This window comes from Melozone crissalis, unplaced genomic scaffold, assembly GCF_028551555.1.
Source record: "Melozone crissalis strain CALT ecotype California unplaced genomic scaffold, PUWL_Pcris_2 ptg000016l_1, whole genome shotgun sequence".
Lineage (NCBI taxonomy): Eukaryota > Metazoa > Chordata > Aves > Passeriformes > Passerellidae > Melozone > Melozone crissalis.
This window is the reverse complement of record NW_026535794.1, coordinates 33,411,164-33,483,252: the sequence shown is the minus strand read 5'-3', so window position 1 is coordinate 33,483,252 and position 72,089 is coordinate 33,411,164. Positions and strand designations below refer to the sequence as shown.

The 72,089-nt window shown below is 40.1% G+C and overlaps 3 protein-coding genes across 3 annotated transcripts; all 3 read left to right on the top strand.

Moving 5' to 3' along the window:
• The first annotated feature begins 24,393 nt into the window (after positions 1–24,393).
• On the top strand, positions 24,394–27,665 carry NPVF (neuropeptide VF precursor). Its single transcript, XM_054274194.1, has 3 exons — positions 24,394–24,534; positions 26,356–26,728; positions 27,614–27,665. The coding sequence occupies exons 1-3, from the start codon at positions 24,394–24,396 to the stop codon at positions 27,619–27,621; spliced, it is 522 nt and encodes a 173-aa protein (XP_054130169.1). The 3' UTR covers positions 27,622–27,665.
• Positions 27,666–39,242: 11,577 nt separating this feature from the next.
• Positions 39,243–58,335, top strand: CUNH7orf31 (chromosome unknown C7orf31 homolog). The gene is given in 8 exon segments (XM_054274054.1): positions 39,243–39,387; positions 42,014–42,056; positions 42,903–43,063; positions 46,228–46,333; positions 52,407–52,591; positions 55,194–55,283; positions 57,939–58,063; positions 58,066–58,335. Coding segments are annotated over 8 exon segments (1,125 nt in total).
• Positions 58,336–68,037: 9,702 nt separating this feature from the next.
• On the top strand, positions 68,038–70,515 carry LOC128935352 (cytochrome c). Its single transcript, XM_054273638.1, has 3 exons — positions 68,038–68,158; positions 68,945–69,121; positions 69,272–70,515. Exons 2-3 carry the CDS (start codon positions 68,953–68,955, stop codon positions 69,418–69,420), a joined length of 318 nt encoding a protein of 105 aa, XP_054129613.1. The 5' UTR covers positions 68,038–68,158; positions 68,945–68,952; the 3' UTR covers positions 69,421–70,515.
• The last annotated feature ends 1,574 nt before the right edge of the window (positions 70,516–72,089 follow it).

Genomic DNA, 72,089 nt, shown 5'->3' with positions numbered 1-72,089 from the left:
AGCTGCCAGAGTAGATAAAAAGATTACAATTTTTTTAAACCAGGATCTTCATATCAGAGCCATAACATTGTTATTAGAAGTGAATTAGAGTTTTATCTGTTCATGAGAACTTAACAATCATGTCCAAATTTATTTAAATATTTCAACAACATTTTGATAGGGAAAAAATGCAAGCAAAGTTCATAGTTTGGCAAAGGCAGTTTGCATGGAATGATGTCGGGTTTGGGTTTTTTTTCAAATCAAAAGAAAATATTTTGGATCAGTTTAAAAGAGAAGGCTTCAGGGTGCCCTAATTTTGGCCTTCCAGTATCTGAAGGGTACTTACAAGAAAAACGGACAGAGACTATTTACAAAAGCACATAGTGACAGGAGAAGGAGGAATGGATTCAAGCAGAAGGATAGTAGGTTTTGACTAAGTATCAGGAAAAAATTCCTTACTGTGAAGGTGGTGAGGGACTGACACAGGTTGCCCAGAGAAACTGTGAATGTCCCATGCCCTGGGAGTGTTCCAGGACAAGTTGGATGGAGCCCTGAGCAACCTGGTCTAGTGTAAGGTGCTCCTGCCTATGGCAGGGAGGCTGGAATGAGATGATCTTTAAGGTCCCTTCCAACCCAGACCATTCTATGATTCTGGGAAATTAATGGGGGCTCAGCTGATTGCTACAGTGCTGGATCAGAGCTCTCATTTGAGTTTTCCATGTTCTTTCTTCTCTGTGAAGGCTGGATACCTTTGCTAAATTGTCTTTGCTGGGTAACCCTTCTACCTACTCATGGGCATCAAAGGATTAAGGTGCCCCCAGTACATTATGACAGGTCTGACCTCACTCATAGAAATCTACATCACAGCCCTGATGAAATGCTGAGTAAGATTTGCAAGATGCCATGCAATGGAAACAGAAAAACTAAATCAGATGCAATCTGATTTACAGGCGAAATCAAAATGTTGGGATACAGCAGTGCTCATTGTTTTGTTTTCATCAAATATAGTCTGATTTTGACACTTGCTGGCTATTTTAAACACTTTATTATTTTGAATTCTCAGACTGATTTGGGAGAAATAGTAGTATTTTTTGTAAACTGGGTGCACAACAAAATAAATTATTCACTTAGTTGAAATGAAGAATATAAGCTAAGTCAGCTAGATAGTGACGAGATATAAGAAATTACTATTTAGATGAAGACACTGATTTGGAACTCATGTATACAGCAGTCATAGATATAGAAAGATAACTTAGGCAAAACTGAAAAAAAATAATTCCTATGGTGTACCTAATTACCAGGTTTTTCATAATTTTTTTTTTCTTTTGCTTAAGAACTAGGAAGAAATTACTTTTTAAGAATTTTAACTTCTGATTTCTTTACCATCTCAGAAGTATCATACCCGTAAATCAAATCTAAATAATTATACTTGAGACTAAAAACAACAAGGGCCACATCTGTAGAACACATTCAAAATGAAAGGAGCAGGAAGTCCCCATTTTCTACAAGCAGCTAACATTTCCCTGTCTAAATAACCAAACTCATTACTGTAATTTCCTTACCCAGTTTAAAAGGAAGTCATATTTCCATATGCATGACAGTGTAAGTTAAATTTTTTCTATTAATAAGAATAACAGGTCTTGGACTATTCCAGTCAAACTCTGATCCCACATTTAATTATACTATTATTAGTTTTCTAAGGAGCATACTTTCCCAAAAGCAGTCAGAGTTGCATGAAATTCTATTCTCCCTCATGGCTGTATGAACGCAGAATAACCCCATTGCTACTGACAGGACAGGGAAAGTGCAGTAGCAGAAATCTACATAAAGAGTTAGAAGTCACTAAAATCATTGTCACTCAGTTTCCCATTTAAGTCCCAGGTCCCAAATTCAATAAGATTTTGACCAATCTTAGTTTCATTATGCATTTCTGCACTTCGTTTATCACAGCCTTGGCATAAATAACCACATAAAACTCCTGTTCTCAGGTAGTAAAAGACATGAAGATACAGAGAGCTGCAAGTTAAAAGAGTTCGTGGATTACATTCTCCTCTAATTCCATATTTTCTTTCAGATAGCCAAACCCACAACAGCTATATGTGAGGAATATCTCTTAGATGTTCAATTTCTAAATAAAGTCAGGGCATGTTGGTGCTGACAGCCAAAACTGCCACTTCATGAGCAAAGCTTGAACTCTTGTCACCAACATTAAAAGCAGATTGATAGAATAGCAGAATTTCAGCTGTACCAGATATAAAACCACATACATTTTTTAATTTATATTTCAAGTGTCATTTGAGGGTGAGTACGCTGCCTGTGTAAAACATTTTTAAAATATAAGGCTTGTGGCTAAATCTTCCACTACAAGAAACCATGTCTTAGAAGAGCTCAGGATGACAGATAAGAAGGCATCTTTGAACCAGTTTGCATCTTCTAGTGCACCTCTTGTAACCCATGTTCTGCCTCCCTGCATGAAGGCAGAAAGCAGAGAAGTGACACTGCTGCCCTTCTGTGACCTACAGTGCTTCTGAACTGGAGCTCAAGATCTGAATTCTTGAAAATTGTATCACAGGGTATGAGCATTTGCAGGAGGACCCACAAAGGTACCTTAGGTTTTGATCCACTCAACAGAAGAATGCCTAAAGGCCATGCACATGCACAGGGAAACAAGATGCCTGAGGACAGCTCTGTTGCATAGGCAAGGTCTCCTAGAGATCCCCAGCAGATGTGAGAGTGTCAAGACACACTCAGAAAAGTATTTGGGGATTACCCTTTTACAGTCTGCTATCAGCTCTGCTATCTGTTAATACTGAATATTTCCACTTTGAGAGACTAGCAGAAAGCAAGCATAGAGAGACATGAATCTGGCTTTTAAAAATTTCCTCTCAGTTCTCTGAGCTGGGCTCCATGAGCCACAATACTATGGCTTAGCAAACCATAGTATTTGAAATATGAAATTGGCAGGTTTCCACCACAGCTCAAATGTGTGCAAGTGTTTTTTTAGGCTTGTTTGGCAAAAGTTGTGATTTCTTATTTCTTTCCTCTTCCACGGGATCATAATTTAAGACCTATCATTCAAGACTGCCTGATCTTGAGCCATGCCCATATATCACTCAGAACATTAAAACCTGACCTTTATACACAGAATAATAAATACCTGTGAGTCACTTACAAGGTAGTAACTCACTCTCACAGTTCAGCAGAGAGTAAGGGATGATTCTCAAGATGAAAAACTTCAGTTGTTGCTAAATATTAGTGGGCTTATAATAATACTTTTACATTGGGAAGTCAATAAAGAAGGTTAAGAGTATTTCAGAAGGATAATGATACATTAGCAAATAGAAATGAAGCTGAGCAGTCACCAAAACAACTGTGAAATCCAAGCTGGTGTAATCCCCACCTACACAATGCAAGGAATTACTGGATTTGTGCTAGAAGCCAGGAGCATCTTCGGCGAGCTGGGTTGGTCTGACTTCAGTACAACAGGCAGTGTGTCAGCCAACACAGTCATCTGCTTCTTCACCTTCACCACCTGATTCAGCAGCCTGTGCAGGAACATTCCTGCTGTGGAATGGGGGGTTGGCAGGGCTTCTTGTCTCTCATGCTCTGCTCTTTGACACCTGAGCCCCTCCAGCTCTCCTGAGGGGGTGGTTGGTGCATGGCTGGTGAGCAGCCAGAGGCAGTTACAGCCACCTCAATATCTGCAGATGTAGCCCCCAGAGTGGAAGGATGAGCCTTGCAGTTCTTAGGGCTTCCATCAGGCTGCAGTCTCTGTGTGGGCCAAGTGCAGGGCATAACCTTTAGAACACAGTGCAAGAAGAAATATTATCATAATTTAAAGGGCTGATATCAAATTGCCAGGTCTCTTGAAACTCTCCTCTGCCTCTTGATGGCTATAGTTAATATTTACACAGTGAGCTCTTGAATCGAAGAGGAAAGAGAAAAAGAAATCTTGATGATGCAATTTCAGCAACCAGGAATATGCAGTATAATATTTTGTACATTCATCAACACAAATTATATATATATATCCTCTCCTTCGCATATTAAGGGGATCCAAGAAACAAAAGGGCACAGACAGTTGCCTCGGCTCTCCAATGAATTTCCCACATTGGAAGCAAGGCAATGGCAACAATGGGTACATGCCTACCTGACACCTGAGCAAGCATTTTTCTGTCTTGTTCTTTTCTGTCTTGTTCTTGTTCACACCATGCAAATACGAGCTGAGATCACCAGCTATTCTCCCATAATTTTGGCAGGAAAGTGGTAGAGGGGGAGTAACTGCTGTTCACCTAGCAGTGAATTATAGGTTTTTGTCTCATAATTTATGCTATCCTGAGAGGAAACTCAAGAAAAATTAATTTACACAGCCTAAAAAAAAGACTGCTAAGGAGCCCCTGTCATGGGTCATGTACTGATTTCATTTACACGGGTGTAAATCCTACATACCATGACCAAAATCAGAGGCATTATGAAAGGCTTATAAGTGAAAGAGAAGTTTGATTCACAGCTCCTAAACACTAGCAGCAAACAAACTTGAAAGCCCAGGAGATTGTTATTTTCGGTATGGGAGCAAGGAAAAGGAATAACACAAAGTGAACAGGTGAACCCCTGAAGTGAAATAAAGGGAACCATGTTCAATGAGAAGGATCAATGATGTATTAGAATGACCTTTTGAGGCAGAAGACAAAACCACTTCTGTTCTGTTCCTTTCCTCACTGGCCAGGGAACCTAGGAGACATCTAGAGATATTCAGAGAGTTCAGTGTTGACTAAGCCCAGTGAGATGTGCCACAGTGCCAGCCCTCCTCTGGAGTCACAGCAAAACCCTTCCTGCCTGCTCCCAGGGGCACCTGAGGACCTTGCTGGTGGCTGTCCCTGGTTGCTGTGCCACAGGCAGCACACAGCAGGCACAGCATGCTGGCTCCTCTCACCTACAGGGTGTCGGGATAGAGACCTCTGGAGGGCTCCTGTCTTCTCTTGGGCTGGTAATCTTCCATTACCTTGGTGCAGAGCAAGATGGGCTGACTCGCCATTAAGAGGTATTTTTTCACCCCATTCAGTTTATTTTTCACCAGCCAGGTAAAAAATGTACATTTCCTTCCTGGAGTCTTGAGCTGATTATTTCATTCTGTCAGTGCCTTGCCTCCATTTTATCAACAGAGCAGGAGACTTTGGTCCAGGCAGACATCATTTTGAGAAGACAGCCCCTAGCATTAGATGGTAAAGACATTTCAAAAACTAATGGAGAATTTTGCTTCATTAAGTAGCCCATAAAACTGGGAATAATTTAACACCAGGGGGAAGGCACCATAATTAGTCAACATTATAAATGCCTGGTTTCACAAAGGAGCACAGAAAGGCTTTAATACAGCTCTACCTGCTGATCTGCTGGCAGATATCCCTGGATGTGAACTACTCTCACTTGAACAGGATCTGCATTCCTTTCAACACCACAGTGGCAAAACTCTGAATTAGAAAGGTTCTATCCTGGACCTCAGTGACAGTGCTGAACTTTTTAAACTGCAATATAAGAAAGCCTTAGCCAAGCTGCTCTTGAGTTCTACCAAGCTCCACCTCCACCAAGGTGACTCTCAAGGTACAGAAATTTTTACAGAAAGCCATAATTTGGACCTCCTGCCTTAAGATACTCCACAAAATCCAAAAATTTATACAGTGAAATTTAATTCCCTTAGACTGAAAACTGAAACACTGCAAAATAGAATCAACCCACAACTAAGACTATTATGCAGATATTTTTCAGCCTGCAAATTCTTTCAGTGGTCCTGTAGACAGCTCTGCTTGATGCTTTCAGCAACAATGCTAAGGGAGGGACTCCTATATTTAATTAGGAAGAATATTCTTTTCTTTTGGTGTCAGACAAATTACTAATACTTTGCTTTACTCTACCAATAATTCAATAATAAAAAAGTATAAGTCCTAGTCTGCCCTACCAGAACAGATGTACATGTACGTAGTTCCATCCAATGCAAGATAAAATAGCTTTTTTGAAACAACTGCAATATCTATTATACTTTTATGGCCCATGCTCAGTACTTATATAAACAAAGCAAAAAATAATTACTGTTCATAATTCATTCTCTATGTTTTCAAACTCTGTGGTAGTCTTGCTGGGCTACCATGTCTTCAGAATGGCTCTTTTGTAAGCTGGAATGCTCTATCTGCTGGCACCCCTGCTTTCTTTCAAGCATCTAATGCAAAATAATAATGACCTTATGAACACAAATAACATTTACAGTGTCAGAGAAATAGTTATAAAGCAGTTAAAGGAAAATACAGACATTTCTTTTCTAGGCATGTTAGTGCTTTCCAATTCTTCTCTTCATTCTGTAAATTAACATTTTTTTCAGATAAAAAAGACAAATTCATAAATTACTGCGTTTGGCAGTGGAATGCAGCAATGGTGGCAAGGCACAGCTGGAGAGTTTGAAATGTGGCAGCTTTCTTCCAGGCCATCATTTTCCTGCTCCTCTGGGAATCGCTGCTAAATGTGGCTACTGCTAATGTAATGAATATGAATCCATGTAAATCTCCGATGTGGAGCTGGGATCTGTCCCCTCGTGGGCAAAAAGGAATTTTTTTTCTATGCAGATTTTTTGAGTGCCTGTGTGTGCATAACTCTGACCTTACTTCGGCAGCTCACCTGCTCTTAGGTACCCAGGTACTGCCGACCTCCTCATTTTTCATTCTGCAGCAACCGAACAATATGCACTCCCTCGCTTTTGAAGATCCCTGGCAGAATAATACACCACCTGTTCAGCCCCCCTTCCCACCCCCCCTCTTTACTAATTAAGCTCTGAAAGTGTTTCCAAACAAAATTGGATTTCTTTTCTTCTGCTCCCCTCTCCTTCATTCCCTGACTGCACCTTTGTAAACATTTTTGATTGGGCGTGAAAGGCACAGAAACAGCCACAAATAAGGGCACTGCCACTTTAGCCAAAGCCATTAGTGCTGCATGGAGAAAACTGGCTGGGCTCATACTGAGTGATTGTGACGTGCCCAGGGACGGAGAGCAGCAGAGAGAGCCCTTAACCAGTGTCCAGAGGGGTCTCAGAAATTGTGGGGTGCACAGGACAAAGCTTGCCAGCTCCTCTTCTGCCCTGCCAGGGCTACTGGCTGGCTGATTCGTTTAACAAGTAGAGCATTTGAATAGCTGACAGACATTTTCCAAGGAGGGGGTGGCTGAGGGAGGTGTGCACATTCTGAGTTTGTTTCCACCATGGAACAGGCAGTTGGAATTTTAATCTGTGTAACTTTGGTCTCTGTGGCCGTACAGTGCCTCACACAATGGGTCTTTGTGTGCTGCCAGAGTACTACTGCAACACATACCATAAATAATAACTGTAATAACAGTTACAAAGCTAAGATTTTTTTAATGGTCTCTAGGGCTGGAAGTCTTTTCTGGGCAATTGACATTTTTAAAAATCAGGTCACCTAGTTAGGCTGCTTATTCTGAATGCAGAGTCTTATTTCACCATTCATTTTCTTTAAAACATAAGCCTCCAATTTGGCTCATGTAGATAAATATTAAGTGAGGGGGAAGCAATGGAAACACTTGTCAAAATAAACCAAGAATAATTATTGGATTCCATTCACAAGTTTTTGGAGAGGAAAGATCAGGCCAACCATCAAATAACAGCTTCAGCCAAGATCTACAAGTAGAGGGCCATTGTTCTGCTTGACAGTTCTTCACTGAGGTGATTAACAAGCCTGGCTGATGACCCTGTGGGCTCAGATGTACAGTTGGGGTATCACACATCAGCTGAGCTATCAGCACACTTCCTATGTGCATGGCCATGCAAATATAAAATTCTGTGACTTGGCTTCACCCTCTTCACTGGGGCTAATCAAAGCCATGTTGTCTTACATTTGCTGTCACTTAAACCATTCATATAGATACCACAAGCTCAGTTGTGGCACTGAAAGGCAACACTGGCATCTATTTCAAGCAGCAGATTGGTTGCAGCTGGAATTCATAGAACCAAAATTAGAGTTAGTCAGACAGTCTGGGTGCCATCCACCTTCTAAAATGCAAGTCTTGAAGTCAGAGGAATTGCACTTGAAAAGTGCATATTTTTCTCTCTGGATCATAATGGCAACCACCTCAGAAAGATAACTACACTGAAAGAAAATAGTTTTATCTGGTATGAGTTCTGTCCTGTGGGCCTGAGCTTTAGACAACTGGTCTGTCTTCTAAGCTGAAATTTCCATATATGGGCTTCCATATACAGGTTAATATACAGCATAACAGCAGCATATAAAAAAAGTGTCATGGATGTCCCTTGCTTCAGACCAGAAAGAAAGGACATACTGGGTTCAAACTCTTCCAAGGAACTCCACCTCACTTTTTTCTGGACAAGGCAGAATTTAACTACTGACCGAAGAAGAGGTCATGCAAAGGCAGTCTATTACAGTCATCCCCTCTAACATATTTCACAGGAAATTTTACAGCCTAGCTCTGCTGCATTTCCAAACACACTAAATCACAATTCTGCCACACCGTGATTCAGAAACCAATGCAATCAATTTCAGCTAATTATGCATCCAGCTTGTACAGGAGCTGTACAGAGCTCACGTCACCACGTTTAGCTGAACCACTACTGGAAAGCAGGGTTTTGGCAAGGATATTTTGTGTGATAACATGGTTTTAAATTTATGAAAAAGTGTAAACGCAGTTTCAAAGCAGAATTTGGTTTTAATATTTGTGTACCTGCTTCTGCTTCCACTGAAATTAATAGCAACCTGCCACTGACTTCAGCAGAAGAGGGTCTGAGGTGTCCGTTCCATAGAAACTCCAGCAGTAAAATCCAAGAAATTCATTTTAGCTATTATATTTTGGAAGGCTGACAACAGCTGCATGAAGAACTGAACCTGAATCTCCCAGGGAGACACGTAACACTTAAATCACAAAGCTATTCCCTTTGATATGCATGCTGTATTATAAAATTAATCTTTTGTAGCAATTAATTAGAGCAGTTATGAGGAAAGTCATGCAGTCTGAGACTCACATTTATTGCTCAGTGTGGCCTTGTTTGTTTAGTCAGATTCCCTTAAGCCATTAATAGAGCTTTATGTTAATTTCCTTAATGCTTCTGATCAGCATGTTCAGAGTTACAACTCCACTAGGGCCTCACAGATTATCCCAACATATAGTACAAGTAAACAATAGAGGCTACTTCCCTCCGTGTGTCATTCTCCAAGGATACCCTAATGAGATTACATCTATGCCAATCCAAAATGTTAATAAGAAGTAAACTGAACTCCTTGGGCTGTGACTGAACTTTGTGACACATTCAGCCCTGAAGAGGTTAAAAATAAAAAGCTGCCTGGGTTTGTTGCTGAAATTGTGAATAAGTAAAGGAAGCAAGTACATTCTTCAGCCAGATTTCTTTTCTCTGGAGGTATTTATCTGGAAATGCTTGAAAAGCTGGGTAAAGCACAATCCCAATTTTCTTGAAAGGAAGTGAGATAAGAGTAAATCTTGAAAATGCCAGACGTGAATGCCGAACTGGAATTTATTCAAATGCCTTTCATGTCTAATGCATAAAGCCTGGTTATTCCATCAGTCCCTTTGAATCAACCCTAGGTGCTTAAACATGTGAAAAACCCTAAGCTCATGTAGGAGATTTTATGTATGTAACTTAACAACTGGCCCAAATCTCTCATTGGTTTCAGATTTCAGTAGTGATATGGAAACAGCCAGGCACTTGTCTCAGGACGCCAGAGAATAATTACTGCATTTGTTACACTTTCCTAAAGAAGTCATCCAGTGGAAAAGTTACATAGTACTGTGCTAAAAGTAAATTATTGCACCCCTTAAACACAATCAAACAAACAAAAATCCCCAGTCCAAAATGAGTTGCAACCCCCTCAGTGGCTGCTTAATGCCCTTGGTTGTGTATGTTTTCTTCTTCAGACTCCAGAGCAGCCTCTCACAGCTTCAGGACTGGAGGAATGATTCTCGTGTCCTTCATTTGCAGCCACGACTTCTACAAAAGGCAATCTGTGGCTGCTTCAAAAACCCAGGAAGCCCTTGGAGCAGCATGGGCATGGCTGTTTGAAGGCTGCAAATCTCACATGCAGAGACCAGGTGCTCTGGTGTGGACAGCAGATCAGGCCAAGCCCTGTGAGGTACAGCACACACAGAGCCATGGATGCCAGCACAGAGTATGTGACCTGCTCACCTAAGGAGCCAGACACTCGATCTATTTGTCTCTCTCCTCTCCTGCAAGTCACCCACATCTGAACAATCTCATTGCCCACTGACACATTTGTCACAGATAGTTACAGTGTGGGCATGTCAGCATTCCTCATGAAAAGAGTTTTTATCCTGAAATATCTCTTCTTCACCGAGCACAGGACTAGCTCTTTTAACACTTTTCTGTCCTGGCCCTGATTAGAAAAACCAGTCATAAGTCTGTGTCTCCATTTATATGCTGCCTTCTCTTCCTATTTACAATGGTGAGTTGGATTTTTTCATCAATGTAAAAATATTTTTTTACAGACTCATTTAATTTTTCTTTCATTTTTTCCTGCAAACCTGAGCTTCCTACTTAAGATCAAGCCTTATCCTCTGCAGATATCCACATTCACTTGTAGTTCAAAGGCACTGCTTTCCTATCAACTTTTAGAAATAGTCTGCACTGAAAAAATAACTGTGGGATGCAGAAGCTACTATTGAGTAGTTCATTGAACTCTGAGATCTTTGCTCTAGAGATGAACCTGGAGAAAAAAAATGAGGCATATATTCAGGAAGAAATGGATATGTGCATGTCAGTGGTATATCAGTTTCTAATCAATATTAAACCTCTAACTGCCAAGATCAATAACAGCTGCAAGGTCATAGCTGTCGCATAGTTTCTCAAACATATCAGCTAATAATGATTTTTGCTTTGTGCTTTTTATGACTGGTGGATGAGGAATCTCTACTTTCATCTTTAATATTTTCAGTATTGAAATTCATATTATGCTCTTATTATCAAGTATCAGGACCTGAGTAAGCTTACCCTCTAGCTTAACAGACAATAAACACTCCACAAAGGCCCTCCAATCTTTCCAAAATGCACTTCTGGAATGTTGAGGTAATTGGGAGTCAGACAGTTTTCAGCACTGCTGTGGTCAATAGCTTTTGGTTTGTCTGCCAGGACCCAAAACAATGCTGCAACAGCTCAGCGTGATACTTAAATGGGAATTGTTCTCTATTACATTGCTTGCTGTACCTTGGAGAATAGCTGGCAAATTGTCAGTGCCCAGAAGAATATGAGAGCTGCATGTTTTGATAGTATTTGATTGAGTCACCTACTTAAGAATACTTTTCACCAAGGATTTTTCATGAGGAGATGTTCACTCCCACCATCTCACAGACAAGGGAAGAAAGCTGCATTTTCTGGTGAAGTTGTAGCTTTGTTACAGTTGCAAAGGTAAAGAAGTGAGTAGGGTCTAAGCAAAAACATAATATAATTTATGAGATTAATAGTTGTGGTAGGGAAAAAATTAACACATTTTTGGGTACATATTTTTTCAAATATGAAGTTTAACTGGATAATTGTAATTGTTAGACTGTCTGAGAGGAAAAGCTCCATTGGAAAAAGGATGGATCACAAAGCATAAAGTTTTTCATCTGTAGAAAGCTGGACTGTCTACCCAGGAAATTTTAAGTTCTCTTTAGCTATAATTTTAATGCTCTGTTATTGTAATTATTACTGTTCCTTTTCTTTTTGGTTGTAATATTTCTTCAAGTTTCAGTATAGGAACATGGAGTTGCAGTGCACCCTGAGGGAAAATTGGCAGGGGTTTTTGTTGTGCCCCTGAACCAGAAAAGGAAATTAATTTATGCATTTCTTTCCTGTCTCCTCTCTAATTCCAATAACAGTGTGGCTGTGAGGCTGTGTCCATTGATTGTGAAAAATCCACATTAACACAGGAGCTTGTGAAAAAGCCCTACATAGTAAGAGCTCTTTGCCAAGTTATTACCCTCAATGCCAAATGCTGCACAATGGAGAAGATAAGATTTTCTTTATTCTGCTGTGTCCTACCATGAAGAAAGTGCACAGATTTTGTTTAAATTAATCAGACTAAAATGTGCATTCTAAAATTAGAATCTTTCTTTGGAGAATAATACTTTATTATGCACAGTGCTTAACCCATGTACACATGGTACGAGGTATGATGCTTGCTTCTATTATTTCAATCAATAAATATATTACAGGATGATCAAATAACAAATATATTACAGACATGATCATCCCCTAAAGCAAGTTATTAAAAAATGAAGAGCTCAATTTTTAATGTGATCCCCCTCTCCTCTTCTCTTATCTGTGAGTTTGTGTGAAAACCAAAGGTTACAGGAATGTCTGTAAGACATTGTTTTTGTTCAGTTTCACAAGTGTTTTGCTTTGTTGGCATTCAGTGGTTTTTACAAGAGAAAATAATGAAAGCACATAAAACCTGTAACCATGCCCATTGGGACAGAAGTCAAACAAGAGAAAGCCAATGTCTTTGAGCTGACTGAGCCACAATAGACAGGTCTTAACACAGTAAAGAATTCCACAGACTGTGTTAAAGACCGTCAAACCTACCTCACTAACACCAATTAACTGGGAGATACGGGGATCTTAGAGTTTTCATCAAAGCCTTTCTTGTCCAGATGAAAGATCACATAGCTTTGAAAGAAAGCTACAGATGTCTATGGGGAAAAAAAAAATCCCTCTTCCATTCAGCTTGTTTTTCAGTGAATTTTGAATTGCTTTGTCAAGAAGAACAAAATAACATCCCAGCTGGAAAATGTGTCAGATGTTTCATTTAAAAACAACTTGAAGTCAGGAAGGTGGTAACCAGCTTAGAGGGACTGTTTGATCCTTTTCCAAGACTATGTTGCTTTTGAGGAAAAGCAGAATTAAATCATTCTCTCTAATCAGTTCTTGATTAAAAAAAAAGAAAAAAACCCCAAGTAATTAAAAAAAAAATCAAAACCAAAACAAACTAACTGTGCTCTCCTGCTTCACACAAGGATATCATGGCATGAGCACATAGTGCATGATACAGCAAACCACATCCAGGAATAGTGACCTCACTGTGCTGTAACTTACTAAAAAGGTTACAGTGGTTATCAACCAAATTGGCTTAATAGTGTTCCATAAAAAGTTATGTGAATAGTAAATTCAAATATATTTGATGCATTAGTTGAGCAGAAAAGCTTACTGGAAAACAGCATCTGACACCATGTTCATTGCCTCATTCATTTTAGAGAGAGCAGAGATGAGCTGATAGCTTTAGAGTTTAATACACACAAGTGCTGCATTGCTAGCAGGGAGCAGACATTTTAGGGAACATAAAAACAATGTAGTCAAACCTACTATGGACTGTTTTGGGGACAGAAAGGGCACAGTTAGTCAGTGTCAGTGTCACATTTTGCCAGGATAGGAGTGCAATGTGGATTCATCCTCTGCTCATCACAATTCCTCTCATGTGCTTGTGTTTTAACTCTGAAAACACAGCCAAGAGACATGAGAGCTCCTCTGATAAACAAGTGGATCAGCAGGTTCAGGTTATTTCAGCATTTTCTGGGAAGGATTTTTAGGCAAGTTTCTATAGAGCACTTAAAAATGCAAGATGTCAAGATTAAACTGCTGGAGCAAGCTGAATGGATCCAAGCCCAGGCATTGACATGAGAAGGTTTTAGAGCTTAGGAAAAGGTACTCAACAGCTGTAGTCTGCTAGAATAAATTCTGCTGTGTTGCACAACCTAAATTATCATCAGAAATAGTTTTGCCTCTGTCTTCTGACTGGACAATAATTAGACTTTCTGTAGAAATATATTTACCACAAAGAAGGGTTTACACAAAGCTAAGGAAAAGAAGTACTCCAAGTTTTGGTGAAGTAGGAATTGAATTTGGGGTCCTTTTCTCAGTTTCCTCTCTCTGAGAAGAACAGGAGGACAACGTTCCCTCTCAGACTTGGAATTCACCTGTGTGCAGCAATCTTGTTTAGACAGACATCAATATGTCAAAGGCACATGCTGAATACTGCAGAATGGAAAGCACAAAATGGCTCAAAAATACAAGACCTAGATTTATGTCTCCTTTGACCTGTGTGAGAATTAAATACCTGCATCAGAAACGTGCAGAATAAAATCCTGATTTTCTACTTATTTTGAAGAGAAACAAGCTTTCACATACTTTGAGCGCTTGCTTATACAGTGTTACTGCTGCTCATTTTTGCTTTGATTTAAAACTACAAGAGCAGAAGCAAAAATATTCTAGCCTTTTAAATACCAATAAAATGTGTGAATTATCTTATAAATAAAAAAATCCATTAAAACACAGTCTTGGAATTAGTCATATAAATATTCTGTTGTAAACAAACCAGTTGACTGAGCAAAATAAATTTATAAATTTAGGGGAGAAAAGCAGCAGAAAACAATAAGCATTCATTGCCTTCAGAAACCAAACTGGATAAATAGGTTTAGTCATGTCTGTCCCAAGAGAGTCTCAAAGCATGCTTTTTTTTTCCAATGTAAAGTGCAAAGAATTGCATTGCATTTTGAATTCCATTTTAAAACTAATTAAAGGTTTGATTGTGCTACTTTTTCTGTGTTGGAATGCACTTCAATACATACTCAGCTTAAGGCATGTGCTCAAGGAGAACTATCCAAGCACTTAACATCATTTGCTGTGATTTCATGAGCTTTGCTGGATCTGGGATGCAATGTATAGAGCACAGTACTCATCTTGCAAGTGAATGACAAAAATTAGTGTCATCTAGGCAATTAATGAAATGGATTTACTCCAGATGTAGGTGGCTATATTTCAGAGCAGCTTCCTTCTCATTTAGTATAAATATTGAGGCTATTTAAGTCAGATATGCAGTGTTACATGGAAGATTTCAGATTTTGCTCACAGAGGCATCATAAAAATATATTTAGAGGCCAGCTTGACTAATGGGGATATTTAAAATCTGTTTTGATATTCTTTCCTGTCCATGCTATATTTTTGTTTCCTACTATATTTTAGGTTAATGTCATTTTCAATAACAGTTTACTAAGTATTTTGATGGCAAGCAAAAATCTGAAAAAGCAAGTGACAATTTTGATTCCAGTTTACCAGGAAGGCTTCCTTTCCTCATATTTCCCCGTCATATGCCTAGAAAGCTCTCTTAAATAAATATCTCATGCCCCCATGTGGTTAAATGGAAGCACTACTGAATAAATCCTTCGGCATGGCTTTTCTCTTTCCCTCTATTTGCACACAGCAAATAGAGGGAAGAAGGCGGTCAAATTGTGTAAGAGCCTAATTTAGATATTATATCCATAATAAACATCTACAAATAAGCAAAATATAGAAAATTCTGAGCTGTTTTAGGAACTACCATGGACTAAGCTATGATAGACTGTATTAGAAGCCTACTAAAAATGCCTCACCTGAAATTGCAGCATGTATTGCATTGACCAGTGCTTGGAGGGCACCAGCTACAACCCACTTCTAAATGTCTAGGTATCTTAGGTTTTTATCTATATTTTAATTAAAAATATGCCCTGAAAATACCAGTTTATGTTCTAAATCAGTAGATTCAGTGTCAAGGAGGTGGATGTGTGAGCTTTTTCTCAAAGCAAATGTCCTGTCTTAGAAGTCTCGGCAAAGTAGATATCAAAATAGATTTTTTGGTATACTTCTTCACATCCCAGGCTCAAGAAAAAGAACGATTATCATGTGTCACATCCAGCACGTTGGTGTTTACAACAAAAAGAAGCAAAGAAGTCTCCACATGTAACTGGTCCTAGGACATTACAATGCTAATTTTCTAGATTAGAATTAGTGGTAATTCAGTATTTGTAATGAAACACCTTTTCAATAATTCATACTCATCTGAAATTGCAATCCTTCAGGCATGTCTATTATACACCCCTTAGTCTGCATGTGGAGACAGGTTTGGTTCCTTTTGGCCACACACATGCTTTTTGACCTGCCAGAGAATCTCTGAAAGTTGTACTGAAAGATGTTAATAGAGACACTGAGTTTTTCTAAATGCCAAGGTCAGTACTCCCATCAAAATCAAAAGCTTCTGGGTATCCCCTACCTCTCTACTCAAACACTTAACTCTCCTAAGCAGCTCCCCAGAATTGTTGCCACATTTGTGATGCCTTCTCTCTCATTACTCAGGGTACAATGGCTTGATTGGCCAACTGTGCTGATTGTTAAATGTTTCTATTCATTTATGTGCACTGAGTAATTGGCACTATTACCTGTGGAGCAGAATATGGCTGTGATGCTACAGCAGACAAGCATATGACCCTTCAATTACCTGCCTACTGTGCCCATCCCCTTTTGCTGTGGCTGCCTCCCTTCCACACTCACCACTAATCAAATTAGCAGCTATGTCCATCTGCTCTGGACCAAAATCCATGGCATGGTGCTAGGGTGGGATCAAGCCCAAGAACTGTTTCTTCCTCAGTCCCGGCATCCACCTGTGGAGATCCACACTGACCTCCCCTCAGCCCTCCATTATGGTCACATCCTGTGCAAGGGGCTGGTGGGATGAGCTTTGATTGAGAAATTAATATACAGCAGGAGGGCAAGAAAGAGAAAGGAAAATATCTGGAAGTAGGAGTCTTACAGCTGTTTGTCACACAGAGATGTGAAATTCGTAGTCATTATGTTCTCCTGCATCCAGACAAATAGTTGTTAAATTAAACAATCTTTAAAGAGATAAAGAGGTAGAAAATTTGTTTCCTTCCTCTGTGCCCAATCTGTCAGCCTGCTTCTAAAGAAAAATTTTAATTTTTACTTCAAAAACAAATGCAAGAGTATAAGGGACTACATGATAGGACTAGATGACCATTACCAACTTCTCCAGTGAGGTACTGTCATAAACAGGAAAATAAACAGCTCACTACTGTAAAAAATTACAGGGCTATAATTCCACCAGGGGATTGTGGTGAAATCATAAACTATAAGAGCAGAGCTCAGGTGGCCTTATACAGTCACCACAATGCAGCAATGGAATTATAGCCCTATAACTCAAAATTTACTTAGTTCTTTACTCTTTTCTCTTCTTCTCAAGAGCCAGGAGCTAAGCTTTGGGTCGACATCCTGCACAGACTGTCCAGATTTGCTCTTCTCCTCCTGTGCTTTCTGCCTCTGATTCTTTTGCTGCCCTGGCACCACACACAGCTCTCATCATTCCTAGCACTTACCCTACAATGCAGCAATCACCACCAGAGCTCCTTTGTTTTCAGGACTAAAACTCCTTGGTTTTGTCTTTTTAGAAAATCACTGCAAAGTTCAGGGAACTGAGTAGCAAATGAACTGACTTGGCATTTGATAAGGATTTTGAGGAACAATATTCTAGTAAAAGTTCCTGATGCCCAAGCTGATATGTCAAGAATTCAAGAATGACAATTCCAGGCCATTGTCAGCCCATCCCAGAAATGCTGGACACTGCTGATAACTCCTAGAAGGACCAATAAATGTTTTTTATTCATAGAGGTTTAGACAATGCTCTCAGGCACGTGGTGTGAGTCTTAGGGTGTCCTCCACAGGGCCAGGAGCTGGACTCAGTGATCCTGATGCATCCCTTCCCACTCATCAGATTATACAATGAATTAGGGACCCCAGTGTAACAGTTTTAAAGCATTCTCCTTCAAGACAGAGTGAGGTTGAACACAGCTGTTTCAGTACACATGGGCCTCAAACTAGCACAGCAACTAAACCTGAGTAGTCCTGGTGTTTTCCTCTAGATCCTTTTATTTGAAAATGTCATGTCCCATCCTGTATTCAGGTTCTAGATTTGTCCTATCAGTGCTGTTTTCCCCTTATTTATTTCTTCAAGGGCTATCCTCATTCAACTGCCCTGAGATATCACAGATGAGTGGTAGAACCTCCAGTACTGGCTTGTACCTTACCATTTCCAGTCTTCCCATTAGAAACTTTCTGATCCCATAGTCACACCATAAGGATCAGATCTTCACAAGAACCTGTTCTCTGTATTTCAGGTGAAGAGGGAAGCAAAATTCCATTGCAAAAAAAAATTAAGAGAGAAAGTAGGGGAGAAAAGTGACTTTTTTTCCCTACAAGACTGTAAGAACTTCAGAGCTAAAGCAGCCAAACTGCCCAGCAATATCCAGTACAAGTGTCAAAGAAAGCTGCACAAAACTGGCAATAATTGGGCCACTGTCTGCACTGTTAATCTTGCCTCTTTTCCATCAAGTTGGTACCTCCCTTCCCCAGCCCTATTTCAAGCAGCTGAGAAGCTCCTGATCCTCTTCCTGGAAGGTGGCCCTGGCAGAGCCTTGCTCAAATAAGCTGGACCTGCTTCTCCAGCTTTCTCAGTAAAGTGCTTGTAGTCTTTTTCTTACTCCACAAAACACAGGTGTTCTCTCTTAATATTTTTCCTCTCCTAAATTGTTTATGTTTTTCCCTAGAGTGAAAATCAGCCCCTGCAAGCCCCAATTCAGCTAATATATAATTTAATCTTCAAACTCCTATGTTTATATACAAGACACGGGGGAATTAAAAGAGCATAATATTTCTGAGGAAAAAAACATTCTGAGAAAGAGAAGAACAAGGAATGAAGGTATTTGTATCTATAACCAACACAAGTTCCAAACTCAAAAAGTGAAGGGAAAACATGGAATAATGAATCTATTAGGAGTCCCTTGGTTAATTGGTAACTTGAATAAAATCTACTAATGATTTTTTTAAAGTCCTGAAGGAGTTTTTAAGGCATAATTTAATGTTGTATTTTTTCTCATGCACTTTCCATTGCTGCCTGTGGACTCTATATTTAATCAGATTTCTTGTTCTTGTAAGACTTTATGAAGTCTTTCTTGATTTGCAGCCAACCAAAGCACTTTTAATAATGTATGGCAAAAGGGTTAAATTTTTAATAGACAAGTATGGGCAAGAGTGCTACAAGCTATGGTAGATTGGTAAGTATGGTATTACACTCTGCAGAGTAGTTAGTAAAAAAGAAGATATTTATATCTCAAATGTTATTGAAAACATGTTTATTTTATTACTAACACAAATGTACCATTTAAGAACCTGTCTAATCTGGAATTATTGTTCACACCTATTTACCAAGAAGACAAAGTAGTTTTCAGCTTGTTACCATAACAGCTCAAGCCTCTCATTGTCTCTCATGCTGTCCTGCTGCTCCAAAAGCTCAAGGAAAAAAAATTAAATGTAAAACTGCATATCTATAGTCTGTATTCAGGGAATCAAGGGGGGGAAATATCTTCTAACAGTGGTGATTAATTCATAGGGGTTAACCTAAAAATGAGATTACTTGTACCTTTATATTTGTATGCATTTGTCCTTAGTTTACTACCACACAGCTAACAGGAAAGCTCAGAGAAACCTGTAGGGGAAAATGTGGTTTAAAACTAAAGGTCTGATTCTGCAAATCAGAGGGGACTGTTTCATAAATGTTTTTTTTCCACACCAAGCTACAGTACACAAAGAATGGGGCTTTCACAGTGGAGTAAGTTCTCCTACTCTTTCACAGCAGAGTAGGTTCTCCTATTCTGCAAAACCCCAGAAGCCGAGGTAATGCCTCATTAATAAAGATCAAAATTATCACTGTGTCCACTGTAAATTTACAGATGTTGAGGCTTTATACCTGTGGTATTTCAGCAGAGCCATTCCTGATTTGGTTTTGGTTTTCTAACAAAATGTGTCAAGTCTGTTTCTCTGTGCATAAGTGTGTGTCTGTCAGTCACCCTTGATAACTTTCAAGTCTAGCAGTCCAGCTCAGTCAAATTTGGCAGGGAAATATCTCTCTGAAATAACAGGCACAGCAGGAGAGGATAGAGACACTGCTCACAGGGACATCCTACAGTAAGGTTAATCCTTCCTGGACCTCAGAGATTACCCACTGTAATTGATTATTCAATCAATAAGTTATGGGAAAGCAAGCTTCACTGCTTCCCCTGATCACTGAAATATTTATTATCAGTATGAGAGGGACACCAGGCCTACATCTGCATACAGAGTCAGGGTACTGAGTGAAGTGGAGGTATATCCATCTCCTTGTGGCCAAACGTATTCCAGGCAAATATTCCTTGCACTGTGCACCAGAACTGGAGCACAACACAGCAAAGCAAACACAACCCCCTGCATGCCCCAGGAATGGGTGAAAAATGAACAGAATTGCTTGCCAATAATAAGAGTTGCAAATTTTTAAATCTTCTTACTTCAAAATGAGCCATAGGATAGGTCATATAATATATAATGGCAAAATGAATATATTATGAATGATTTATCATTATGGAAATGCAGAGATGCTTATTGGTGTCATGAGTCATATAACATGCAATTTTCACACAATATGTTGTTAATAATGGATAAGAATTTATAAGTATATTCTCATATGAAAAAGGAGCAATATTAAAACTTGTTCTTTCACTGGAATCAAATAACTGTGCATGTAGCTGCTTATGAAATTGAGCTACTTTTGCCATTACTACTAATTATATATAAATGTCAAATTTTTAAAGTATATCCATCAACTTGTCACAGATCGAATCCACCTTATTCTTATACCACTAAGCCAAAATGCTCCTACCTATATGCTAAAATGTGCTTACCTACATTAAATAAAGGGAAAACCAGAAGCAAACACTGCCTTCCATAGTCTCTAGTATGCACCAATGGGAACACTCTCAAATTGTCACTGCCTGTAAGGCTTGTTTCACATGTAGATGGCACAGCTCATTCCTACTGAACTGGGGAATTTTAAAAACAGAAGTCCAGTTATGTTAAAGTCCTCTGAATATCTTGGCTGACAAGTGATGTATGATGGCAAGAAAAAGCAAACGTAAGACCAAGGCTAAGAACACAAAAATTATTTTCAACAACACCCAGAGGTGTTTCCCTCCATGTGCCTTGATCCCTTTGTGGATCAAGCAGAAGCAATTAAAGAATAAATATCCCACTTCTACAACACAATGTGTCACCAATAAATGTGTCTTCCCTCTGCCAATAAATAATTTTAATTGATCATGACAGGATGCCTCAGCTGCCTCAGCTGGAAGTCAGCTGGGCCAGCTAATGCTGCTGCTGAAGTCATGATCACATTGATGAAGAGCACTCACGTTATCCATTCTGGTACTTGAGCAGTAGGGTCTGACAAGTCCTTCCTCATGAAGGTAATGAACAATCATTGTAATTTCTAGACTTGAAATTTCCAAGGAGTTCCTGCTGTAGAGCCATCAAAGGCAAATTAATTCATTAGAAAGTACGAAGACACACAAATCCCTGGCCTACAAAACACCTGAAAACTTCACTTTATGTTGATTAGAAAATCAACATACATAGGAGACAACCTGAATGCCAAGAAAACCTGATTTGGCATGGACAACAGCAATACATTTTCTTTTTCTGTCCAGGGAAAGCACAATTTGTATTCATGCCAAACTATGTAAGAGAGAACTTTTGGATCTTGCAAATACTGTTTAATTTAGAAGGCAAATATTTTCACAGAGTTAATTGCAAGGTCATTGATCAAGAGAGGTTCATAAAGCAGCAGCTAGATAAAAGGAAGGCCCAGTGGTAAATGACCACATTAGATAGATATTAGAGTATGAATTTGGCTCTTTATCGTTATTGTATGTCTTTATTGTTACCATAAAGTAAAGGAACCTGGAAAATCTGTCTACTGCCACAGATTGAAGCCCCCTGACATGAGGCTCCAGAGAGTCAGGAATCCACATTCAGCCCCTGGTGAAAAGAGACAATTGCTGCCCCTGACCTGCCAGAGCACTAAGAGGACATGGGCTCCTTCTAGAGGTCTCCTCCACTGCTGTTCTATTCCCCGTTTTCCAAATAATTTGGCTTAGATTTGCAAATACCAAAATTTTTGTATACCCAGAATTCCGTTTCCCTGCCATGTATCTTATTTAAAAACAGAAAGACAAGTCACCTGCTCTGAGAAAAGGACTCATACCAAGGCACTCTGAGGACAAATGCATCATCACGGATTCTTACATCCTGCATGCATGGTTTATGTGTGCTCATACAAGCCCTCTTCATGAATCACTACTGGCATCTTTTCCCTCCCTATCTGCCACACCCCACTCTGAAGCACCTTGTAGAACAGTCTCAGAGAATGCAAGGGGAACCACTGCCCCTTGAGACGACACAGAACTGTGGTTACTCCCATCACATGAGCCAGAAAAGGGATCTTGCAGCCCAGAAAGCCAACCATAACTTGGGCTGTATCAAAAGAAGTGTGGCCAGAAGGTGAGGGAGGTGACTCTGCCCCTCAACTCCACTCTCATGAGACTCCACCTGAATTATGGCATCCAGCTCTGGGCCACTGACATAATAAGGACATGGGGCTGTTGGAGTGGGTCCAGAGGGGAGCAATGAAGATGATCAGAGTGCTGGAGACCCTTTCCTATGAAGACAGGCTGAGAGAGCTGGGGTTGTTCAGCCTGGAGAAGGGAAGGCTCCAGGGAACCCTTAACCACCTTTGGGAGCCTACAGAAAGCTGGAGAGAGACTTTTTACAAGGGCCTGTAGTGAAAGGACAAGGGGAAATAGCTTTAGACTTAAAGAGAGTGGATTTGGATAAGATATGGGGAAGAAATTCTTCACTGTGAGGGTGGTGAGATGCTGGAACAGGTTGCCAAGAAAAGTTGTGGATATCCCATCCCTGGAAGTGGATGGCCAGCTTGGATGGGGCTCAGAGCAACCTGATCTAAGGGAAAGCACCCCCAACTATGGCATGGGGGGTTGGAACTAGATGATATTTAAGGTCCCTTCCAACTCAAAACCATCTATGGTTCTATGGTCTTTGAACCCAACCTTTTCTGCTATCAGACAGGGCCAGAAGGATTGCACACCATAAAGAAACAAGGAATACAAAAATGTAAATGTAAAAGTAATGGTACAACAGTAAAGTGACATACAAAAGCCAGTAAATTATTAAAATACACTCTTTTCTCACAGGAGGTCCTAATTATCTTACCGATACCATACTTATCTACTTTAGCAATTTGATGGACTCTGTTACGTAAAAAAGCACCAGAATCTTTGGCCCCTTCTCCATCTGGGGAAGTTCATCTAAGAGAAACTGTGCCCTTTTCACTTCCAGCTCTGTCAATGGGATTTCCTCCTGAAGGCTGCTTATGGCTTTCAGGATCTCAGTTTCAGAGAATCTAAGGTAGAAATGACTGCAGGCATGCACCCATCAAAACAGCCATTTTTTAATTAAAAACTGAGGTTAGCTGCAAATCCTTCAGCTTTACTGTGCAGCAAAGACAGTAACACACTGTCAACAGATAAACAGTCCATGCTGCCCCCAGCATAAAACATGTTCTCTTGGGACAACATTGTTAGTACTGTGATGGAATGGACATTTTACAACTCTGGTGTTGAATTGCAAAGTAACATGCCTAGAGTCCAATTTTCAGTGTGAGCACTTAATGCAAGCAATCAAATTTCCTCCATATGGAGCCGATTATAAGTACTAATTTAAATAAGTTCAAGAATTTAGGAATAACAAATGGAAGAACAACACAATATGCTTTTTTTCTAATATTAGCCTGGTTCACCAGCCTATCTACCAACCAATTCAATGTGTGCTTTAAGGGTAGGTTTAGTCTGCATCCTGAATCTCCTTCTGGGACAGAACACACATGGGCAGTCCAGTGCTTTCACTGTGTTCAGCTAAGTGGAAGATTAAAAACCACTGCTGGAAATTCGGCCTGAAAAATATAGATACAACATAACCTTTGCAATTTCTAAAAATTTACCTTATGGGCAGGGTTTTAAAAGCATGTACCTAACCCATTCTGAATGCAAATTAATATGTCAAATTTAGAGCACAGGCATTATGAACGTCAACAGATCACGTTGATGCATAACATCTCTTAGGATCTGATCAACAACCCCAATACTTGATTTTAATGGGAGAAATGTTCCTAGGTGCACATAAGTATAAACAAGCACTCAGTGGTCCAAAAGGATTGTTTAAGCAGAAGAATGCTTACATGGGAAAACTTCCTTTCATAGTTATTCTGAGGACACCGACACAAAAGAAAGAAACAAGGTGATTTTGTCTACTAGTGATGGAGCATTGTGGCTATTGTACATCTCTACTATTGTGGCTCTCAAATTCAGCTAATTAAGACATACTTCACCAGAACAAAATATTTGTAAAGTCAGCGTGTCCCTAACAAGGAGTTATGTTGTCTAAGACGCTTCACAAAAGAAATTCCCAACATTCTTCCAATATATTCAAATTATTTCCCTAATTAATACTGGGATTTGGAGCTTTAGAGACTGATGTCATGGTGAAATTATTTTTTTTTTGTTTTCTGATTATATAAAAAGATGGCAGTTTTATTTTCTGTACAGATTCTGAGCTCTCTAAGTTAGCTTAACTTGAGAAAAATGAAAGTCATTTCAACCAGGAAGTTTATTCTGTTTGCTTTAGCTACAGTGGTCTTTCTCACATCAAACAGCATGGGCCTAAATGAAGCAATGAAGTCCAGGCTGCAGAGCAGAGAAGACAATGATGATAAAGATTATGAGGTAAGATCTGCATTACTGTGACATTTTTTTGGGGGAACTTTGGGTGAGATCCTGAGCACACTGGATGTTTTTGGCATAGGCTGTCCTAAACTCATTCAACAGCATTCAGCATTACAGCACTAGCAGTATGAAAAAAAGCTTGGTAAAAGAATTTTTCAAGACATTTCTTTGCTCAAACACATCAGTTGATTGTGTAAATCAACTCATGTTCCAATTTTCTTGCAGTACATCTTCATGATTAGGCTGCAACTTTTTCTGAAAAGTTTCTTATTTACACAGTGAATCCTCAATTAGCATTCCTGTCAGGTGTTTTATGCATATAATATAACAGATAGATTGTTAATCCAAAATTAATAAAGGCATGCTTGTAATACTCAAAGAATAATGATAAACAGAGAACATTTTAAATCTAATATACTTAATGGCCTTAAAATTTTACTCTGGAAATTGCCTATAACAATTTCTTTGCAGGGTTGCACATTTATTATGCCTCAATAGGTGCCAAATGAAATTTGCACACTTCATCTGTATTATTTTTCATGTTTTCCCTGCAAATGCTCCCTAGGAAATGGGAGCCAACTTCTCTTTTTGACTTATCATCATTGGTATAATAAACATCCTTCAAAACAAAATAAAACAAAATACAAATTCAATTATGCTAGTCAAATCCTCTGGACTTGAGCTCACTATCTTTTATATACTTCCAGAAGCACTGTGCAGGTGCTATCAGAGGGATAGTTTATTTAAAGTTTAAATCATTAAGTGTGAACTAGAATGGCTCATTCCTGTTCTCTGCCAGTAACTGGAGTAGCTCACAGGGAAGACAAATAGGGATAAGGAAGTGAAATTATGATTAGTAGCATTTGTGTCTTTAACTGAAATTTAAATGCATATTTGTACATATTTGCAGTTAAGTTCTGGAAATTATTTTGGTCACAAAAGTAAGCTGTTTTCAATATGCCAAGGGAAGAACACTGCTCTCTAAGAAGGGTCATACAGATAAAGCTCTTTTTCAGGCAACAGCTGCCCTCAGCATCATGAGACAGGTAATACTCTAGGCTCAGTTCCTCACTGTATGACAGCATAGATACAGAAAGTGTGTTTCGTGCTGATTGCACAAAAAATTAGGAGCCCAGGAGCTCCCAATGTATCTTCTGGGCTAGTGGAGGACCAAAGCCATTTAAAGCTCAGGGCAACTTCTATGCTGCAAGGCCAGAACAGGCATGATGTCAACTTGACCCAAAAGCTTTCCATTCACTTCCCTGCCTGATAGCTTGGATGGATATTGTGTCCAAAGCATCTGCCCAGTGCTGAGAAAGAAATAAGCTGTACCTTCAGGTAGCTTGGTCCATCCTCCTGTTCATCCAGACCAGATGAGTCTGGGTCTGTGTGAAGTCACAAAATAAGTTCAGCATCTTCCACTTGAGAGAACTTCAGGTGATGGCACTAGCAAATGTGGGCCTGACAGCAGCTGCTGTCCCATCTTAACTGACTGCACAGGATCTGAGACCTGTGCCCAGAAATATTTCCAACTGACACCATTTGAGCTGAACCATTGGCTGACACTGATATGGGAATATGCTCTTGTGGTCAGAGCTCTGAAAAGATAAGCAGGACAATGTCAGCATATGAAGTAGTGAAGGAGCACACGTTACAGTGGAGTTTAGCAAATAGATCTAAAAAACATTTCATGTTCAAAAAAATAAGAGCATTGCCCAGCAGCTTTCTAAGGAGGTATGAAATTGAATACTTTGTGTCATTGGTAGCTGGAGTGATGCCCTATAAAATGATTATATCCTTTTCTCAATTATTTTTCTTTAGATTAAAGATAATATTTTGGAAGAAAAGCAGAGGAGTCTCAATTTTGAAGAAATGGAAGACTGGGGATCAAAAGATATCATCAAAATGAACCCTTTTACAGGAAGCAAGATGCCAAATTCAGTTGCTAATTTACCTCTTAGATCTGGAAGAAATTATCCAGAAGAAAGAAGCATTAAACCATTTTCAAATTTGCCCCTGAGATTTGGAAGAGCTTTTGGAGAGAACATACCTAATCATTCTCCAAGGGTATCACACAGGCTTGAGAGATCTCCCCTTGTTAAAGGTTCCAGTCAATCACTTCTAAATTTGCCACAGAGATTTGGGAAGTCACTGGCTGTCAATCTGCCTCGAGACGCTCAGGAATTCGAACCAGGTAATGCTACACAAGTGTTCAAGCCCCATATTAAAATGCATATTAAATCATAGGTTAGCAATGATTAAATACAGCTAGAATTCCTCTAGGAATATTCCTAAGCATTTCAATATGAGTTCAATTTGCCAAAAGAAAGATTGCAGTTCATCAAATCAAAAAGCCTCATAAAAAAGCAGTAGAGATGATCTTTTTATAAAACCTTTTTTAATGAGAAGGTGCCAAACAGCCAAATCTGAAAATGTTCACATGACAGGATGTGATGTGAATGCATTTGAGTCTTTTTTAGATCAGGTTTCATTTTGAACAGTCATAGCTTTGGTGAAGAAGGCTCAGAATCATTAAAATATCCCATTTCAGCACTATAAAATTACAAACTTACCTACAAATTACTCCTCAATTTTTTAAATTTATGCAAATTGCAGTTATAAAAGACAAAATTCCAAGCCAAACCGCAGCATTCTGAAAATTATTTTTTCTCATCCAATCCTACTTTTTCATATTTTCTTACTGAGACACTGTTTGAGATTTTGATTTTTCATTCCATGTTACCATGGAAAAATTTCTGTGACATCTCAGATTTTTTTTCAGCATAGAAAAACTATTTCCTGCTATTAGTAAGAATAATTTAAACCAGCTCTTCAACAACAGTCCTTCTTATCAAAACTGCTGCCTTACTGGAAGTGCCCATTTGTCTTGTAACCAAGATTCAGTTGGCTACCCCTGACCTCCATCTGACACATGAATAAAGTAGAAGTTCAGGCCAGAAAAGATAACAGGTATATTAGAAGCCAAGGTTCTCTCTCATTTAATTTGATTCCTTTCATTCCTTTCTCACTGTCTCACCTAATTATAACAGCTTTTGTTTTATTTGTCTGGTATTTTTAGGGATATGAATTCTAACACTTACATTAATACTGGAATGAAATTATGAAGACAGAATCTGAAAGACTTGGAAAAGCTGCAATGTGCTTTCAAAACTAAAGGTCACCAAAAGGAAATGTGTGAATTGAAATGCAAACCTGCCTTCATGTATGCATAATGTCTTTTTTTCTGTACATATAGGGCAATGATAATTGTAGTGATTGTTGTGGTAGTGTGCTTCAGTGGTGGTCTAGTATAATTCTATTTATTTCTGTGCTACTTATGTCCTATGGGCTGTAAAACCGAATTTCAGAACAATGGCTGTGTAATTTACAGCATTTAAAGCAGAATTTTAAAAAGCATAAAATTAATAAAGGTGCATGGTTCAAATAAAAAGAAGTCTACAATGTGAATAATAACAATGAGAAGCAGAATCAAAACTGCTGATAGCCTTTGTGTCATGAGCAGCTAAAAAAACCAAGTGTTGAGAAAACACTTTTCCTGGTTTTTATGGGTCATCTTGGATAAAAATCTGAAAGGCAACTTGTCTCTCTGGCAGCTGGCTCCTACACTTCTTCTTCAGCTCACAGCTTGTCCAGCTTTAAATTGACATTTAGAATCACACACACAAATGGGTGCCTTCAGCAGCAGCCCTTTGATGCTCAGTCTGTTCAACAGCTTGGAGCCAGACAATCTGTCTCTCTCCAGCTCCTGGCCCTCAGACCTGCAGGTCCCTTTGACTCCTCAGTTGCTGGCAACCAGATCACTCACTCTACTGTCCAGCCAGCCTGGCTTGAGGTGTGCTATCAGATCAAAGCCACCCATGTTCACAGTGTCCATGCACAGGTCCATTCAGAGCCTGCCTGAACCTCCTCAAGGCATTGAGTGGTTCTGTTTGAGTCCCATCAAGAAGTGGTCTGGGAGTTCTGCTCTTTGCTACTGTCCTGTTGCCTCCTCTTCCTCAGGGTTTGGATCTCTGAGAGTTTATTACTTCTCCTGTCTCTTGTCTTAGTCTTTATGCCGAAAAACCAGTTACCAGATGTCCTTACATTCCACATATCTTTACAAGAACCTGGAAAAAAACCCTATCAAACTGATCAGATCAATTCATAGATGGGACAGAGGCTGAGTTGCCATTCCTCCAGAAAGTTAATGAGGCTACAGGAAACACAACACTAGTCAACCTGTACCTGGTGAATCTAATTCAATCCAAAAGAATCAAACTATAGTCCTGGGAATATCTATTCTCTCTACTCACTCATACCTGAAATAACAAAGAGATAGAAAATTCTAAACAGATAAAAATCAGTGAGGTTACATCTTCTGAATGCAAGAGTCCCAAACCAATCTTTGGGTTTTTCTCTGAGCCTCAGAAAACACTTTACCTAACAAGTGCTGTTGAAAGACCTGTTTTGCAGTATAACACTCGGGTACAGCAGCCAGGTCCATGCTGAAGGACACTGGTCAACAAATTGTGTGTGGGGAAAGCCAAAGATCCAGGCTGTGAAGCAGAAGTCTTGCCATTGCCTACCACCAGAACAGGTGCCATTTATTCCTCAGTCATGAAAACCAGGATCTTTAAGTGATTTACAGTCAAATGGACCGGAGGAGGAAATGCCATGAGCTTTGAGCTGTGTTTCTGGTCCTGCAAACCTCACTGCACATCATGTGAACCAAAAGGAAACAAGATTTGTGAGAATCCCTGAGCAGCAATAGAAGCTGCCTTTTTAAGGCACATATCACCTAGCAACAGGGAAAGGGTACACATCCATTGGCATTAATGATAGCTGCTGTGGGAGGAAAGCAGAAGCCCAAACACTGGCCCAGCAGCAGGTACAATTAAGTTGTCCTCTTATGGCAAGCTTCATAGCACGGATACAGGAGGTGGCTATTGATTTATTTTCCCTTAGCAGAGGAACTGCTAGCTGAAGAGTACATAAAGTAGGAATTATGCTATGCTGTGCAAAATTTCTGTTTGGCTTGAGAGCACATGAGCCAAGAAAACAATCACTGGATAGTGCAACAGGAGGAGCAGGGGCACCACAGGCAGCATACATTGCTCTGGCTATCACTCACTGGATTATTTATTATCCACATACAGATATTATTCATGAATTGGGAAAAAGCAAGGAAAGGACACAAGTAAATCAATTGACAGACTATTGGGACTTCCTGGCATGAATTCTTGTAGGGTTCAGGAGCTCCCAGCCCTCCTTGCCATACAAGTAATATTTATGCCTGTTATTAAAGTCTCCATGCAAAAAACACCAGGCTTATTTTAGGTTCTGACTTGATCTTATAGAGAAGACAGCTGACAATGTACTGATTAATTTATAAGTCCAAAGGCTCATCATAGGGTTGATTTCAATATATCATTTAGACAGATTTAGTGGAGTGTAAAGTGACACTTTTGGTTTATCCTCAGAAAGAATCAGACTTTTGAATCGTGTTTGAAATCTGTCAGTCTTAGATTCCTTTCAATTGCTTTTGCAAGTGCCTTTTGTATTTTTTTAGATATGAAAACTGGGCTATCCTTAGTAATGAGAGACCACTAGAAATTTCCAAACTTTAATCAAGACATTTTAAAAATTTCCCCAAGTTTAAGAGCACCTGTTAGCAGGAATTGGAAATGCTTTCATCAGTGCCACCCACAAAAGTACATCTGGCACGGATACCTTGACAGACACAGATGTCTGATTTGCATTTGTGCTGCTCTCCTGGTGACAGAATGTAGAAGGGCCTCAGCTAGTGACACTCAGATCTTTTGTAGCCCAGAGTTTTGATGAGAAAAATTTGTGCTACTAGGAAAGAAAAAAGAGGCTTACAGTATCTTTATGTGTATTTTATCTCATGAAAAATGGATAGAGCAAAATACAATTTTCATCTCTTCATATCTGTGCACAATGTATTCTATGCAGTGGTTAGACAGAAGGTCAGTCCTGTGGCCTTACTCAGAACTGTATCCAATTAAAATTTTAGTGAAAACCAAAAAGAAAAAAAAAAAAGAAAAAAAAGAAAAAAAAAGAAAAAAAAAGAAAAAAAAGAACAAGAAAGAAAAAAAAAAGGGTTTCTCTTACAGTTGTCATACAAATTATCCACTTATATCCCTAGAGTTAACTGGTAGAAGAAATATTCTAGATTGGTTTTCAGAAAACTCAGACACCTCTGTAGGCTATCATTCTACTTGAAATACTGAAAAAAAGTATATGGTGATGACAGATTTCTAAATCCAGAAGTTATTAAATGCTATTCAAGTTCATTCCATCCTTTTATTACCATCCTCCAACATGCTGATAATGCATAAAGTCAAATGAAAAACAGAAGGGTACTTCCATTGTTTAGCAGGTCTTAAAAAAGGAGTCAGGTGTTTAAGAGAGACATAGGTCAGAAAAACCTTGCACAGGAAAATTCATTTTGCTACATCCCAAATTTTCAGAGGCACCCAAGTACTGCTTTGTCTCACACAGCAATACCTCAGCAGCTAATTATTTCTTTTCAGGCCATGCTTTCAACAGGAGGTTGGCCATGCTTTCAACAGGAGGCTGGACCACATGATTTCCTTTCTCCTCACATGTATTTGATACCTCAGCCACACTGAAAGAAATGTTTAAATAATGGAAACTGGAGCTAAACTTCACATGCTGCACATTGTAGCACAAATGCACAGACATGCAGCAATGCAATATGAGTGTTGTAGGGCACACAGAGCCATGTAGTTGTCTTTGCAAATTTGGGCATATACAGGTAACAAGTAATAGATGAAAAAGGGTTCAAAACCAGAAGCAACTATTAGGAATGCTGTAAACCAAAACTTTGCTTGGGTTTCGACCCTCAATTCCTAAGGCCACCTCACCTACATGAAAGAAAACATTAAATCAGTTTGCCTTACTGAGGTTCAAAGTATGTCATAAATCTCTGAGGAGCTTTATATCAAAGTTATCAGTTGAAAACAGATTTACAGTTTGTGGAGATGCTTGTGGTGGGCTGATCCCAAAATCACCATATCACTTCCATCTTCAGCTCAACAATTAAGAAAAAAAATAACAAAAGTCTCACAGATGAAGACAAGGAAGATCACTCCCAAATTCTCTGCCTCCACCTCCTCCATCCCTGCAGTGCAGGGATTGGGGATTGGGGTCAGTAAACCAAGTGATGTTTCTGCCATTCCTTCCCCCTCAGGGGGAGGACTCCTCACATTGTTCCTCTGCTCCACTGTGGGGTCCCTCTTCCTGGAGACACTCCTCCATGGGCTTCTCCAGTATGAGTCCTTTCCATGGGTTGCCCATCTTCACAAAGTGCCACAGTGAGTCCCTGCCACGAGTGCTGTCCTGCAGGAACAGTGTCCAGTGTGGGTCCCTGCAGGGTCACAAGTCCTGCCAGCAAACCCACTCCATCACAGGCTTCCCACATGGGTCACAGCCTCTCTCTGGCATCCACTTGCTCCTCCATGGGGTGTAGGGGGACAGCCTGCCTCACCTGGGCCTGCAGGATACAGGGGGATCTCTGCTCCAAGACCTGGAGCACTGCCCTGGATTGTCAAGGAAATTGTATTCTATTTGCCATCTGTATGGCAGTTGTCTTCTGTTAAGTGCAGTGTTCCTTATCTCTTTCACAACTGGGGTGACATCTGCTGATAACAGGCTATTGAATGTCACTGCATGACTGATAAGAACTATCAGTCATCCCTTGTGAGATGCTTTGCCCAGAGGGAAGAGCCAAGCATTGTTACCTAGATGTAATCTTGAGATTCTGGAACACCAGCAAGGCTTCTCTGCTGGATTTCTCAGAGGAACAGCAGTTGCCTCTTCTTCCACTAGATTTTGAGAGGAAGAATACACCCTTTTCCACAGGATCCCTGCTCTAGCAGAACCACACCTGACACTCCAGGAGGACAGCAGCCACATTTCCAATTGGACTGTTACCAACACCCTGACCAACAGGGTGTCAGGTTGGGTACTGACCCTGCCAGTGTTGTTCTAGTGTACTGCATTGTTTATTTTATGTTTTTATTTTCTTCCCTATTAAAGAACTGTTATTTCCTGCTCCCATATTTTTTGCCTGAGAGCCCCTTAATTTAAAATTTATAGCAATTCAGAGGGTTGGGGGGGGGGGGGGGTTACATTCTCCATTTCAGGAGAGGCTCCTGCCTTCCTTAGCAGACATCTGTCTTTCCAAACCAAGACAATCACTTCTTATTTGGATGAATTAGTGAAGGAGAACAGAGGGAAACTTTTAAAAATCATCTGCTTCTCTTAGCTGCTTAACTCTGCAGGTACTTAAAATACATCCACATCTTGGGGCAATAAATGTTTGGAATTTATTCTATGGCCAATATGGAGAAATTTATTTGTAAAAGAATGGAGACAAACTTTCTTTGAACTCTGCTGTTGAGGAGAGCGGCTCAAGAAAGACATAAAAGCACATGTTTGGTGCTGAGCTTGTCTTTGAGTGTAGTTACCATTTTGACTAAGTACCTACTTGCCTTTAGGGACCACCACCAATTCTGAGAGGTGCAGGTTTGCCTGTCCCTCAAGACACATTTCAAACTAAAATGTACAGCCCAATTCAGCAGCTGACCTCTTTTGGCAGCTATGAAAGAAAAGTCAGAAGTTTAATTTAGATTCCTGGGAAGAAATTAAATACCAGTGGAGGTACTGCAGAGCAGCCTATAGTGTGGTTATACTGGGATCACATATGGCTTATGGGCTCTTGAAAGAAGTGTGAACCCAGGTGATTCTGAATTGCTCTTGATGTGTCAGTCTGAGGAAAGAGCAGGGGAGGGGAAAAGAGCAGACAGTTTTCAGGTTCTTCCTGTGTCTGCTCAGCCTCCACAGCATGTTTCTGGAAGTTCTGTATTGCAAGACATTTCCTACCAAATATGTTCTTGCACATATACTGCATATGATTTTATGAATCTGGGGGGGGGGGGGCTGGAGGATTTCAGAGCCCACCCCTATCTCAAATGTGTAACTAGTGATGAATTCTTTCTAGGTCTTATTTCCCTCTGCTGCTAAGTGCAGATGGTGCGCAGTTTGGTACTTGCACAACATGTACAGTAGTGATTTTCTTAGTTAACCCAGAAATCACCAAGATGAGGATATTTGGTAATTCCAGTCAGTAATTTGGGCCGACTGAAAAGGAGCACATAGGGAAAAAGTTTGCAGGTAATGTATAAAGTTGTGGGGTTTCTCCCCATTTTCCAACATGTAACAAAAAATATTCTCATTTGTTAGTATTATTTGACAATGAATAATCTATTATTTTTTATATAGTACTTTTCTCTTAAATCACTATTGCATTATATGCTGTTACATGCGTGCTACAAAATTTCTTGTTCAGACTGTTTCTTGTAACATGCAAGCTTCTTATTCTGGGTTATGACATAAACTAGAAGAATTTTATGTAATTAGTTTGATAATCTAAATAATCAACTATTATATTCAAATGAAAGATACACATAAATACACTTTATACAGGAAAATTGACTCGGAGATACAAAACATATGTCTGTCCTCTAAAGTAAAAGCAATTTGCAATTATGGAAATGAGATTCAAGTCCAGAATTCACATCGATGCAAAACTGCAAAATGGTCTGTGGCCACGAGAGGGCAGAAATAAACTTCCTTGTAAAGCCTGATTTTGGGGAGAATCGTGTATTCCCTTATAGAACCTGGGATGTAAATTAGCACGGCAAACTCCTGGAGGAGTTAGAAAATGGAAACTACAGCATTTGCTTTACAAAATCTATATAATGAACTTTAAAACTTAACAAGTCATGTCAACTTTCTGTCTTTTAATAACCATTCCTAGAATAAATAAAATTTTGAAAGAAATTACAGTGGCATTTGACAGAAAGCCTGAAGAGATAATTTGTTTCAGTGTGTATTAATCTGCCTATCAATTCTTTCTAGTTTTTTCTGTTTAACACCAGCTTAAGGATAAGAATATGTATAATTTCTCACTTCAATAAACAGCTTGCTTTGGCTCTTTTTGGATCTGTGAAAGGCCACTAAGCTAATGAAGGGTCTAGAACATTTCTCATATGATGGAAGGTTGAGCAGGAACTGTGCAGGCTGGAGAAGAAAGGCTCAGGAAGGATCTCATCAATGTGTACAAACACCTGAAGGGAGGTTGCAGAAGAAGAGGGAGCCAGGCTCTTTCCATTTGTGCCCAGTGAGAAGACCAGAGGGGATGGGCATCAATTGAAACATGGGATGGTCCATCTGAACACAGGGAAGCACTTAGCCTGAGCCCAGAGAGGGGGTGATAGATCCTTGCAAACATGGTCACCGGCAGCCTGACTTAGGTGGCCTTGCCTGGGTAGGGGCTGCACCAGGTGACCATCAGAAGTCCCCTCCCACCTAAAGAATTCTGTGATTTTGTGATATCCATCTTTCCCTGACACCATTGCTCCATCAGCACAGGACATCCACTGTAGCCTGGTTAGGGAGCTATAAAGAGATGTATCAAGGACCTTCATCCTCCCAGTTAGTTTTTTCCCAAAGAAATTCAGTAATGGGGAAATACAGGTGCCAGTGAAACACACAACTAAGGTACTGATAGATTTACATTTGGGGGATGACCTTTTTGTGTAAAGATTCAGAGTGTAGAACTGATGTCCTAAGCCTTTTTCTTCCAGTCAGTACACCCTCTATAATAACAGCTGAGGCAGGCCATTCCCATTGTATCCTAAAACCACAACTCTAATTCTTCCGTAGTATATTTTTGGAAGGAAATAACAGACATTTTTCAACAGTTGAGTAATTAATGAAATGAAGGAAAATATTCTGCTGAGCCTTTCCAAACATTCAGCTCTAGAGTAAGATGGAGCATGAATAAGACATACTGAAATAATTATTTTTTTAGAATATATTAAACTTGTGAACTCTGGAAACCACTGATATAGCTGTACACTTGCACATGGCACAAACATTAAAGCTTAGTTCACTTTAATATGATGGCCAAGCCATCCAGGTTAAAAACAAATCAGTGGTTCAAAATCATAATAAACCAATTACTGGCTCAACTGGTTATTAATAAAACAATGGTGCATTTAATAGGTATTCAGAAAAGCTATTTATGTACTATCACTTGCCAAAAGACATGCTTCCAGCTTTTTTCACACTGCTTTTCCAAGAAAAGTAGGACCTCCAGCTAGTTTTACTCTCACTGGTGAGAAAAAACAACAGAAAAACCACTCTTTTCAAATGCATCCATTTGTTTTACAGTCAATTCAAGCAAAAAAAAAAAAAAAAAAAAACATATTGAGAGAAAAGGTCAGCAGAAGGAAGTAAAACAGATCAAAATCTATCACCATGTCTGTCAAACACAGGAAGGTAAAAGCACCCAGCAAGTCAACTTAACCAGAATCCAAACTGCACCAGTGGTGGCCAGCTCCAACTGTTTTGAAGGATGGTGTGAACATCCCACAAGATCTTAGCAAAGAATATTGGTATCTCCAGGAACAGGAATAAAAACCTGGCACTTCATGGAAGTCTTGCTGCTGTGCTGTCTGCATTACTTGAAATCCACTAGGCTCAGCCAATTTGTCAAGAATTGAACCAACATCCCCATGACTTCATTAAATTCTTCCCAATCAAATTTTCTGTAACAAACTGTCTTGGTTTGTGGCTGTATTTGTTGCTTCATTCAGGAGAGATAAAACTGCACATGACCTACATGTGTGTGGGATCCCAGCTCCCAGGTGTGCTCTAACATCCTTCCACCCCAGTCAACAGTTAAACCCCTGCTGGCATCACCAGCTGCCTCATCCTGGGTGCTGCTCCCCAAAACCCTCTTGCTGTGATGTCAAACACTGCCAGAACACACACCAAAGCATAATCACAGTGCACTGAATAAGAAGGTAAGCTTAATTCAGAGTTCAGCCCTACAGTTTCCTCTTAAGGCTTTTCTTCCAAAGAGACAGACAATAATGGTTGGGTAGAGAGGAACTGATCTCCAAATACTGTGAATGTGTTGGAATAATTTTTCTTTAGGGTTCTGTAAGCACAATATTTGTTACATTTAGAAATAAATTTTTACTTTGGTGTCATTTTTCAAAATAATCATGTATCATTTTCCTATACCTTCTTAGTTCTTCCTACTGGGAGCTTTTCCTCAGCAAAGCCTCCCAGTGAGATAATTCATTCTCCTGATCATGGATTTCTGAAAGCTCTGGGGCTGCAATGTGTATGATGGTGGCTCCTGCTTTGGAGAGATATCATCCTGGAAACTTCTGATTTCCTTGTGGGTGATTTCCCCTGGGTCAATAAGGACTTGTGACTTTGGTCACTGTGCTAAAATCCCCTTGGATTCTTCTGCCAAGGAATTGGGCCCATTTTCCAGGGAACAGAGCTGGACAGACAGTGTGGGCTCCCCTGCATGCATTGGACTGTGTTTAGAGAGCAGAGCACTGTTCTTCGGGATGTCCTGACCCTTGGTCTGGGTCCTGCTCCTAAAGGAAGGTGTCAGTGACTGCAACCCCGAGCCAGCCACCTGGAAGTGCTGTGCAGGAACTAATTTTCTGGAGCTGAAGGCAAATTTTATTATTTAAATGGTGGGTTTGGACTAGTGCAGCTGCAGGGACATAGGACATATATGTCCTATATGAACCCTTTTGATGAGGGATGGTGGATTGTGGTGATTAAGGGGTCCTGGTGCTGGTGTGTTGGGTAAGACTGCAGACAGGTTTAAGCCTGTCTGCATAATGTGGATTTGAAGTTGAGTGCAGTCAAATCATGATCTGGTGCTATGGATGATGGCTGAATGCTATGAGACTGATGAAGTAAAACTGATGGCACACATCACTGCCACAGTGGGCAGCTGCTGTCATGGAGTTGCAAAGAGAACCCATGAAATTTGGGACCTCCCTATATGTGCAACAGGCAGGGGCAAAAAATCTGCTAGTCACAGGCTCCATCTGTAATTCTGGCAGCCAGAAATGAGTTTCTGAAACAGGCTAGTAAAGCTTCGGAGAAAGGAAATTCCACTGGGGTCGGAACAATATGGACTCAGAAGTGCATAGCATTGCAAGTTTTAGCAGAACCACAGCAGTTCTGCTTGAAGGAAAGTCTGATTTCTGTTTCTTGCCCACTTGCAGATTATGGATCAACAATTCAGAACATTTTTTTCATTGCAAGCCAGTTGTACTTGAATGTGAGTCATCAATGTAAGATTCCCACAGTGTTCATATAGACACCATATTAGACCTACCCAATACTCTATAAATTGCCAGCATGATAGAATTAGCTTAGTTTTTTTCATTTGAATATGCTACATCAACTTCTTTCCTTCAAAAACACATGGCTGAAATTCCCAGACATCCCGGAAGAATGACATATTTCAAATACTTTCGAATTAGTTCCCTATTTTAATAAGGCAAAGCAAAATCCTTTCCATTTTACTGACATATGCCAGAGAAGAAGAGGACTTGTTTAAAATATCCTTTCTGTCAAAGCTTCGCCAAAGTCAGGATAGCAAACCTACCAGTCAGATCAATATGAATTGCTCTTTTCTCCTTGAGACTCTTCTCAGACTCTTCTTCCCATTTTAAGGTCCATATCCAAAAGCTTGCAGATCATTAGTGCAGAGCAACACAGAAGTCTTAAAAGTACACCTCAAAATGTAAGGATGTAAAACCAAGGCCTCTCGGCCTTCTTCACATGATGAGCCATTGTGTTTTAGTCAAAAGGAGTCTTGTCACAGTGTGTGGAAAGCAGAGTGAATTCAGTGCTTCCCTTTGTGAACTGATCTAGCCATTATTCCACACTGCGCTTGTAATGGAGCAAACAGGTTCCTGAGGGCTTCCCCAGGGCTGTCCCAGAAGAAGCAGGCACAGATACAAGGGAATGCTCTGCTGGCTCTTGGTGGATGGGAAGGAAGCAGTAGTGCTTCTTTGTCTACTTTGTCTAAGAAACTGATGGTGGTTTTTTGTCTTTTTGTCTTCTCCTTGGAGAAGACTCTTTGTCACTGTGAACCAAAGCTTCATCTGATAGAAAGTAAAAGTCCTGGTGCTTTTGTCTTGCACAAGAGAGCAGCCCAAAGCAGAGGCACCTTGTTTAGCTATAAATGCCTGCATGGAGCTCTGGAGAGCTCAGGGGTTTACACTGACCTAGTATAGCTCCTCTCCTCACAATCAGCTGATCAACCAGCGTTGAAATACAAATTTTTTCAAGTGAAAGCAGGACTGAATCATTTCCCCTAAGCACAGATGGAGAGACAAAATGGCAGTTAAGGAAAAAGATATTTTCTATTAAAAGTATCATGAGTTTAAAGTCCTTTTCAGAGTGGGACTGGAACTTCACAGTGAAACTGAATTCACCAAGTGAGACTTCTTGTGCAGAAGTCCTTTTCTGTGCGAATCCAAACTTTATGCTCTTACTTGAAAGTTTATTACCAGCTTCTGTTCATCAGTAACACAAAGCAATAGTATCCCACCTCTTTAATCTGCTACTTTTCATTTTGTTTTTATGCTTGTTTTATTTTGTAACCTGGTACAAATAACCAGTAGCAGTAGTAAAAGCAACCACTGTTTCCTGTAGACACTTGCCAGAATTAGGCAGAACTCATCTGTTTTCTCCTTAGTATTCAGATGCAGCAACAAATTTTCTGGTATTTGGTATTTTATCCTGCATCTTCCCCTAAAAGTTCAAATATGAAACATGACAACCTGCTACTGCATAACCTGACCCAACACTACCAAAAAAATTAGAGACCTGAAGTCCTATCAAGAACCTTCAATTTGAATGTAGCACTAACTCCATTCCAAATTCCTTGCTTGTCCGACTATCTCAAGACAGGTAAGAGCAGAACTTGTAAAGGAAAATTATTCCATTAGAAGTATTTGATATCAATTTGCTGTTACTGAAAGCATTTTCTCATGGTTATGCTTTTCTGGCAAGACATACTTTTTTATTTTTGCTTTAATGAAACAGAGTATCTTCTACTTTGTGCAATAGTCTGTCAGTCCCCCAGGAAATATGTTTGTCACTGCTGAAAAGAGGACTGCTAAAATAAACTATACTGTGGTTTTAGCATTCAAAATCTCCTGAAATAATTTTCATAAAGAATAAAATGAACACAGATATTACATTTATTTCTAATTTGAAAAAAAAATGAGCATATTTGACAAATCAATCGCCAACATTTATCATGGTATCTTCTCCTGTTTTAAATCTTTTTTTTTCCCCTAGATTACAGTTTGACCTAGAATTACTGAAATAAACTTTTAAATTAAAATTTAAAATAAAGGAAGCTTGCAGTTAGCTTTTGTAATCATCAGCATGTAATCAGGAAGTTTTAGGAATCAATGTGTTTTGACTATATTTTACAGGCTCAATTCTACTAATAGCTGGGGGGCAGGATATGGCAGAATTCCTGTAATTTTTAAAGGTCTGGAAAGCTGAACTTCCATGCTGCTTGACACTCATGACATTTTTTTTTCAATCTAAATTTGTATTTTTTCCATACATCATGGATTCCAGAGTAAGCCTCAAGTCCTCCAATGTTCTTTCATATGAGATTTTCTCTCTATTGTTAGCAAAATCAGGTCCTAGTTTCCATCTTTCTGGCAGGCTTCTGATTTACTACAATTGATAAATTCTTTCTATATTTGTAATGTCTCCTATCCAACATCTGAATTTCAGTAAGAATACTTTGATATTATTGAATTCTAACACTTGTCAAGCTCTGTCTTGATGCCTCCCACTTACATATCTGCCCTGAGGCAAGTTTTTGTGGTATTCCTTGCATTGCAGGAATTTGGTGAATTTCCATCTGCACTCTTTTAACTATTAATAGGTTTGGAAGTTTACTGTATTACAGGCCTGATTTAAATTTTAATGAATATCCAGGAAAGAATCGTGTTAGCTACACAGGATACCCAGAAAAAGGAAAAATTAAGCAATGCAACAGCAAGGCACCTTTCAGATGACAACTATGTTAGACCCAATTCTGAAACCCAAACATTAAATACACATAGCAAGGCTGTAACATTCTTTTCTCTGTGACCATGAAAATCTGTATTGTAACACACATCATAAACTATATTTTTCTGCTACTGTCAACACACACAGGAACACCCCAATTCATACCTGAAAAGAAGATGGCTGCATGTTTTACAATATCATATGTTTTTAAAATGTTACATTTTTTCATAGTCACATAAATACAAATAAATAAATAAATAAATAAATAAATAAGACAGTTGTTCTCAGCATTTAAAATAATTAATCCATTAATTTTAATTTTATTACAATTTTTTCTTGGACTGGAGCATTTGCTACCAATATTTGCATGGCTAGACTGTGCCCCTGAATAACCAGAAGCATGCACATATATTTGAATAATGCTAAGTTGCATATATATATATATACAAAGAAGGTATCCTATGTATTTTACCCTATCATCAGATAGATTCAGCATTGATATCCTAAGATTATGTGCATAGTTATTTATAGGTTTATTGGAAACAGATAATAAAAACAAATTCAGACCATCCCACTCTAAAAAAAATTCAATTAATTCCAGATCTGCATGTTGCTCAGTGACATGAACATTTGGCACACATTGTGGACTACAGGAGAAGATGTGTAGAGTGAAACAGTGGGTGCTGAGGATCTGAGGTGCCAAAAAAACACATTTCAGATGCTCTTTACTTGGGATTAAGGGTCCATTTGTGGCTGTGGTACCTTACTGGAATATTTCTGGAACACAGCTTTCAGATAATTACATCCATAAGGAACCCAGTTCATGTACTCCAAGACCAAGGTACTGCAAAATAGAGACCATTGGGAGATTCATGTCAAAAGCAGAGTCCTGAATTAAAATGCCAGTATGAATAAGAACTCTCCTTGCACGACCTGCTGGAAGCTGTTGGCAGCACACACCCTCAGATGTGTTGGCCTCACGCACTGATCAAAACAATTACTGGAGGCCTTCACAAGCTCATAATGTAAGACACTGTATTCTTACACTCTGGTTTGACATCCACATGACATACAAAACAAACCTGAAGGGAAAAATGCAACTTTTTAATAGTAAAGAAGGCACTAGAAAACTGATGTTCTGATCCCAGAACATTATATTTTGGGTGGTGGGTTTTTTCTCAGGAAAAAAAAACGGGCCAGAAAGCTGGAAGTTGTCTGTCAGAATTCAGAATAAATCTACTATTGTGGAAGTTAGAAACCCTAATAGTGTCTATCAAATAATTGTCTATAGTGCTGAGAATCTTAAGGATTGTTCATGACAGACACTTTAAAAATATGTTCACCTTAGCCCTTTTTTGATAATCTCTGGGCTGAGACATTTTTTATGTGTGTTGAGATCTCAAACGTCACTAGATCACCATTGGCTATAAATGTTTATTTGGGAGAAGGAGACTTGTAAATATTTTAAGTTTTACACAGTCCTGTTTGAACTGACTAGATGATCAGACCTCTGTGTGCAATGCTTCTCTTTTATGTCCAAGGTAAAGTGGTTGCTCTGCAGCTTGGTAGCCTATAGAGAGCAGCCACCAGGAATGGTTTATTAATGTTTCCAGTGAGAGCTGCCCTAATGAATACAAACATCACAGCCACACAGGTGACTTGGCATCTGCCTGACTACTTTCAGATTGGGGGCAAAATTTTAGACACAACTTGTAAGTGAACGCTTGACTTCCTTCAGAAACTGAGAAACAGAAAAGTTTTCTGATACTCTATGGCACATCAGATTCTTATTTTGGTTCACCATAAACATCAAACTGCTTGGTGTCAAATGACAGCAATGTATGGAAATGTGCAAAGTATCCTCAGCCTTTAGTACATCCATGAGAGTGCCCAACAGCATTCCTTCCGTCTGAACTTAGCTACTAAACAGTAACATTCTCACCCCTCTCTAGAGATGGAGAGGGGAAGTTTTCAAGGCATAAATTACAAATTCTGAAATCAGTGGGAATTAGATGCTAAAGCTTCCATCTGTGCTATTGCATATATTCGCTGTCCATATGCTGCTGAGAGTGCAGGTATGCATGTGCTGGCAGCTGATACTCAATAACACGGCAAGATGCACATGCTGCACACATCTATCCCCTTCTTTCTTCCCCTCACTGAGCAAAACATCATTGACTTGACCCAACCTTCATTAAACAATTGACAATTGCTGTTGTACTAACTTCTCCTAGTGACAGTTCATCCTAATGGCATTAGCCAAAATAAGCTGAGTAAGTCAGTCATGAAAACAGAGCCAAGTTGTCATTGTTTAAAACACTTCAGGTAACCATCACTGTTGCTGCTATCAAAAGACATTCTGGTTTTGTTTGGTTTTTTTCTTTCAGATATAAAGAGTTCAGGACATTCCTTCATTGCTGCAAGCTTCCCTGAGGAGCAGAAAGGAAGCACAGGGGACTTGATCTACATGTACTGCCAGAAGACAACTGAGCAAGGGAAAAGGATCTCATTTGGATCTCCATGTACATTAATGGATGTACACCTTATGGTAGTGGAAAAGACCCTCAGCCAACATAGGCTAGACATATACTTCTCATAGTCAAAATGTTTAAGTGAAGTGGTTTCAACAAGAGAAGCACCAGGCAGCAAAATGCTTGAACAGCAATTTAGACTGAGATGCACAAATATCTGCATGGGCACTTTAAGCTTTTTTTTTTTTCACAATGCCCTAAATATTAATGTGGAAATATACTGGTACTCACAAATCTCTACACAATATTTTGCTGAAACACTTGAAGTTCCAAATTTCTGTTTTTCTTTTTTGCCCATCATTTGATAACTATTTACTGTTGGCTGTTGTCCCAAACAATCTTCCTGAACTTAAAGATTTCATTTTTGGCCTAATTTACAGCATTCCCAAATACCATAGGCATAAACATGAAAATTCAGTGCTCAGCTTTTTCAGAAAGCTGTTGTAAAAGTAGAGATATGTCTAGGAACAACAGCTGAGGAGCTGTTGGGGAATGCTTTTGGAATTAGGGCTCCTTTTCCTAGACTCTAACCACAGCCAATTTATTCTTTAAAATATACTGAGGTTGGTGCCACCTCCAGGTGGCAGTTCCAAGACTTCTTTTTCTTCATGACAGCATTAAAAAAAAAAAAAAAAACTCACTAACTGAAGTATAGGCAAATGATGATGCCAAATTGGTGTTGTTCAGACACTCATGTAGGATTCAGATCACCATTACTGACTTACAGGAAAGCTTTGAAAGCAGAGCACTCTGCTTGAGGCTGACTCAGAAAAGTCCAATGATAGCCTTCAGTCCTGCAGCCTTTCCAACAGGAACAGAAGATGCAGGCTAGAATGTCAAAGATTTAAAACATTACTCAAAGACTGGAAACTTGCCTTCCTGTCCTTGCTCTCCTCTTTGTTATCATGAGCTAACCTTTACGTGAAATGATTATAAAACATCACAGTTTGGAAGGGACCCATATGGATCACCAAGTCCAACTTCCTGCTCCTCACACGACTATCTAACACTAAACCATGACTAAGAGCACTGTCCAGATGCTCCTTGGACTCTGACACACTTCGTGCCATGATCACTCCCCTGGGGTGTCTGTTCCAGTGACTGGTCACCCACACAGTGGAGAACCTTCTCCAAATATCCATCCTGAACTTTCCCTGATGGACCTTCATGCCATTCTTTCACATCCTATTATTTCTGGTCACCAGAGAGAGGAGATCAGCACCTCTGCCTCCCTTGAGGAAGATCTAGACTTTGTGGAGATCACCCTTCACCTTCTCTTCTCCCAGCTGAACAAACCAAGTGACCTCAGCTGTTCCTTGCACATCTTGCCCTTGAGACCTTTCACCATCTTGGTCCCCTCCTCTGGACTCACTCTGACAGTTTGATGTGCTTCTTCCACTAAGGCACCCAAACCAGCTCAGAGCGCTCGAGGTGAGGCTGCACCAGGGCAGAGCAGGGCAGGAGTCACTTCCCAGTCACTTCCCTCACCTGGCTCACTGTGCTCTGCTGACACACCCCAGGGTACAGCTGGCCCTTTCAGCTGCCAGAGCACACTGTTGACTCACCTTCAGCTTGCTATCAACCCAAGCACCAGATCTCTTTCCCCAGGGCTGCTCTCCAGCCTCTCATCACCCAATCTGTTCCTATAAGCAGGGTTACCCCATCCCAGGGGAGAGTCCAGCACTCACATTTGTTAAATGATGCTGATGGAATTTCCATCCCAGAACCATGGCAAGGTGCTGTGATGCCACAGTGATAGGACAGGTGAAAGGATGTCAAATGAGCTTGAAACAAGAATTTTCATTGCTCTTGTGTTTGTCTTTTCTGAATATGCAATCCCTTGGATTATTTGATGTGCAGGCACACTAGTGTAGAGCCCCAAACCAATCCAAGTGAATCTCACTCTAGAGAAAAAAAGAGGTCCAGAAACAAGCCATTTCTATTCCACAAGGTGGAAATTGCCCAGGTGGCATGTTATTCTATGTCTCCACATTCCTACACTCACACTGCAAACCAGGAGAGATTTTGGCCAACTCAGACATAGTACCTCATGAGAGAGCAGATGAGTCATTGCAACTACATGCCCCATCTCAGAAAACCAATGTAGCAGTCAGAAAGGGAGAAGAGGTTAGCAAGCTACTTCATGTTAGTAGCTACTTCATAGCTACTACACCTATGATAATGACATCCATTTGCTGGTTTTGGACAACTCTCACAGTAAAATGTTACTGCAGGAGAGTTGCTCAAAGCATACACAGGTACCTAAAATCTGAAGGTGCTACTCAGGGGCCAAGGAGTGTAGCCTTTCCCCCATACTAAGTTTCTGTAAAACACAGAAAACAGGCAAGCAACAGAGCTACAGTAACCCCGATAGCATCAGTTTCACTGATCTCCAAACATATCAGAGATACAGGCTAGATATTAATTAAAAGCTTAGTCTAGTGCAAATAATTACAGAGTAAAAAGATGAAGTGGGCAAGATTCAAATGAAATATTTTCGTGTTTGTGCTTCTCATAGTACTGGCACAAATTTCAGTGGAGAAAGTATAAGAAGCTTAAATATACTCATGCTTATAATAGAATTTGTAAATAAAACGTCAGGAAGTATCCACAGTGAGAATTAATTAAAATGTAAGGCTTTTTCTAATGCCAGGAAAATCTTACTGACTATGGCTGATCTTTCCACCTGCATTTCCGTCATTTTCACACTCTCATTTGCTCTCTGTTGTTGGTTTTGTTTTTTCGTGGGGACCTGTTTTCAGACTCTTGTCAGTGAAAAGCACCATGCAGCTTGGCTGGATTCTGTGAGCCCTTTGGCAGAAGGAGGAGCTGAAAGTGATGCCCAGAGTGTAGAAATAACTCATTTTAGGGCAAAAAGTTGGAGCCTGTACCTATTTGAGGCATTCCCATAGGTTCTGTTGAGTGTTAGGTGTGTGTGGTAAGGAAATGTAAGAGCCAGGTTTTAACAGGGAGCAATGCTCAGCATTCTCAGGAATTTTTAAGTCAGGCATAGGTGCTCAGCACTTCTCAAAATCCAGCCCTACATGATTTTGAAACACAGGATAATTTCCACACTGGCAGCATCTATGAGTTTTGATATTAGCAGTCCCCTGAGAAATCAAGACAAAAACATACCAATTTATTTGGATTTTACAAGGAAATAGAGCATAAGCTTTATAAATGTATGTGTTTCCTTTGCACAGAGGCCTTCCTACTGAACAATACCATGATGTCACTCAGCTGGCCAAAAAAAAAAAAAAAAGCGATGTGTGTATGAATGATGAACTTTAAGTTTAAATTTTCAGTTAACCAGATTATGAAGTTAGAGAATACAGCAGCAAACTGAATATTCATTTTACTGTGATCATATGAAGTGCAGCTATGATATGAAATCAAAGGGCCATGTTCTGTAAAAAGAGATTAGCTAGTAACAGAAGACAACAAAGACAGAAATTCAGAATACAGCATTGTGCCACTTCAGTTCAAGTAGCTCTTCAACAAGGATCTCTGAGTTTGCTTTACAGGTTGCCTATATTTATCAACTAGTAATACTCAAAAATATTAGCCTTTCCACTTGTTAAAATCCAGATCAAACTGAAGTACATGAAGTAATCATGACACCATGTGTACTTCAGTCCATTTTTCTCATACATATTTATACATATGTATTTTTGGAGGAGGCTTGCCAGGGATTATTTTCCTCACTGGTCCTGTTCAAGAGGTATTTGAGTCAATTTGGTTGCTGTGGGACTTTTGCAATCCAACATTTTGCCACTTGATGGCACCAGCAAAACACTTGATCAAACTATGCGGATTTTAGATTAAGGTAGTTTGAAGCACAGATGTAAATTCTTCAAAAAGAGAAAATAAACTACCTCTTACATCAGTAGATATAAGTACATTGGAAACCTGAGAATAATTCTGTGATGATTTCACAGTTAACTGTCCAGGGCTGTGAGGTGCAGTCCTCATGACAGGTGCTCACCTGAATGGGTCATCCAGGGACACAGGCTGAGGAAGAGATCCCAGCACCTTTCCAGCGATTTTCTTCCTTAACAGGAAGCAACCAGGGACTGCTGTGACTCTGTGCCCTTGTGTCAGCTGTATAAGGAGGAAGGAGATTTTACAGGAGTAGGTCAAATTCTGCCCCCGTACACACTGAAAAGTGCATAACCTTGGACTCTGAATGTTTGATCAGCAGATCATTAAAATGTTTTCTCTGTTATTATGCACTCACATCTTAACCTGAAATATGCTGGGTCTCTCTAAAAATATTTTCATTCATCCTAGTTTAAGCATCTTATTTCCCTATAATATTCTATTTTCTTGGTCTTTAAAAGACCTTTAAATTGAAGGAAAGAATATATCCTTTAAAGCAAAAAGTAAAACCCACACACAAAAACTCTTCCACGTTCATAGTCCAAGGTCTTTCAGAGCAAATATTCTTCCTGCCATCAGAAACTATTAAATGGTGACAGCCACATGGAACCTTTCCTGAAAAATGTACTCTGAGTGGCGCTAAGCAGACCTACCTGGGAGCTATTAACACTCAGTTTATTTACCTTATAGCCTGTGAGGGCTCCTTTGAGCCATTACTGTCTTTTGTGGGAAATGAATTACAAGATATTTGCAATAACTCTTTACACTTTCATGGACCAACAATGCCCTTGCCTTAAAGATGAGCACTATCTATCCTTGTGCAGTTTTGCACACTGGAATCAGTCACTGACTGGCTGCAGATGGGCTTTGCTCAGTGCACTGGCAGTGGGTCACACACACATGCCCTCCCAGTCAAAGGCACTGGAGAGAAGGGGTTGCCTCTTCACTTCTATAGGTGTAATGGGTCCTCAGATTCACATCGAACAAGACCACAAAAATTAGGAAAGGTGATGAAAAACAGCTTTCAGCCACTGCCAAGAGCCTTAGTTATACACACACATATCAGGCTAGATGTGGCAGCTGTCCTCCCACGGACAAGCCACACCAGTAAGGCTTCCAGTAGGTTTAGTGACAGCATACAATGAATGAAAATTGTTTTGTTAAGTTTTTTGGGTTGGTGGCTGGTTTTTTGGTTGGTTTTTGTTTTTTTTTTTTTTTTTTTTTTTTTTTTGGTGGGGTTTTGTTGGTTTTTTATTTTGCCTTGTGGGTTGTAATATGGTTTTGCTGTTTATCAGGCCACAAAGTATTTACATTCCTCTGGCTGTCTCCCAGCTCCTTGACCCATGGTGGTTCCCAGATCTGCAGATTCCTGACCAAGCAGGATTTAAGGTTAGGCAAGATAAGTGATTGCCTCCCTTTGCAAGAATAAAAGGCTGTAGAGAAAGGCAATTTATACACTTGAAACAATTTATTCTCTAGTTGTAATTTTCTTTCTGTTAAAATTGGCAGGAGTGATGCATCTGATTCTCTTAATAATTTACAGAATACATGGGAAAGCAACAGGAAAGAGAAGCAAAATGTTCTCTGGCCTGATCTAGAAAAGAAGGTGAAGGTCATGAGGCTGCCCATGCTGCATCCCTTTCAGGCCAAAACCACACTTGAGAAAAGAAACAGATTTTTAGAGGCCCCTAGCATGTGTCAGAGAGTAGGAAAGTAGCACTAAGTGGGAGACTCTCATGAAGGTCACACAGGTTCCAATGTCTCTCTTTTTCCAATCACTGCACAAGTGCATCTCTCCACTTAAAGCTTTGCCATCACGAGGGAAGCTGCCGAACTACTGCACAGAAGCCAGAGTGTGCATAAGGATATTCTCTCTCATGTGAAACTTGATTTATGCCTATTTTATCAAAAAGTGATTGAAGAGTGCCCATACTCCACTCAATGCTAGGGAAATGGGATGGTGTTCATCTGCACAATTCCCTGGATTTTTTTCTGGGCCTTTCCAAACTGGGAGCATAAATCCTGCCACCACGAGCCTTGACTTCTTTTCACTGGACAAACTCCATATGCTCTGTAGACTGAACATAAAGAGGCAGATGATATAATACTGACCAACTGTTTCTTGTGTGATACTGGCACACTCCAGCAAAAGTCTAACAGAACTCCAGTGAAAACAGTGCCAAATTTTAAAAACTGCTAATATCTTACTTACTTTCCAGAAAAAGCTCTACCTTTCCTCTTTCTCTTCTGCCTTCCATTCTGGGTGGCTTCAGGCCACAGTATGAGTATGAGTTTTAAAAATATAACAAATATTCAGAACAACCATCTACCCTTAAAAATGCAAAACTTTGCTGGCTGTTACAACCTGAGCTCAGAAACCTTCTCTAAATCATGGCAGTCATGAAAATGCATGTTCATCCTTATTTTATTGCTATCTTAAGTTTAGATGTTAAAATGAAAAGTGATATACAATGGTAGTTAAGTAGTTCTGCCGTGCCAGAGCTCAAAGCAAATTGACTGTCCTTATTTATGTGTATGTGTATCAGCACTATGTCCAATTATTGCAATGAAAAACGTAGCAAGTCACACTGCAACACAACAAAACGGAAATTGAAAACACTTAGTATTTCTTTTCAATTCACATTCTGTTACAATAATACAGCTGCAACACAATGAGAATTGAATAGAAATACTAAGAAGTATTCTACATATCTACAGCACTCATAGATATACAGTAGAAATAAATGGAAAATCAACTAGAATTATCTATGGAATAAACTTTCAGAGATTGCTGGTCTGCATGGCATTTCTATAAAGGCTTCCCATTATGAAGACAGATGTGAACTTTGAATCAGAGTCTCAGTTTGTTGTAAATGCAACAATATACAAATGGTTGCCAGAATTCAACACTTTAAGTCCTGTTATCTTTGTAGCATCACACATTAAAAGCAGATCTTTTGTTCAGCTCAGCTGAAGCATGAGTTATGCTGGCACTGCAATTTGTGAGATATCACACCTCATGTTGATTGCAGTGAGTCCCAGAGCATCACAGCACAGAATGAAGTGCATGACTTGTATATCTTGTATCAGAATGTGTGAATAAAATTGATCTGAAGTTTATCTTTTAAACACCCATGTTAGTATGGAAATAAATAAGCATACGACTGTATTTAAACTCTTTTTTGTGAAGGGACTTATTTCCTCTTTGTAACTCTGCAACACTTATCTTTATAGAGACCAATTCAATGATGGAGTGGCCCAGCTGCACCCTGAGTCACAGATGACTTGGAGAGAGCTTGGGAGCAGCTCCCATGTCACAGCTATGTCATTAACCAGGCTACTGAACAAACTCCAGCCATGGGAGGATAGAGCCCCTGCAGGAACTGCTGAGGCTGAAATGAAGGAATCCCTGCAGGGCTAATTAACATCCCAACTGTTCTATGTCCTCAAGATGAGGAAGGGGAGGAGCCTTGAAGTTACCATCATCTCCTACTTGGAAATGAATCTGGGACATCACTCTTCTCATTGAGGGAAACAAGGGGTTATAGCAATATGCAGGTTTTGGTATATAGCTTTTGAAAAAACATTGTGTGACAATGTACAAATAACAAAGCTTTAAAAAGGGCTCTCATCTGACAACATCTCCTACCCATTTACAATAAAGACCCTTTGAAGCAAGGCCTGGTAGATAAGCCTTTCTTATGAAATACACAAAATTTTGGAGCTCTGGGTGAACTACTTAGATTAGCCCAGTAATACTTCAGGCATTTGTTTTGTTTTTTATTATACCAAAAAGAACCATTAAGCAAATCATTACTTTTTCAACCTTAGATATTTTCCGTCTTGGTAAAATTGTCAAGAGACTCTTAGTTAGGCTTAGTGATTAAATTCTTGCCCTTTAAAGTTAGTGGGTTTTTTGCTTGCCTTGAAATAAATAAGTCTCCAAGGTAAAATATAAATAATGTATTAGCATAGTATGAAGAGGTAATTTCTCTGCAAGTATAAAGAGGGTATGTTTTTTGTTTTGCATTACTGATAAAAGGAATTTTTTAAAATTTATTTTTGTACTAATAACACATACCATTGTTAACTAATATAGAGCTTATTACACAAAAGTCTAAGGAGATAGATTTTTTTATTCCTTCACTCTGTTTTTAAAAGACATTCCACACATTATATGTTCCTGATGTCTTTTCAGTCTTTGGCACCTGGCAACACAAAACATTCCTCATGTAATGTCAGTAAGAACACTGCCTGCACTGCTTACACATTGATTTGTCCCTGATGTATACTGATTGCACTGATTCAGATAAAGGGCGGGAGATGCAAATGACAGTGGGTCACTTCAGATAATTCTTCCCTAACATAGGCTTCCCAAACCACCAGACACTTTGTCTAGGTACATTATACCTGTATCTTACCTTTCCTTAATGAAATAAAAGGGCAAGTTGTTGTTCTCAGTCAGAATTGCACAGTGCGCGTTCCTCGGCAATAAGCAGCAGCAACACTATAAAGCACAAAAATCTCGCTATTGAACAAAGCATGCAAAGATTGGGTTTAGAAGATTAGCAGTGTTTGCTTAGCACACACACTCTCCTAACAAATAGTGATCTCGCTGACTTGCCTATGGGATAATTGGCTGTGTTGTTCATGGCTTCTTTACCTGATGTGAGTTAAAGTGTCTAAGAGCAACTACAAAGCACAACTTCTCTCTCATAAAGCAGATTTCTGAGAAAGAAGCCTCAGAAAAGTCCAGCTTGGTGAGACCTCGTTATGTCATGACACACAGCTCCAGGAACTGAATTAATCTGGCTCCTGTACAAGACCATGACTTTGCTTTACACAGCAGCTGGGGGGAGGTGTTCGCTCTCAGCAAGCTGCCGTATGCAGTGGTGCTAAAGTTAAATGAATCCAAACAGGGATTCGTTTAACAGCCTGCTCTTTCTTACTGGAATAAACTGCCACATTAGTTTTCCTCAGATTTCATGATACTCCTGATTTTATTAAGTCTTAAATTTCTATCATTAAAAATTTATAGCTGAAAAGAACAGCCACAGGAACATGGGCGCTCCATGAAATGCCAGTTCTCAGTATCCCATAAAATCTCCAGCTTAGCTTTATCCTCCTTCCTCACAGAAATAAATGTCATCTTAGAGGCAAGTTTTGATTACACAAGCACAAACTCAGTTACTATTAATTGGAGCTGTGCAAGAATCTTAAATTCCCTTAAGCCACATAAAAGTAAATGAGAATCAGTATGATTGATCATGTAAAAAAGCTGCAAGGGCAGCATCATTGGGAATTCTTGCTTGCAGGGTGCGAGAAAAAGGGGATTAAAAAACTAAGATACTACCTTTTTGATTCTCACATCTCTCCCCGTTCTTGCAAAGTGTTATATTTAATCCAAAGCTCAGTGAAATGTGAAATAAGGAAATTTTCTTTCTTTCTGTCCTTCTTCCTGAAAACTTAAACCAACCCAAGATCATTGTGCCTGCCATTTTCCCCCTCTTACCCCTACCCTACACACATTTCTAGGTACACCATGTTCCCAAACTTCAGATCACCTGAGGGTTGAGACACTGGGATCAATTCAAGCAGTCATCAACCTTTCCATCCCAGTATCTCTAGCAAGACTTTTGACCTGGTTGTTCTGAGGAAGACCAGAGGTAAGAGAGAACTCCGCTGGTTTACCCTTTATTCTTGAAACTTACCTAAAACCACTATGGCAGCTGGGACTCTTTTCTGCTGAACAGAATCTGACTACACCAGTGGTCAAGGTAAGCATTTTGGCTTAAAATAAAGCTGTATGTGCTGACAGTTGCAGTCTCATGGAGGATGTCTCAGCACTGAGAATAAAAGCAATTTGTGGCCCCCTTGTAGCCTCAGAAGCCAACAGAGCTATCAGCACAGCTGCCATTCCCCACAAAAGCTGATGGATCTCTTAGTGTGTCTGATATCTTCTGCCAGACAACTAACTTTGCACAGTTCAAAACAGGGAAAGAAAAATGAAAGAAAAAAAATCATCAGTGGGACCCAAAAGTAGCATTTTTTGAGCCAAAGTCATGCCTGCCACCTGCATTGGGGTCAAGAGAAATACCCATGGAACAAGAGCTGAATGATTTAAAACATTTTATCACTACACAAATAGTAGAACAAGATCCAGAGAGAAGAAACAATTCTTCCTATCCCTTATGAAGCCTGAGATGAAACCCTGGACATTCATCACTTGCAGAACACTATGAAAACTATCATGAGCTGTTTGTTTTTAACCCCAGCAGCATCTTACCCTGAGAGTGTTTTACATCAAATATTAGAGGAAAAGGGCATGAAATCATTGTTCTTAACTGACAGGTACTATGTTTCAGAATACTTCAAAGATCATCTTTGTGAACTGATGAGGAGCACTTGGCAGCTACTGACTGCACAGGGTTAGGGGGAATTTGGGACAGGAAAAAGCCAGCACCTCTGTGTGCCATGGCAGTGCTTGTCAGGAAAGGTTTGGCAACAACGGTTTGAAACAGAAAAAGCACATGCTGGCCTGGATAAGAAGCTTTTCAGGAAAGTAAAAGCTGATAATGTTAAGTGGGAGGTCAATTAGCATTAATTAGCTGCCACTCCCAGTCATCACTACAATGCTGTACTGTTATTTATATAATTAGGTACATGAGTGATTTTTAGGGAAGTATTCATCCATCCAAAACCAAAATCCTTCCATAGAATATGTAATGCTAGTAGTAATAATTTTTGTCAGTTTTCAGTGATCAGTGGCCAATTTAAGAAACACTAATCATGTGTGGAGGCGGATTTACAAAGCCTATTTTTGCACAACAGGAGGATCATCAGAGACCGAAATCTATTTCCAGCAATGTTTAACAGGTTCAGAATTATCAGCTAAGGGGACAGTTACCATGGGCACTTAGGAAATACTTTAATTTCATCTGCTGTTCCCTCCACATGTTTTGACTTTCTCAGAGACTGGGACACTCCAGTTCTCATGACTGAAGGAGAAATCCCTGGTTAAATACAGATAACCCAGACAACAGCCTGGTAACTTTTACCAACAGATGATTGTGCTTAAAAGCTTTGGGTCTTTTCCACACCTCTCCTTTAAACTCATAATATCTATTATGTAATTAATGCTGGCAGCATCATGAGGTAAATAAGGAAATGAGGCAGAAAGACTGGAGAGAGAAAAAGTGGTGACAGAAACAGGGTTGGAACTAATTCCACTGCAGTTTCATTTTTAAATGACATCTAGAAAAACTTAGTTATTCCTGATGGTGACATTAGGGGTTCAGAATGAGCTTCACAATTCAGTAAGTTTTAGAGTCTGCTGTTCCTGTTTGTAAAATCATGCACAGAAAATGAAATAAGAACCTTCCCTGCTGGTGTGTGAATCAACCCAGAGCTCCTGCAATTGGCAATGGCAAGGTGGCCTTCTGCAAAGGCAGCTTTTTTCTGGTATAAGATCGAGCTCTCAGCTGCCTGTCACCACCTCTTTGCCTGAGACGATTAGATTTTCAGATCTAGTGCTGCAGATGATCATGTACAGTACTTCCACTAAGACTTCATCACACACACTGGGTTAACTGATGTTGATAAAATAGCTGATCTGGTCTAATCCTGCTGACTTTGTACCAAAAGAGTGAGTTCTGTTTGCACATCCATCAGACCAGTTCCCAAAGACAAAAGAGACATCAGCAGCAGCTCACAGAAAGCACCTCTCCCACCACCACAGCTGTCCTTATAGTGAGCATTCATCTACAGCTAAAAATGCAGATCTATCTGTCATTCTGCTCCATGCACACGCTGTTTACAGATGTGGCAATGGAAACAATAACAGGCAGTTCATTTTAAGGCAGTTTATAACTGTGACTACGACAAAAAAAGCTTACAAAGCTTTCCCTGCCTACCATATGTGGCTACCATGAGAACTTGGATTCCAAGTTATTTGACCCAAGTTCAGCACAAGTACATACCTGTTGAAACTTCCAGTTGAGTACTAATACTGCAGCAAATATATTTTCCTCCCACCCGATTTAAATTTTATTAGCATTTGCTAAACAGATAACTGAGGGAGAGGAGGGTGAACACAGGTTATTTCAAGTCTTTAAAATAGTCTTCCCCATACAGCGCACATATTTGTTTTATTCCTTAGCTGTTTCTTCTAATCCTTCAGCTTTACAAGTTTGCAGAAGAAAATGGTCAAATATATTATCCAAATCTAAACATTATTCAAAGATAGTGGCCCTCAACCCCATTTTAAAGAGCTCAAATATAACTTTTCTCCAATTATAACCAATATGCTACAAAACACTGAAAGGGCTCTGAAGATCACAACATACAGTCAGGTCTTCACAGGTAAGCAATTTTTATTAAATTAATTTAGTTGGGATAGCAATGTGAGACCACAAGTTGTTAGGCCCTAAATTACTCAGACACTGATTTTTTGTTATTTAGTAACAAAGGACACATAAACTGTAAATTATCTGAGGCTTTTCAGGGGGATTGTAGATTGGTCCTGATTTTCCTAACCCATAAAAATGTGTGACAATAAAACATGCCTCTGTTTAGGAAGAGTTCCAATATATTTCCTTATATCAAAGCAGTTTGCAGATTGACTGAACAACTAGGTGAAGAACTAATAAATACTGAATTTGCTAAGAATCTCACACTTCCACCACAAGTAATGCTGGCAAGAGTATTATCAGAATCAGCTGGCAGAATTAAGCCTTCTCTTTGACAATACTTAAGCACAGGGCAAAGCTCACTCCAAAGCAGAGACAAAAGTTCACAATACTAAATCGGTCCTGACACAGCAGGTTGACAGAATGGATTAATGGCTTCTTTGGGGTTTGCAGAATGGGAAGTTACTGTGATTATCTGCTTACTTTTTATCTTACTCTTTTAAGTCGGCACCAACGCACAACAGAAATTCAAAAGACCTTTAGCCTTGAGCAGTATGTGTAACAGTGTCCATAAAATGAGTTGGCAGATGTCATGTGAATGGGAACAATCAGGACAGCCTGACTGAACTCACCAATTTACTGTCCTTATTACATTATGTGTTTGATAAGTGACTTATTACCATTGCAGACTATTGCTTCCTTACTAACCACACCAGTTCAAGTTTGGCAGAGTTTCTATGATTCCATTTCCATGAGTGATTTGCCTTTCTTCCTCCAGGGTGCATCAATAACACTGGCAAATTCTATTTTAATGCCAAGATTTACTCTTAAGCATGTATAAAACAGTATTGAAAAACTGTGTTTGTTGTCTTCTACATTTTTTTTATATTCTCTGTGACCTGTATAAAAGTGAAAAGATATTATCTGCATTAAATGCTACTCATGCAAGCAGAGCACAATGTGGTATATAAGCAGAGCAAATCAAGTTGAGAGTTGTGTTTTGCTAATGCCTCATTACTTGTGATGGCTTTATAGACACAGTTCTGATTGATTGCAGCTCTAAGCAGTTGTAACTGACTAAGCAATTCTGCAGGTAAAACAGAAGAGCACATTCCTGCTCTGCTGGCTTTATAGCACCTTGTCCTAGGGTGAACTACACCAGAACACACTTCCAGATTCAGACTGCATGGACTTACATAAAGCAGGGCAACTAAGTAAGATGCTGTCATTTTCTTAGTTATAGTTCCAAATGGACCTGGATAAGAAGTTCCCAGATTGTCCTGCTTTTCTTCTATTGGATTAAAAAAAATCCAAGTAAAGAAATCCCTTCTGATTTACATTTTACTTTTTCTGATGCATTTACAAATTTCTGATAATTGAATCTCTGTATCTGAAATGGAAAAGCTGTCAAACTTTTTTTTTCAGTGTGATGAAGGAAAAAAAATTGGTTTGCTTTATGATAATGAACACTTCAAAGAACACTTTCAACAGTTTGTCTCTGGAAATGAAAATCCAGACCAGCACCTTACATAATTCAAAACTGAGCAGTTTTATTGCCCTCTGGCTTCCAAAGTGTGATTGGCAGAGGCCTATCCTGGGCCGTGGTGATTTACCTGAACAACACTCATCCACTTAAAGCGTATATATGTTGAATATCAAACACTGAGATCGTTCAGCACAGTAACTGCTGAAGTTCATTCTTTGGCCATGGGACTCAAATGTACTTTATGTTTGAACAGTTCCTTTGGCTCTGCACCAGCATCTAAAGCCTCAGCAATGTAAAGGATTGATAAAGGCTAACAGTATGTGAGCAGTGGATCAAATTGTGGTTGAGAAAGCTAAAAAGTCACATACAAGTGAGCATCCTAAAAACCACCTGCAGCTGCTCCTAAAAGAACTTAAAAACACACTAATTCAAGTCACCATTCACACTATCACTCATTTGAGAAGACAGATGCTTATAGAAGAAAGAAAAAAGCACAAGACATTTATACCCATTTATATCTTATGCACCAGGGTGGAAAAGAATATCTGGTTCTCCAAAGCATAAAGAGTGACTCTGAGCTCCCTATAAGACAGAGCAGTAGTGAAGGTCTGGGCTGTTTCTCTTTACTGAGTGACCTCTAATTGTGCCTTTTCAGGGCAGTCAGGGCCAATGGTCTGCTAAAATAAGCAGTTCCTGCTAAGAGACATAGATGGCAGTATAAATCCTGCTACTTTCTTCATACAGAAACACTTCTGCTGGTCTGTCACAAGTGACACCTCCTGAAGTAAGTAGGAGCTTACTGAAGCTCCTGAAGCATTGCATGCTTACTTCAAAGTGAATATCCTCATGAATCATTTCTGCAAAAACAATACTCCTTCAGAAGCCTTCACCTGTACTCAGCATTCCCACTGTTGTCACCAGCTACTAAGGCACAATGCTGAGTGAAATAAAAAGAGCAGCCAGCCTAGGTCAGCAGTGCAAAGTGACAGAAAGCACAAACCAGAAATGGGATGTCAGCCAAGAGCAGGACATTCTGTCTCAGACATGCTACCAGAAAGTTCCTTATCTTGATCAAGCCCCACAATAAACAACCTTCTGAAAATCACTGATGTTGCAAAGAAGCATTGTAGAGGTGGCAGCTTTCAGGAAGGCCCAAATTTGAACCCCTTCCAAAATCGGCATGTTCACTTTCCTATGAAGACTTCAAGCCCAGATATTTGGATCAAAATACAATATTGAAAAACTCAGCCTAAGTAAGCCAAGCTTACCACTGGTTGTAAAGCATGAAGAAAGTGGAATTTTGTTGCACAGACTTTGCCATAAAGAAACATGTCTGCCTTCATGGAGACCACAGGATGGGCCAAGAGAGATAACACTGCCTGAATGGATCTCCAGCTGTGAAGTTCCCCAGCTCCAGTCAGGGCTGATGGAGCTGCAGCATTCCCTCTCTATGACAGCAGCACAAAAACATGGACATCGTTCTGTAAAAGGAGAGAGAGAAAATCCTCACAGATAACACTACTGAAAAAGACACAAGAACTATGGTTTCAATAATTTTTTTATTTCTTTAATTGACAAATTTTTTTAAAAAATGGAGTAACAAATAAAAAGAACTTCAATACAAACTGTCTGGCCTTTCCCAGGGAACCATAATAAATTCAAACAGTAAAGAGAAGAGCAATTAGAGTAGCCCAGGACATGTGCAGACCATTTTAGAACTCTAGAAAAGCTTGAGCTAGAGGCCATGAAAACATGACTACTCTAGAGAAACACATTAGTGGGATAAACACTGGTTTGGAAAGAGTTGGTTCATTAAAGGCCAAATGGATTAATAAATGAGCATTACAGTCGGGCTGGGAATAAACTTAGGGTGGGTATGACAAGATGATTTTTGATGTTCACAGCAGGGAGCTTCAGGAATAGGTGAGGATCAGAAGAGGCTGAAAGAGGAGGATCAGAATAGAGGCTGCTTCCATTTTTGAAAGGAGCCATGACACAGTTGCCAACAACAGCTGGGGACCAGTGTTACTGCCCCAATAAGGCCCTTTGCAGGCCCTCCCAAACAGCAAACTTCCGCCTGAAAAGGATCCTCTGCTACTCTGCAGAGGGTCAAATGCCAACAAAGACAGCACTGCTGCACACACACACATGGGGACAAACATGATTCTTACGGGCCATGGTGTCTCTGTGCACAGAACATTCCCAAAGTCTCCAGCTCTAAGGTTGACTGGCCTCTCCAAACACACATTCCTATATCAGACTATTGTGGCCTGTGTTTCACACTCTACTCTCTCCTTTTTCACTCATTGTCTGAGGCAGGAATGTTTTAGAGAACTGGAAAGGCCACAGAGACTATTTAAACTGAAGAGAAGTCTGGTAGAGGGAGAGTGAGATTTAATAGTCCCGCCAGGGATTTGAAGAACCTTTAGGATGAAGCAGGAAAGCTACCAAAAACATGCAATCTGTTATTAGGAGTCAGGCCTAAGTGGCTGAAAGTGATAAATATAGTAGCCAGAGATTAATAATGAGCATTAACTTGGGGGTTATAAAAAAATTAATACAAAGAGATAAGGAAAGAATGCTGCTGCCCTGTTGTGGTCACAGAGCTGTTTTCAGTTCCTGAGAAGTGTGAACAAAAATCAACTAAACAAAACAGTCCCCAAATATAATATATTTAAATATCTTAAGTAATTTTGTAAAGATTTTTGAAAATAAGGAAGCAGCAAAGGAAACTTTTGTGGAACTCTATCTCATAATAGAATGCAAAGAATACTCTTAAATTGCTATTTTCTGTGTGCTGACAGATTTATGATGCCGCTACACAGATTTCAGGAACATAATATTGGAGCAGCTTTTTCAGGAACAGCTCATATTGGTTCAATGCATATCTTAAGAAGCTGCAGCCAAGTGGGGATTAGAGAAGCAGAAACTGCACACAGACATTCATTAGGGGCTTTTTAAATTCTTAAATAAATGAGGAATTATTCAGTCATTTCCTAGAGTGAACCTGAAGAGGGAGCAAAATACCATTGTGCTTTTCATTGAGAATTTTTTCATTGCATTCTTCCAAGCTATCCCATCAAGGAATCAGATATATTTCCCTCTCCCTTCAAGCAAATCACCAGAGTTCAGGAGACTGGCAGGATCATACCCTGAATACAAGGCTCAAACAGAACCTTGCTTCCAGCTTATCCTTATCAAGGGGACTGTTCCTCACAAAAAAAGAGATACTAGCAAAGAATCATGGCACAAATCACCTATAACTTTATTCATGTGTGAAGTCCTCAGGAGGTTAGCCAGGACACAGTGCCCCAGCACTGCACTATTTTCTGGGCAAGTATTAAGAGTACAAAGGGCTCCAAGGCTACCAAAAGGATACAACTAAAATGACATTACAGGAGTCAGAGACCTTATTTTCCACCAGGAGAGGATACTCACTTCCTATCCCACCTTCACACATTTCAGAAACAAGGAGACTTTCAGTTGTTAAAACAGAGGTGGTTTATGCATTTATTAGGACACAGGGAGAGTACAGGAGAGCATCTAGAAGACTTTGTACAAAAATAACCAAGCAGCATAATAACAGCTGAAATTTAAACGTGAAGTATGAAGAAACTTACTGCAAAGATCTGCTCATGACAACTCAGCCATAAATGGGTTTTTAGATGGTTGTTACCTCATGGAGCAAATATTTTAAAATAAATGCAGACCTCTGCCTTTTGCTCTGCCTAGTACAGAATATTTTGTTACTTGGATATCTTGCATTTAGTTTCGTTCAGCACACTTCCTAAGTAACAAAAAGCAAAAAAGTTTGGGAATATGATAAAGGCAAAAGGATTGACATAATTTTTTTTTAAAAGCCTTAGAGATATGTCCTAACATCATAAAAAAAACATCATCCACCCTAGCAGTTTGGATTAAGTGTCCTCAGAGCCCTGAATCTCCATGCCTTAGGATCATAAACTCATCCTGAGTAGTTTTTTGTGTCTGCAAAACATCCAGCATTCATCACTGTCAGAAACAGCACTAAACCTCTAATCTGGTCTGATAGAAAACCTGACACATACCTGAAGTCTGATGTAAAAAGAAGCAATGAAGCTGGGCTATTAAAATCTGGTTCTAAAACTACCAGCCAGGTGATTACTTGGTGACCAAACTCATGAAAACTTGACACAATGGGCAGCAAAGATCCTTACAGGGAGGAAACCCACCTGTCCACTGACAGAAACACCCCATGTGTTCCACCACCTGCAGGAGTGACTTCCTCTCTAGGAAGAAGACAATCCATGAATGTGTTGTCTTGGGACTTGGTCAGGGTTCACATTCAACAGAGGCCTCACAGCTCTGCAGAGAGCTGGCTTTACATTACAAGAATTAAGCCTGCCAAAGCACACCAATTCCCTTTCTGTCAGAGAGCGGATAGAAATTCACCAGTTTATGGCCTTATCTCTATTTATGTTATAAAAGGTTTCTCCTTTGAAAATTCTAAGGTGAGCAAAGCTTTTCTTTTTAAGATTCTCATGTGATTCTTGGGACCACACTAGTGCTCATATTTCAGGCAAGGTTTTCCTGTCTGGCCTATACCTTAAGACACAAGAACTGCATAGGCTCTGGTAGATGACATTAAATTAGCATCCTTACATAAGGAGACCAACCATACAAATCTCCTTACAAAAGGACTCTTAAAATTAAGCTTTTCTTGGGGCTAAATTGATGCTTTGGAGACTAATCTCAGAATGTGTGAATTTAGGCTGTTGCAGAGGTACTTCTCACTCTACAGCTTGGATTATTCAGAAGACTATATCCCAGCTGATCATGTAAGTGAGAGGACAGTAATCCTTGGCTCCCACAAATACACAAAGCAAATGTGTTATCAATGTAACTAATTGTCATCCCCTCCAAGGAGGATATTCCAGAAACTTTTTCCAACAGTTTGATTCATTACAAAGAAAAAAAAATATGGAAAATGGGGTAGTTTTGACTAACTCCTTGCCATCCAAAAGTTGAAACTCAGGCCAGTAAAAATTACTGTTGTAGCATGTTTTTTGTCAGATGCAATCAGACAATGTTCAAGGACATTTATTATACCTCTATTATTTTAAGCTTTCCAGTAAACTGTGGCAGGCTCCACAATAGCATGAGACTAACTCTAAAGTTAAAAACATAATGGACTGGATAAAAGAATATCCTTTCATTTGCCCTTCTGTTACTGAAGCCCTAAAGTTAATTTTGAAGCTCCTTTCCAAAAGAAAAAGTTATGTCCTTAAGAAAAGCTGATCTTTCAAATGTGAATGTCCTTCTTGGTTAACTTAATTAACTCTGTCCTTGAACTAAAAAAGTTCTTTTTTTTAACCTACTTTCACTATGGGAACTGGATTATAATGATTCAGAATAATTTTCCTGATAGTAAACCAGAAGTTGATGCAGTCCCATCCTAGGACAAGTCTTGCATTCAGTCCTTTCTTGCTATTCTGTGCTTCAGTGCAAATTACCCCAACTTAATGCACTTATGTTTCCTACTCACTACTCCTCTGTACTCATTCAAACAAGATGCCTCTGTTGTGTCACTTTAATCAAACCATCATCTTATGACAGAGAAGTTGTATCCCACACATCTTATTTAGAGGCCCAAGGTTATTTTTCTGTGAGCCCACAGATAAGAAGGCATCTATCAGTAGATGCAAGCAGCTACTGGGGCAAGTGCTTGAGCAGGGCAACCCCCTCTCTCCACACAGTAAAGGCAGGTATTGAGTCAATGTGCTCAGTTTGGGGTCTGTGTTTATTTTAAGTGACAAACAGTGACTCTGAACCCTGGATCTCCTTATCTACCAGGCCAGATGAATGACAGAGACTTCTACCTATCCCAGTCCTGGGGACACTTTATCATACAATAAATGGCTGCTGGATAAATCTTCATGCCTGAGGCTTAGAACCACAGCATCACAGAATGGTCAAAGTGCTTTGCAATTTTCACACCTGTTAAACTCATCAGTAAATTTATCACTCAGTAAGCCATGGCATTATAATGGTTGTGCAATTGATTCAGCTAGGAAAGCTTGGCAATCCCCCAGCTTCCCACTGTGCTTCCCACTCTGGCTGGATTGGCTGCTGTCTCTCCCTGTGCCTCCTGTAGTTTGTTTTTTTTACAGCTCACTGTGATGCTGAGCAGCATTGCCTCACCCTGTGCCTAAGTGGAACCTACAACATCCTGGCCAGGCAATTCTCATTACTTGGAACTTAAGAGACATTCTTACGTCCCTTAGTGCCAAGTAGTTGCTTTCACAGTTTAACAAAACTCACTCTCCAAAAACATAGGAACAGAAGAAAGAATTCCAAGTTCTGCTTTCCTCTGTCAAGATCAATTCTTTCAACTGCCACTCTACACATTGGCTATGGAAGATATTTTTATGTCCCACTCCCAAATAATTTGTCTTTATAATATAGGAATGGAATAATACATCAGCAATTCTTTTAAATGTGGGAATAGTTTTTTTTTCCTTTTCAATAATGGCAATTAAGCATTGAATGCAAACCAGATACTCAAGTCAATGTAACACTTGTCATTAAAAAAAAGCCCCCAAAATATTGTCAGAGATGACTGCTCAAAGAATAAATACACTGCCACAAGAAATTACTAAAAGCAGTCCTTAAAATAAAACCAAGAATTGTTTGGTAAAATATTACACAAAAGTAGATGTTAGGCCAATATTTAGCTTTGTCTTAAGAAGGAATACTGGCACCTTTAGGAACTGCAGCATCTCAGAGACAGCCCTTGCAACTGTTTAAAGCAGTAGCAAAATTGGCTTCTCTGTCTTAGACTGTATAAAACACAATAAGTAGTAGAGATTAGAGGCACACCATTCATCAGGCATTTTTATCTCCTTTTGAGTCTCTAATGCTTTTCAACTTTGTTCCTTATGTGTTTGGGTATACATGTTCCTGTCTTCCCCCAGAATAGCCTGTAAAAGACATAATAAACATAAGGCCAGCTGTATATTCCAAGTGACAGGACTTGTACCATAAAAGTGTTGGAAAGTAACCCTAAACCCATACGTTTGCCACTGTGGAATATTCCTTTCTGAAGGATACTAGCATAAAAAACTTTTCAAGCCTAGTCCAGAATAACTCTCATCTTTTTAAACTGGCCTATGCAAAACCCAGGCAGAGATATACCTTTCTCCCAAACATTTCCAAAGGCAAAGATAAAATCAGAAGAAAGAAGAAGAAAAAAAAAAAAAACCCTGCAGGTTTTCTGAACTGCTTCAATAAAATTTAGAAATCATAATGGTGCAAATCAGTCAGTACTGCTTTGTGATGGGGTAAGATGTATGACTCAGGTCGTAACTCCAACTCTTTCTTAAAACCAGCTCACACCACAATGACTCCTGCACAAATCACACACTCCTCAGTGCTGGCACAGTTTGCTGACAACCAGCAGCAGCTCAGGGTTGTCCCACTTCCCCATGGTAAGGGGATGAAAACAAGGTAGTCAAACTGCTCAGGGATGAGGTGATGATTTCCATAAGAAATGTGTTCTAAGTTGTTTGTCAAAGACCAAACCAGAAGTTTAGCACAGAGTGGAGAAAAAAAAAATCACACTTTCTCCTGAGTTCCAGTGTAGGTCCATAATTCAGGGCTACCTTTTCTCTTTCATTTGCAGTGTCCCTCTTAAGGAAATCTGGATGCCTCTTTTGACATACTTTATTTGTTATTGGACTTGACACATTTGGTTTATTTTTCCTTCCTTTGGGACAGCATTACATAGAGTTACACACGGAATTCTGACTGCAAAATAACTGTAGTTCCAGTGTGTAATGGCCTGAGCTAGGAAAAAGTATTCCAGGTGTAACCAGAGTGAATAACTGAAAGACTAAAATATGAGCCTTCTAGGCAAACCACACCAAGGCAAACAGACTAATGAATGTTAATGTGTGTAAAGTATAGAGCACTGAAATTGCACCCCGAGTCATTTTCATTTACTTCAGCAATTCAAACCCACAAAGCCAGAAAAGCTCTGCCTTTGTCTTCAGTGCTGCCTCTGGAAGTCCCACACCCCACTCTGCCCTACACAGAAAGCCAGATGCAGGATTTCACATATATTTCATACATATCTGCAACGTATGTTGCAGATGCCACATTTAGCAGAGAAGGCAAAAATGTCACTATTAGTCTGTCCTATCACAGAACATTTCAAAAAGCAAACACTGGGCACCTTGAACAACATCCTTTCCTGCACCTTCTACGTTACTTACAGGTCAGTTCTAACCACAGTGTTGCCCCAGAACCACCCTTAGTAATGCCCAAGTGGCCTCAAACAGATATGAAAAATCCTCTCCAATTGAGATACCTCTTTTTACTGGTGAAAATACATCCCCTAAACTACTATCTTGTTATATCAGAACCTCTGCTTCCAGTATTAATACAGTAAGGGAACCCACTAATACTCTGTTTGTATCATTTACACCTTCAGGAAAGAGTATTATATCATGAGTGCATCCAGTTGTCTTGAATTAAGCTGCAGTTTTCAAGAATAGCTTCTTTTTTCTTGGAAAAAAGCCTGAAAAAATATTGCCACAGTGTCCCTCCACATCAGAAGGGTTAAGTGTGAAACACAACATGCAATTATCAGCATGGAGCATATATATTTAAAAGGCAAAATACAACAGAAATTAAGAGAGCTACAGACTTCTGAAGTTTGTGTTCTGTGAAAAAAAGGAGAGCCTCTGAATAGATGTCAGCACAAATCAGTCCACAACAAGTGCTTAAAGAGGCTTAAGAATTTACACTGGTGCAATTTCTTAGAGCAGCTTAAAAGGTGCTTTCAGCTCCCTTTTTCTTTACAGATAGAAGAGACATGGTTTTATCATGAATCTTGTGATTTTAAGCTACATCTGGCCCTTGGAATTATCTAAGACACAGAAGCCTTACTAAATGAAATTCAGCCCCTACAATCATGATAAAAAGCCTAAAAACAAGAGTGAAAGGCACGATGAAGGTTCAAAACCAAAGAACAAATAAAAGAAACAGAGGATGCTTTTAGTTTTTAAAATAATATTTTTCCAGTCAACCTCATAATTATGGGAGTCTGACATGATTTGAGGTTTGAGTTGGTCAACAACAGCAGAATTCAAGATCCTGATTTAAAGTGGTTTCATTGCACATATTTCCTCACTCTTCATGAAGTACATGAATTTATCTGTATATTGTAAGTAAAACAGTTTTACTGTGGCCAGTGAGCTGTCAATAAGATTACAGCATAAATTGTTAAATGTTTAAGAATGCATATTTTGTATGTACCTTGTGATGAAGTGTCAAAACATGCACAAAACCTGTGTCTTGTCTAAACACCACGAGCTTTGGAAGGCAATGCACTGTCTGAACTAGGAAGTGATGATTTCTGAATGGTCTTGTGTATTATATACAAAATTCTGCCATCAGAGGAACCCTGATGTATTTTTACAGTCCTCACTCCTTTCTGCTTCATGTTGACATTTCACATGAGCCCTGCCCCATGGGCAATTACAGGGACACACCCATACCAGTTCCAAGACAACATAAAAGCACACACAGAAAATAAATGTTTTTCCAGTGTCAGACAATAGAAAATTCTGACAGTTTTAATGTCCATAGTTAAAGCAAACAGTTCAACTGTTTTGAATACTGGACATTATTACATTGGGCTTTTCCAACAGCTCTTCCTCCTCCTGGCCAAGGAGAGTGAGATGGCAGTCATGTCTGGAATTCACTATTCAAATTCTGCTTGGAAGGCCACATTGAATATTGGCATGTCCTCTTTGAACTTGCACCTGTGGCCCACCAGGCCGAGCCTGGGCCATGGCATTTCCAGCACCAGAGGGACTGATAAGAGACTGAGTGAGCTGAGTTGCAACCCGGGGAGCAGACTTTCTGAGTTTGTCATCTCTTTTATGGCAGCAGATATTGTATTTAATAATAATATTTAAACAATATTTAATATTGTTTAAGCTTTATTGTTTAATAAACAGGGTTTTTCCACTTTTCTCCAAAGAAGTATTTTTCTGCCGGACCAGTTGCAGGGAGGGACCAATTGAATCTGCTTTCCTTGAAGAGCCCCTTTGGGAGGTTCTCTCCAAAATTTGCCCTGAAGCAGGACAAATACATCTAGTGGACTGGCGTTTGGGTTGCTTCCATCCCTCTAAGTGGCAGTCCCCTCCATAACCCTCTCATCTTTGTCAGAGCAGTGTGGCTTTGGTGTCTCCCACACAGTCAGAGGATCCAGCCACACGCCTGCTCCCCTCCAGCCCGTAGTGGGAATCCCCCAGGATTCTCCATGGGGATTTCCCCTCACTTTGGCTACTACAACACTTCCACATCATTACTCCCTTGGCTTCCCTGGAGAAGCTTTTAAAATTCATGGACAAGCTGGTGCAGGGTCTGGAGCACATGCCCTCTGAGGAAAAGCTAAAGGAGCTGTGGGTGTTTATCCTGGAGAAAAGGAGGCTCAGGGAACACCTTATCCTCTGTGCAAGTGTCTGAAAGGAGGCTGTAGCCACATGAGGGTCAGCCTCTTCTCCCAGGCAGCCAGCGACTGGAGAGGATCCAGTCTTAAATTACCCCAGGGAAGGTTCAGGTTGGACATCAGGAAGAATTTCTTCTCAGAAACAGTGATTAGACATTGGAATGGGCTGCGTAGGGAGGGGTTGGAGTCGCTGTCCTTGGCGATATTTAAGACAGGGCACTGCGCTTAGTGCTGTGGTGTAAATGACACGGCGGCGTTCATTCCACAGAACGGACTCGGCGACAGAGGCGTTTCCCGCCCTCACCGATGCGGCAATTCCGTCACCGCGCCCTTCGCTCCCGCCCTCATGACCCGGCCCCCACCCGGCCACGACTCGCGCCGCGACTCCCGCCGCGTCACTGCCCAGGCTCCGCCCACCGCCGCGTGCTGAGGGCACCGTGCGACCCTTGCTTCCACTTGCGCTGTGCGCATGCGCCCGTAACACCCGCACCTCGCTGCTGCGCGCCCCCTCGGCAGCAGAGGGACGTCTGACGTCACTCCGCCGCGATTGGAGGGAAGAGGGGCAGGAAGGAAGGAAGTCCGGGGGCCCGCCGGTCGTAACCTACCCCACTAGCTGCCGATGGCGTGACGTCATTGATTGTAACCAATTAGCACTCCAGAAGCCGGCGCTTGATTGGCTGTCAGGCGGGGAGGCGGGCGGCGGGCGCGCGCAGGGGTTGGTTGCGGCGGTGCCGGGTTACATAGGGCGGAGTACAGCGTGTCCTTGGGCGCAGACGGAGCGGGAGGTGCCGGGTGTGCGGTCACCGTGTCTGAGGGCGCAGCGGGCCAGCCGGGCAGGCAGGTGTGGCAGGGCGGCCGGGCCCCGCGGGGTGGTGACGGCTGGCAGGGATGTGGGGCAGGCGGGCGTTGCTCTCGGCCTTCCTGAGGGCCGTTCCCGCCTGCCGGGGCCGCGGCCTGAGGCGGCGGCCGGGCTGCGGCGGAAGGTCACCGTGGGGCCGGGCGGCCGCGCCGCGGGCGGGGGTCTGAGGGGAAGCTCGGGGCCAGGCTGGGCGCGGGTAGAGCCGGAGCCGGGCTGTGCGGGCGCCCTTGGGCCCTCCCGCCTCCTCACGCGTGGCTGCCGGCGGGACCGCTGGGGTCATCCCGGGTCACGGGGACGGCCGGCTGCCCGCCAGCCCTCCCCAGGCAAAAAATAAAATAAAATAAAATTTAGAAAGCGTGGTTGGTGCGCTTTTTCACCTCCAAAGGAAAAGCCTGCCAAGAGTCCTGTGCTTTTACACGAGGTCGTTCACGGCTAGGAAACTCCTGTACAGTTGTACAAGTTATGTTCAATTTGTTCTTCAGAAATTGTCGCCGTACCCTTTAAGCAATTAGTTTGTGCGAGGGAGGGTTTTTCCTGCCCTTCAAGCATGTTTAATCACCTTGATACCTTTTGGATAGTCTCGTGGTTTCATAATAACCTTCAAGCCCAGGAGCTGTGGCTTGAGGTTAGACAGTGTGCTGGAGAATTGCCAGGTTCACCTGCTGCGTTTGGTGGTTTAGTAAACCTGCAGGACACTTTTTAAGGTTTCAGCTCAGTTGGTGACCTTGAGGTTGCAATACTGACCTTGTGTGTGTGTTCTTGGTCTAGTACTGACAATGGGAGACGTCGAGAAAGGCAAGAAGATCTTTGTCCAGAAATGCTCCCAGTGCCACACGGTTGAAAAGGGAGGCAAGCACAAGACTGGACCCAACTTGAACGGCCTGTTCGGACGCAAGACTGGGCAAGCCGAAGGTTTCTCTTACACAGATGCTAATAAGAACAAAGGTAAACTTAAAGCTGTCCTTAGGGGACAGAAATACTCAGTTCTTGGGGATAATTTTAAAAATCTGCCAAAAATTGAGGAGAGGACAAGAATGTTAGTGTTTATTATTTTGAATTTATTAACTGTTTGGGTTTTTTTTTACCTTCTTTTAGGTATCACCTGGGGTGAGGATACTCTGATGGAGTATTTGGAAAATCCAAAGAAGTATATTCCTGGAACAAAGATGATTTTTGCGGGTATTAAGAAGAAGAACGAGAGAGCAGACTTAATAGCATACCTCAAAGTTGCCACTGCAAAGTAAAAGTTATCTGCTGCCTTATTTATTTCACAAAGGAGATGGCAATGGAAATGTATGTGATGAGATTGGTTTTTAAACTTTCTATTTTTACATGTACTATGTCTAACCTTAAAATCACCCATCAGCTAACTTTGCTCACGGTGGGTCACTGGAGTACACACTTGTTTGGCAGCCATTAACTTAACAAAGACTATGTAATTGGGTTTAGTCATCCTTGATGATAAAAATTAAAAAAAAAATAAATAAACATTTCCTGCCTCTTCATTGTTTAAAATAATATGTAAATAAACAAATGAGTAATCATCATCAGCATAATAGCTTTGACAGCTCAGCTCTTTAACATCAAAAAGCAGGGTCCTTTTGGCATCTTCTGCCATACATCTTCTGTTACATTAACAACAAAACAACAAAGGCTATTAAAAAGAAAAACAGTCCCAGTATAATATTTTTCTAAATTTAATCAGTGCCAGGTGTTGCAATATGTATTAATCTGTCTAAAGCTTGTGATAAAAACGCATTTCATCTGATTTAAGTACAATTTGTGAACTGCCAGTTGTGCCCAGCCACTTGTCTTTTATCTAGGGGAAGCATGTTACCTAATTCATCCAGACTGACAGCTGCATGCTCCTATAAAGTACAACTCCCCTTCAGAACCATCTCCAGGTTGATGTGTTATTGGTGCCCTTTGCTAAGTAAATCTGATAACAGCCATTCTTAGTGTGAGAGAAAGCATCCTGTTCAGGGAATATGAGTGCTAGTGGCCAAGATGAGAGTTACTTAATCTTCTTAATTCAGCAGAAACATTCACCTAGAATCCATTGTTACAGGAAGTTTCAGATGAAGGGATGCAGGAGTGAATGTGCTGGTAGACTAAAAGACAAAATCAAGCGGTCTTCCTCTGTGCCTGGCTGTAGCCACCACCATTACTTCTGAAGGTTCTGTTTCGCACATTGTAAAGCAGTATTTTTGATGTTTTATCTGCGTTTTTTTCATACTAAGTTGTTCAGAAGAATGTATTTACTGTGTACCAACAGTAAGGCATAATTTGGAGCAATCAATACTGTAAATTAAAAAAAATTAAAAGTCTTGCTTGCTGTATGTGTATGAAATAAGGTGAAAAACAGTGGGAATGCAGAGCAAAGTTGCGTGTCCAGATTTACATCATTAGGAAACAAGGCAAAAAAAGCTCCACATGGAAAAAGGTAAGTTCTAATTGAGTTGGTGGGGGAAGTATAAATGTGGCAAAGTTAGTATTTTGGACCAGAGCCAGCAAAGCTCTCTCAGGGATGTGCTGTTTAGTAGCATTTTCTGCTGGGCTTCCAGAGTGAGATGGGAGCAAATTCAAGGTAACTGAAAAGTTGTAGGATGGGCTGCATTTGTTTTATATGGAGTAGTGTACCTAATGATGGAATGGCAAAGTGCTTTACTCGGAGTAAATGAGTGAAAGGAACTAAGATTACTAACAGTGGTCTTGGTGATTGCTGTTATATGTGTTGTGATGATTTTTTTCTTTCCAGACCAACCTGCAAACAGCATTTCTTGCAGTTATGGATCCACTATTAATAGCAATTTTTTTACTAAAAAATCCACTTTTACTTTATTTGTTAGCAGAAAACTTCAAATTGTAGTAGTTTATTGCTGTTCCAATTTCCGTAAGGAACGTTTGTCATGGCACTTTTACGGCTATGCAGAACTGAGGCTTTTTCCATGCCAAAATCCTGATAGAGCAGTTGTAGATACAGAATGTAACTGTACCCAGCTCTGCAGTCTTCCAGGATGATGATGGTGATGAGACTTGTGACACTTTGTTCTGTTAGCACCTTTGTGAAAGAAGACACTGACCTCCAAGCTGCTCTACTTTACAACATGTTTCTTCTCTAGATCAATTAGGGAAGAGGAATTTTCAGTTAAGTGTGGTAATTTCTGCACAGATTACAATTTGCAACAAGTAAGTTACCCATCCTCAGAAAAGCTTGAGGAAGCAGTTATCCTTTGCCCAAAGGAAGCAGAGGACACAATTTAGCTTGGCTCTTCTATCTGTATATGCAAAGATAAATGTTACTTATATATAACACTGAAAACTGAGAAAATTTAAATCTATACTCAGCATTCATTCTTGATAACATGTTAGGGAAAAGACTGTTCAGGCCTCTAAAATTTCATCTTTCTGTATATATAGCCCTGGACTGCAATATAGCCCTGGCTTAAAAGTTTTGTGGTAGGTGACAAGCAGCCATCTGCCACTGGAGAAATGCAATACTATGGTCTTTTACTAATGGATAAGCAAAGAATATTGCAAGGAGGTTAGATTTTCACTTGAGTAAGTGTTAGTGCAAGGGCTTGCTTGGGTGGAAAGGAGACATCATGATGAGTTACATAATCAAGCTTTAGTTCTTCATTTCTTAGTTTATATTACAGAGTAAAGGGATGGGGTTTTGCCTATGAAGTACCAAGTTTAGTGGTTTTCATTGTGACGGTTATACCAGTCTAGACACTTGGTATTTCAGTAGTTCCTTTACAGTTGCCAATTAGGGAATCAAAGCGGCACTGCCAAACATTGCACCATCCTGTAAAAGTTCTGCTTGGCTACTAGTTCACAGCTTTGCTTGGGCATGCCTTTGAAACTGATCTTGTGATATTTCCATGAGTAATTATGCAAATGAATGAAGATA

What these genes read in the sequence shown, in the direction of transcription:
- LOC128935352 (XM_054273638.1), top strand. Translation starts at nt 68,953, where the DNA reads ATGGGAGACGTCGAGAAAGGCAAGAAGATCTTTGTCCAGAAATGCTCC. An exon ending in AGATGCTAATAAGAACAAAG is followed by an intron (nt 69,122 to 69,271) that starts GTAAACTTAAAG and finishes ACCTTCTTTTAG; the next exon opens with GTATCACCTGGGGTGAGGAT.
- NPVF (XM_054274194.1), top strand. Translation starts at nt 24,394, where the DNA reads ATGAAAGTCATTTCAACCAGGAAGTTTATTCTGTTTGCTTTAGCTACA. An exon ending in ATGATGATAAAGATTATGAG is followed by an intron (nt 24,535 to 26,355) that starts GTAAGATCTGCA and finishes ATTTTTCTTTAG; the next exon opens with ATTAAAGATAATATTTTGGA.